The sequence below is a fragment of the Rattus norvegicus genome, chromosome 8 (genome assembly GCF_021556685.1).
Source record: "Rattus norvegicus strain SHRSP/BbbUtx chromosome 8, alternate assembly SHRSP_T2T, whole genome shotgun sequence".
Lineage (NCBI taxonomy): Eukaryota > Metazoa > Chordata > Mammalia > Rodentia > Muridae > Rattus > Rattus norvegicus.
Window position 1 is genome coordinate 49,267,501 of NC_141541.1, and position 52,285 is coordinate 49,319,785.

The 52,285-nt window shown below is 44.9% G+C and overlaps 2 long non-coding RNA genes across 4 annotated transcripts; one reads left to right on the top strand and one right to left on the bottom strand.

The window, feature by feature from the left end:
• Positions 1-3,073: 3,073 nt before the first annotated feature.
• LOC102555115 (uncharacterized) lies at positions 3,074-6,878 on the bottom strand. The gene is made up of 2 exons (XR_015627188.1): positions 6,702-6,878; positions 3,074-3,488 (listed from the first exon to the last, which is right to left on the bottom strand). It is a non-coding gene; the product is annotated as an uncharacterized LOC102555115 (long non-coding RNA).
• A 33-nt stretch (positions 6,879-6,911) lies between these two features.
• LOC102555203 (uncharacterized) lies at positions 6,912-37,730 on the top strand. Of its 3 annotated transcripts, none has more exons than XR_015627189.1 (4): positions 6,912-7,152; positions 32,388-32,631; positions 36,399-36,537; positions 37,428-37,730. It is a non-coding gene; the product is annotated as an uncharacterized LOC102555203 (long non-coding RNA). The 3 variants fall into 3 exon arrangements; XR_015627190.1 differs by having other exon boundaries at positions 6,943-7,152; positions 32,388-33,809; XR_015627191.1 differs by lacking the exon at positions 32,388-32,631 and having other exon boundaries at positions 6,921-7,152.
• Positions 37,731-52,285: the final 14,555 nt, after the last annotated feature.

Consider the following 52,285-nt stretch of genomic DNA (forward strand, 5'->3'; position numbering starts at 1 on the left):
TGGGATTGTTTCCCTGTTTTCGTTGTCTTGGGATTGACCTTCTTGGCGCCTCTGTCCTTGAGTTTCATCACATGCTTTGAAAAATAGCCAGCAAAACTCAGCGTTCGGCGTCTTAGGTCCACATGCCATGAAGTGTGAGGAAAATCCTTGTGTGTTTGACTGGGCAGGTATCCAGGCAGGAGTAGCTCTTCTCTCAGCTGCCGTTCGTCCCACACTGCTTCTGTGACTGGCTCCCCTGAACCCCATCTTAGATGGCAGGTCTCATACTGGTAAGGAATGGTGAATTCCCTCAGCCCTGGCAACGTGCTGGCCCCTTCTCTACACATGGGTCTCTCTCAGCCTCTCTGCCTGCTTCATGGACTTTACGTCAGGTGTATTTAAGCTGTAGCCCCAGGTGGTACTTCTGGTTTTTTTGCTTTCTTGGCCTGCTGGGCTTGGCTATGTGTATGTGTATGTGCATGTGTATGTGTATGTGTATGTGTATGTGCATGTGTATGTGTATGTGTATGTGCATGTGTATGTGTATGTGTATGTGCATGTGCATGTGTATGTGTATGTGTATGTGCATGTGTATGTGTATGTGTATGTACATGTGCATGTGCACGTGTATGTATATGTGTATGTGTAAATATGTGAGCCTGCAGTGGCCAGAAAAGGGTATGGCATTGGGGGTCGCAGGTGGTCTTCTTGAGAACCAAACTCTTCTTCTTTGCAAAACCCTCATTATCCCACCAGCTTGGGATTCCTGACACTTCTCTGTTTTTAGACCTGGAGCCAGAGGCCCATGGCTACATGCCCTATTGTTCTGGCCCCTGAACACCACGGTGCTCATGAATATTTGCTGAACAAATACATTAATCTTATTTTCAATAGTAGCTATGTCTCTTTGGCTTTAAAAACAATACTTTAACAAATCATTATCATCATCATTTTAAAGAGTCTCATGTAGCCCAGGCTAGCCTAAAATTTACTATGTAGCTGGCGATGGCCTTGAACATCTGATCCTCTGGTCTTTGTCTCTGTAGTGCCGGGATTATAGGCAAGCATGGCCCTGCCCAGTTTTGTACAATCCTGGGATTGAACCCAGGGCTTTGTACAAGCTAAATAAACACCTTACCTCTAGCCCAGTATATTTTTGTTTCTGAGTTTGGAAAACAAAAGAATGTGACTGTCTCTCTACCACAGGCTGGACCTCGGTGACCGGGTACTTAGCCTAAATGTGCTAGTTTCTTCTCTACTGACTTTAAAAAAGATTTATTTTATCTTTGTGAGTGTGGTGGTTTGAACATGCTTGGCTTTATGGAGTGGCCCTATTAGAAGGTGTGGCCTTGTTGGAGGAAGTGTGTCACTGTGGGGTGGGCTTTGAGCGACCTTCCTTCTAGCTGCTAGAAGTTAGTCTTCTCCTGTTTGCGTTTGGAACAAATTGTACAAACTCCCAGCTCCTCTAGCACCATGCATGCCCTGATGACAATGAACTGAACCTCTGAACCTGTAAGCCAGCCTCAATTAAATGTTGTCCTTTATAAGAGTTGCCTTGGTTAATGGTGTCTCATCACAGCAATGGAGACCCAACTAAGATGGTAAGCATGTGTGTCTGTGTGCAAGCACACATGTGTCTGTGTGCAAGCACGCATGTTATGTGAGTGCCAGGAGAAGTCGTGTCTGTGTGCAAGCACGCATGCTATGTGAGTGCCAGGAGAAGTCGGAAATGGGCATTGGATTCTCTGGAGCTGGCTGTGTCACCTGACGTGGGTTCTGGGAATGAAGCTCTTGTCCTTTGAAAGAATGGCAGGTGCTCTTAGCCACTGATCCATTTGTCCAACCTTTTCCTGATGACTTACCTTATGGCAGACAGGGTGGGGATGGGATGGAAAGGGTGGGAGAGGAACACAAACTCAACCTAGTAGCTTAGGACACTAGCAAGGTAAAGTTCTCGTACCTCATCAGACATAAGGAAATTCCAGAAGTCATAACATCACAGGAGTTGTAAACAAACGTAGACCGTACAGAAAAACCTTGGCAATGTGTCTGATGGAGGGACCCCTGGGTATCTGAAGGTGGAGCGTTTACTGCTCGCAGGCCAAAAAAAATCACCTCCCTAAAAATTTCCACCCAGAAGCTTACAAACAACCCACTTTCTAGGTAGAGTCATGTTCTTGCATTTCCTGTTTCATAAAGCACTCCCAAGTTTCTTGGTCGGTGTGGAACAGTGATGCAGAGTGGACCCTGAAGTTGTCTGTCTGGCCAGTATTCAGCAAGTGTCCTTAGCCAGGGCCAGAGAGCAAGTGCTTGAGTCTGCATGGCGTGCGTGAGTCTGCATGGCACAGACTGTCTGTCTGCCGTAGCCACTGCAGTTCCTCTCCCTGCCTCCTCTCTCTTCAGTTAACCAACCGCAATTAACTGTAGTCCCACATTGTTTTTTTTTTTTAAAAATTTATTTATTTTATGTACAGCATTCTGCCTGCATATATGACTGCAGGCTAGAAGAGGGCACCAGATCTCATTACAGATGGTTGTGAGCCACCATGTGGTTGCTGGGAATTGAACTCATGACCTCTGGAAGAGCAGTCAGTGCTCTTAACCTCTGAGCCATCTCTCCAGCCCGTCCCACATTGTTAATATTTGTTCAACTTCTTTTTTTTTTAATTGGTTCTTTTTTTCGGAGCTGGGGACCAAACCCAGGGCCTTGCGCTTCCTAGGCAAGCGCTCTACCACTGAGCTAAATCCCCAACCCCTCAACTTCTTAAAAGAGGGAGCCCACATCTTCATAACCCTCATTACAGTTATGCTTGTTTTTATTTACATTGACATATGTTGTTACAGTTATTCTGTTTTATTAGTAGTAATTAATTTTTGACCTCTTCATGTGTCTAATTTATAGATCAATTATTATTATATATATTGAAAGGATTAAAAAAAATCCCATAGCATATATAGTATTCTCAGGGTTAGGCCTCAGCTGGGGTCTTGAAACATATGCCCTACCAATTAATAATGGCGGACGTGCTGGGGTGCAAGATACCACATTTCGTTCTATAACCTTAGCACAAAGGAACATGTACACAGATAGCAGTGCGCCACTGGACCTCTTTATTTATTAACAGGGATGGGCTTGGGGTTGGGGATGTGGGAATGTATTGGTCCCTAACTTAGCCAGTTCCCATTGGTTGTAGATTTCCCTCAGTTCACTTGGTCTGGAGGACTAACTGCAGGTAGGGCTGACCAACACACTGTGCAATAGGGCTCTCGCCTCACAGAAGCACAGCGGAGTGGGTTCGTACGCAGGCTGTGTCATGCCAGAGAATCCTGGCTCAGCTGAACACCATCTGTGTGTCCTTAGGCAGTGGCTCTCCTTACCATGGCTTCTGCCTTCTTGCAGCAAATGTGCTCCTGAGAATCCTCCAGAGTCCCTTCGAGAATGAAGGATGAAGCTTGTGACGTCCTTCAGCACCCAAGCTGGCCACTCAGAAAGCATCTGTAAATGCTGGCTGTTTGAAATGACAATGCTTTCAGTTCTAACGCGGCTCTGATCCGAGCCCCGAATGGAGTAATGAAAAGGAAAATTCCACTCTGTTTAAAATTAGATTTTTGACAGCCAGCTTCTGCCCTGTTTGCTCCCTTCCTTCCACCCTCTGCGTCTCCACCTGTTACCCAATTAACTCCCCACCATCCCCAACACCTGCACGGACGCCAGCCGGGAGTGGGCTGCTGGCCAAGCTGCCTCCCTAACTCAGAGTCCCCAGGCCACAGCCAGGCTGTGCAGGTGTTTGCCTGCGGGAAGCACTTCAGGTTTGCCGGGGTTTTTCATGCCCTGGACACGGGTTAGAGCGGTAACTAATGCCTAAGCTTCTCCCCTGGGCGCGGGATCTGAAGACGATTCTCTATGCCTTTCATCAGCTTTGAAAACATAATTTTCTTGGGGGAGGGGAATAGGAAGACATCGAGAAAGAAGAGAAACAGAAGGAGGTGAAAGAGGAAAACAAAAATGAAGAAAACAAAAAAATAAAAAAAACAAACAAAAACAAACCAAACCCTGAGCGACAGTGGGAGTTCAGTGGGAGAAAGCAGCCTCTTGCTCTGTCCCAGGCAGTGAGGAGAATGTTCATGTTTACCAGAGCCTTAGACATCGATCTCATTTGTCACCTTAATATTTAAAGTCAGTAAAGTGAGAAAGCCCAGGAAACCCAAGATCCTGCCTACGAAGTGAAAACCATCCGCTTTCTAAGTGGCGGCCCGAAGCTGCACTGGGGTCTTCACTGCGGCTTCCGCTGATGCGCATGCTGGGTGCATCCTTCCCTGCGTGCATGCATCTCTGATCCACTTACGTGAACAAGAAGTTGAACCCTCGAGAATTTAGGAGAGTTCGGAGGAGTGCTTCTCAAGCTTAGCTTTGCATGGACACCAACCACGAGGTCATCGCTAAGACGCCGTTTCTACCCAGCACATCTGGAGGAGACCCTGAGCTTGGACCACCTACTACAAGATCGGTGCTGCTGGGCCACATAGTCGTAGCAAGGATATGATTGGGCTAGGGAGATGGCTCAGGTGCTAACGCGTTTGCATCACAAACATGGAGAGCAGAGTTTGGTCCTGAAGAACACGTGTTTAAAAAGCCAGGCATGGAGTAATGTGTCTGTAGTCCCAGTGCCCCAGAGGAGGCAGGGTCCCCGGGCTTCCTGGCACGCCAGGGCTCACTGGTGCATTGGGTGAGCCTCCAGGTCCAAGTGGTACTCTGAACCTCTCCCCTGTAAGCACAGGGCACGGCCATGACGCAGCATCAGATCATTATCTCCTCCCGGTGAGCCTATTTCCCAGCTGCCCTCTCTCCTAGAGACCCTAACCAAACGGCAGCTTATTTTCCTCAGAACAGAACCCGACTTTGTTCGGAACCAAAAATGAACAAGAAATTAACCTGGAAGATCAGAACCGAATCACCCAGGGAGTGAGTGAGTTATTTATTTACTTATTAGATATTTATTTACGAAATATTTAACCTGAACGAACCTCATTTTTACCATTGGTAAAACAGGATAATATCCACACTATCTATTTTGAAGAGTAAAACAAAAACAAAAACAAACAACAACAACAAAAAAAAACCAACACTCCCTAACCCCACTCTAAACTTGAAGATAATGTAGGTGACAAGAGTCCCACAAAGTTATAGTGTTTCGAGACAGAATACACGAACTTTCACTCCAGCAGAAGCCGACCAAAGGAGACCTGTGCACCCTGTTCCACAGAGGGCCAAGATGAGCGCGGCACGCAGAGTGGCTTGCACAGCTTTTAGAGTTCGCTTTTCTTTTCATTATCGTGGTTTATTGTTGACAAGCATTTTTGAGGCTGATGAAGCTGGGTGGATGAAAACGAAAGTGCCTTGAAAACTCTGAACACGAGTTTTCTCTCTAACTGTGCTCCCTCTCTGGCCCTACCTCAGGGAGCTTATTGGGTTAAGGTTGTGGAACTCTGGGGAGTTGTACAGTTCTGAGCAGGCCTGGCTCTGGAGCTCACTGCACAGCTGTTCTCTGCAGACCACAAAATCCATGAATCTGAAAGCCAGACCGGTCCTTGAGACGATCCAGTCCAAGATTTTATTCTTTTTAATAGATGAGATGCTGGTATGGGTGGCTGAGACCACACTACCGGTCCGCGAGAACCAGGACTCCGTGCTCCCTGCATCTACCCCATGACTCAGGATCTTCCTATACATGAGGTTTCCAGAGCTTAGGGGTAACTCCTGGGGGAGGAGTCTTTCTTCTGGGCAGTTGGTTGGTGGCCATTCTCAGGGACACCCTAGTCATCAATTTATGCTTCCCAGGAAAAAGCCAGAGGTGTCATCATCTGGAAGCCCGGTCAGATACTCCGGAAGAGTGGTAGACATAGAGAGAGTGGGTGCAAGGGTCGTCTTCGGAGTGGGCTCCGGAATTCAGTTTATTTGTGGGCAGCAACATAAATCGTTGTTTCTAGAACTGTTGGCAATAATCAGTATTCTGTAGTAGTGAGAAGAACACTAGCTCCCTGCCAGGAATGACTTGGCAGGCTTAAGGCTGTGTGTGTGTGTGTGTGTGTGTGTGTGTGTGTGTGTGTGTACATGCACTTGTGCGCATATGAAGCACTTAGCAGACTAGAACAGTAAAAAAAAAGTTATACTAAAGAAAGTGCATGAGATAGATGAATTCATACAGGACTCCCCACCTCCCAGGAATGATGGGTCTTTTATAACAGTCAAAAGAAGTTTCTTGATCTTATCTCATGAGCTATTTTATGTGTGGTCCATTTCTAGACTCACTATCTTGTTAAATGGCAATTTTGTAGTACCACTGGTATTTTTAAAGACTGGCCATTTGAATAAAGCTTGTATATTATTAGAATTTAGGCTACAGGGCTGAGAAGGTAACTCAGTGGGTAAGGACTTGAGTTCAGTTTCAAGAACCCAAGCAAAAAAAAAGCCAGGCATGGTGGTACTTTTAATCTCATGGCTGAGGAGATGGAAACAGTGAATCCCTTGAACTTACTGGGCGGCAAGTCTGACTTAATTCATGAGTTCTAGGTGGATGAGTGACCCTGTCTTCAAAAGCAAGATAGACGGCACTGGACTGAGTGGTTATAACAGGGTGAAGTCCAGACTGTGACATCACTTGAGATAGTATTGGTTCCCTTTATGTTGCTCTGGTAAAACCACTGTAACCAAAAGTACTTACAAGAGAGCCTGTGTTAGCCTTACAGTTCCGGAGGGATGGAGCCATCATGGTGGGGAATGGTGTGACAACAGGAGCTCGAGGTAAAACTGCCAGGAAGCAGATTGATCACATTTCATTCACACACAACTGGGGGGGGGGGGAGAGAACCTTCAAAGCCTGCTCTCAGTTATCAATTCCCTCAAACAAGACTCTGCCTTCTAAAGTTTCCATAACAACAGTGCCAACTGGGGACCAAGTGTTCAAACACAGGAACCTTCTCATTTAAAGAACCACAGAGGTCAAGCAGTCTTTGGTGCTGGGGCTGATGTTGAAGGTATTTGTTGGATAGCCTGAGACGGTACCACTTGGAGTATTTAAACACCTTGGAGTTTAAATAGTCCGAGATCTGAAAGATGTCAATTATGCCAGAAGGTTAGGTGAGGGCTGAAAGGAAAGAGAGTCATCTATTGAGGTGAGTAGACTCTGGAATGGTAGTAAACTGGAATTCTAGCCCTACAAAGCCTTTCACCAAGTGCTATCCCTCCGACGTACTTAACCAGATGTCCTGCTTTCTTAGTCTTTTAGGTGTACTCACAGTAGCTTCACATCAATATGTCATTCTTCTTTCAGGGACAGGCAGGTACCCTTTGGATTGGTCCCAAGCATGATGAGAGCAGCTGGTTCTGAAGGGCCTCGAGCTGTGATCTGGTCTCACAGCTAGATCTGACAAGTTATAACCATAACCAGCTAGTCTTATTATATGTATTCTAGTATCCACTCTCGCTGTGATTTCTATCCATAATTGCAGGACTGTCAGCCCAAAATCTCTTAAGTAGAATGATCCCAGGACACTTTGGATATGGGCTGGGAATGAACGCAATGGTACAGGTGCCAGTCCAATTAGCAGGAAGACGTTGAGGCCCTTTAGTTCTACACAGAAGGGCGGCCCCTGAGGACTTGAGGCATGTGGTAATATCGAAGCAGAAGAGAAAATATAATTATTTAATTTTAAAGATTTTATGTGTATGGTGTTCTGCCTGAATGTCTGTGGACCACATGCAGGCCTGGCGTCCACAGTGGCCAGAAGAGGGCCTTGGGGAGTCACAGATGGTTATGAGCCGCTGTGTGAATGCTAGGAATTGGACCTGGGAAAAGAGGCCATTGCTCCTCTTAACCGCTGCTCCATCTCTCCATCCCTGGCAGTTGGTCATTTTAAAGGAGACATCATTTGAAGGAAAGGTTGAAGGCAGGGGACTTGGTTTGGGGTGGAGAGGGGCTTATTTTCCCAGTTCAGAGAGAACATTTAGGGGTTATTAGAGTCTACCGTTGCTCATTGTAAAGAGGAGATCTGAAAGGACTTCAAAGCAGAGGTACAGCCTGGCGCCCACAGGAATAGACTTTTCTCAGTGGTTAGTGGTCTGACTACGACGATACCAAGGAGACAAGAATAAGAAATCTGTGCTTACACTTGACCATGAGTGATGGGAGGAGTGATAAACCCACCAAGACAAGGGTAGGTGTGTTCCTTCTGTCGGGAACGTGAATGGGTGGAGAATTTGGGTTGGATCTGTTTGAATAGAGTGACTGGATAAATGCTGCTGGTCCAACGAGTCAAGACCAAGCAGAGCCATCTTCTACAGGGGCCGATTGTGTTCTGAGATCAGGAGGCTTTTGGAGAGGTTGATGGGAGTGGGGTAGCTGCAGGGGATGGAAACAGGAGAGGAAGATTATAGAAGTCATAATGTTGCTTTAAAATGTTATCAGTTATCTCTGTAGTTCTTAATACGACCCCACGAGACCCCTCACCCCCCATAAGGGAGATTGAGTACTATAGATTTATTTAATTAGCTTTAGTACAACTACTGGGTGAATTACCCCTAATCTATTTTTCTATGTGCTAGACTGGTTAATTCCTAGTTGGTCTCCCCAAATACCTGCTGTTTGAGTCTTTCCCATGTTACTTTTACTCCATCACTGACCTCAGTGGGCATTTCACTCATCCATGTGCTCCTGGTCCGTTTTGTCTCATGGAGACCTCCTGTTCTCTCCATCTTCTTTCTCCTTCTCCTCCTTCCTCCGTGTCTCTCTCCTCACTGCTGCTCCAACCAGTGACTCAGTCTGGTAATCCAAACCGTGCCCACCTCGATTCTCCCCAGTAATTGGCTGTCAGCCACGTTTGTTGAACTAGTCAGAGAAGAAGACAAAAGTTTACATGTAAGGAAATGAGTAAAGTTCACATAGCGCCATGTGGTGCATGTGAAGATCTGCTCACCAAGAGCAACTGGATCTCGGGGGCCAGCATTTAGCATCTGAATACATAACAGCACCAGACCAACTCCCGCCATGATAATGTTAAAGGTACTGGGTGATTTCAGGATGGGCAGGAAGCACGGCTGGATAAGAAAGGTAGTTAGGATGAGCAGAACCGAGACAGTGCAGCACTGCTCCCTGGGCTTCTGCTTCAGTCCCACCCACATCTCCTGAGGATGGACAGTAACCCCTAAGTTAAGATATACCCTTTCCTCCCCAAGTTGCTTGTGGTCCTGGCGTCTACTGCAGGTAAGGCCAGTTGTCTCTCTAACACGGTGGAGTAACGTCAGGGTTAGCTGGCACTGATATAGGGTAAGTCAGGCGAGGGTTTATAGCAAGCTCTGAAGTCTGTGAGAAAGGAGTCTTAGAGTTGCTCCTCGTGTCTGAGGCCTAGTGGAACACGCAAGCCATATACAATTGTTTTGGGGTTGGTTTAGAAGACTCCATGACCAAGAGTAACAGCAATTAGTGAGCTGGTACAAAGGAATTCATGGCAACAGGTCTAATAATGGGAGAAGCCAAGCAGCTGGGCACCGGGAAGACCCAAAGTTTGGGTTCAGACTCTGCCCCCTTGTGGAGAACAGGCTTTGTTGAGGGAGAGCGGTATGGGGGTGGAGACTGTGATTTTGGATGTGGGGGTGTTTCAGAACACTGAAACTGATTAGAGGACTAACCCATTTGGTATGAACGTTATTAACAGCACAGACAGACAGAAGGTGGCAGCAAGGCAGGGGCCCCTGGGAGAGTTCATGTTCCAACATCAGGGATAAACGGCACGGTGGGTTCTCTGAAGAGAGGCAGAGTCCACTTGGTAGGATATGAATCCACCTCTTTCAGCTCTTGAGGATATGGAAAGTTCACACCAAGAGCCTGCAGCCAGGCTGGCTGGTACCCAGGCAGGAGTCTAGGAAAGAGGTGGGGAAAAGGCTGGGCACCACTTTCTGGATATAAACTTACTTCCAGGGTGAGATGCCTCAGAGAAAGCCCAGCTAGCTCAGGACTCACAATGTCCCAGCAGGGTGCCTGTAGGTGTCCCTGAGTAGGCCTGAGCCAGACTGTATTCTAACTACATTCTTCCAGAGCTAAGCATCTGCTTTAAGAGATCCATGTCCCATAGACTCTTAGAAGTCCAGTCTAGTGGTTTTTATTCTGTTTCCCTCAATGACTGCATCACAGAGGGGTTTACCTATCAGGCTGCACTGAGAAGACCAGATTCTGTGAGACTGGGTCACAGCCAAGAAGGTCCTTAGCTGTTGTTTGGTGTCCTGCTTGGGTCCCTGCAGTTAAAAAGAGATGCTAGGTTGGTATAAAACTCAGCAACTCTGCCTCCCTTAGGAACATCTGGGTTTTCAGAGGAGAAACCGTGTTTCTATATGATGCCAAGTTTCTTTTTTTAAAAGAGTTCAGACAGTGTTTGAGCTGAAGTGAGTTTAGGTTACAGGTTAATAATTCACTTTATATACTGACTGGAGGGCAGGGGAGGAAGTGCCTGTCGGTTAGGGTGGGGCTATCCTAAGAGTCCAGGTGGAAGATGATTCGAATGAATGTTGGATAACGTGGGCAGAGCGGCTACATCATAAGGCATCATAGAACAGCATTATCCCCCCCCAACCCCACCCCCGTGCCTCTATTTAATTACTGAGGATAAAGAGGGAGAAAGCTATTCAAGGTAGACATTGGGGAAAGCAGAAAGAAAATGACTAGTATTGGGGATACACATTAGGGAGTGGGAGGGGATGAAGAAAGGGCAACAGAGAAGGAGAGAACTCCAGAAGTAGATTTTGTGAGGGAATTTTCTCTACCTTCTGAGCAGAAGGACCTGGGGTACCCTAGAAGGCAGTGGGGCATTAGAATGGGAACAGCACTCCTGGGCATTTTGCTGAGGTTGCATAGACACAAAATGGTTGTTGCATTGCGTGTCCTGGGAATATTTCTGAGCTGGAAGTCCACCACCCCATTTGTTGTTGTTTTGTAAATAACTAAGAGAAGAGAACGCTTTCTGCTGTTTTTCCAGATGGAATTCATACATTAGGTACAATATATTCTTTCACTATCATATAAACCCAGTTTTAAGCATGTGTGACTGTGACTGGTCCCTCCTCTAGAAACTTGTGCCACTCTGGCCAAGAGAGAACACGTATGCTTCCTTCTTCGAAGCTTTCCCCTGAACTCGAGGCTCTCCTGCTGGAGGACAGTGCCTGGGAGCTCTAGAGAGAAAACCAGAGACTGCCCAGGATTGCTTCAGGAGAGCTTCATTGTCAGGAAAGAGAGGAGGCCTTGAAGTTAGATACAGACAATTCCTGGGGCAGGGGGTGGAGGTGGGGGGTCTCCCTGTGGCACAAAAGGACACTCTGTGTCAGTGGTGGCGACACAGAGGGACTGAGAAGCATAAAGTCCTTTGAGAGGATTTGTGGACCAGATTTTCCACGGAAGTCTGGTTTATGCAAGTCTGGAAAGGAAGAGCTGGCACCACAGGGTGGCACTGCGGAGCTCGTCCTTGCTTCTCTTTAAGGAGTCACGTCACTCTTTGTGCGTCTGCCTCGGCACATTCAGAACCGGTAGTGCGCATGCCTGCGTCTCGATCAGGTGGTGGTGACGGCTTACAAGAGGGCAAAATAAGCCTTTAGGGCTCCTTTGTTTTCTGTCTTCAAAATGTCTAACTGTTCCTCGAAATAGCTAGGTTATAGGGTTTTGCGCTACTAATATATATATATATATATATATATATATATATATATATATATATATATATTATAATCATAAAAAAGTCACGTGAACAGCCACAGTAGAAAGTCGTTTCTAGATTGAGGTGTACAGTAATGTTATGGCTTGAAATACTCTTTCAACGAAGACTTTTTTTTTTTTGGAAAGATTTACTGGGCGTTTTATGTTAGGCAAATGCGTAGAGAGCAAAGGTGGCCAGTCAGGGAGTAACGGTAGCGCTGCTCTGCCATCTGGTGGGCAAAGTGTCACCTGCAGTTTATAATAGAGCTCCATGTTACCGTGACTCGCAAGCAAGAAAACCCGCGCAAAAATCTCAAATAAATACAGCCAGTGTATGATTGCCAAATTTATTTTCATTGAAAAAAATTTCACATTATATAGTTTAATCATGGTTTTCCCTCCCACAACTACTCCCAGATGCTCTGACGTATCCCCACCCACCCTTTATGAGATCTCTCTCTCTAAGACAAACCCACAACATAATAACAATAAAAAAGAAAAAACCCAGAGAAAACCACAACACACACACACACACACACACACACACACACACACACACACACACACACAAATCAGATGACACATATAAGCAAAAGTCCAGTAAGACAGAAAATACCTAAACAATGCACTAGAAAAAATGTCTAGAAAAAAAAGCATTACCTTTCCTTTGTCTTGGCCACCTACTGCTGTGCAGGAGCCTATTCTTAGGTGTGGCTAATATATCCAGTCAGACTCTAAAGAAAACTAATTTTTTTTGCAAGCAAATATTAATCGGAGATCGTTTCTTGGTTAGGGATGGGAGCCTGTATCTATGTCCCTATATTGGTGCTGGAACCCTATCTGCCTTGAATCAGGCCCTGTGCACGTCTCTGTGAGTTCCTACACACAACAGTCCTGCTGTGTCCAAAGACACTGCTTACTTGGAATCTCCCATTCCCTCTGGCCCTGACGATCAATCTTTCTACTTCCCCTATTTAGCTTCCTGAGCCCTGGGGGCGGGGGGGGGGGTTAACGAAGACCTTCCAATTACGACCGAGTGTTCTAAAATCTCTCCACTCTCTGAACATTGTTCAGCTGTGGTCTCTGTGTTAGTTCCTGTCTACACCAAGAGGAAACTTCTCTGGTGATGCCTGAGTCAGACACTGACCTCTGGGAATACAAAATGTTATCATTAAGTCATTTTATTACCACTCTCCTTTAGAAGCACACTAGTATTTGGCTTTCTCTTAGGCCTATGGCCTGTTTAGTTTCAGGTTCTTGGCCACCGAGCAGTGTCAGGCACGGGTTCCATCTTGTGGAGTGGGCCTTAAATCCGAGTAGTGAATGTGGTCACTCCTACGACATTCGCGTCACTACTGGACCAACCTACCATGCAGGCAGGTCAGAGTTCGTGGCTGGGTTGGTGTTTGCCGTTCTCCTTTGGTAGCGTGCAGAGTGCCTTTCAGTACCTTGAACACTCGTCAGTAGGGCTGAAGGCTCGGGTTGAGCGTCCGCTCGAAGAAATGCGTAAATGTTGTCTTCAGTAATAGGGCCTTATGATCAGCTTGTGGAAAGTAACCAATACCCTGCAATGTTTGGGGCTTTCCATGGGGCCCTTTTGGCTAACACCTCAACTAGATATGATCCATTTTTTTTCCTTGCCTCTGGAGGTTTCTCTTGGGGACAAAAGAGGTCTAGTTGGGGTATTATCTCCCCTGTTATTTGGTGACTCCATTTTGATTTTAGATTGTTGTCCAGATTTAGATCAGATTGGCGATTTCTTATACATCTGTTCCAAGAGTTTTTTTTTTTCAGACAAACCCTGAAAGAGCAGAAGTATTCTTGCATCTTGAAACCCATTCCATATTAATGCGGGTCATGGTTCTTCGTTGATGGAGGCTTAATATTACATTGGCGACGCATAGATATTAAACCAGTGTTCTATTTGCTAGACTGGCTGTGTGAGACATTCTGGTACTTCACACACCATTGTAGCATACACCTTTGTGATTTTTGTCATTTTGCATGTCCACACATGGATACAGAGAACAAACAATAGTTTTCGGGGTGGTGGTGGTTGGCGTTTCTGCAGAGATTGTACGAAATTCCTGGCACGCTCTAAAGGATCTCTCATTTACTACCATTGTTTTTCAATATTTTCAATATTCTTTGTTTTCTTTCAACACTGGGGTACATATCTAAGCTCTTCAGCATGCTAGGCAAATGCCCCACTACTAAGCTTCTCTCTCTGAAGGCGAGTATAGCTATGCGTGTGCAGCTTTCTAAGGTTTGTAATGCTTGCCATGATGTTTTCAGCTGACTCTTCTTTATAGATGCATATCACGTTATCCACAGAAAGTAGTCATCACCTCCTGCCGCCTATTTCTACTTCTTATTGTCTCTCTCCTAATTAGTGTTAGCCAGAAACTCTGAACTAGAGGTCAACAAACTGAAGCACACGGGGTACACCCAGCCTCCCACCTATATTTATAGGGTCCCAGGAGATTGAAATCACAAGCATTGAAAGGCATCAAAGCTTAGGAAGCCTTAGCTACACTAGAATGCTGTTGTCAAATATTCTAGTTTCTGTGCCAGGATAAGGTCACACACATTTTCTATGCAAGAATACTATAATTAACAGCGGCCATCCTTGCTTTGTTTATGACTGTAATGGGAACGTTCATATCACTGCTGGTTCCTGCTCATTAAGTGTGATGTCACAGGGTTGTTTAAGACACATTTGCAAAGTGACACTGTTCCTTTAATAAATGCAGTCCTTTTGGATTTCAATAGATGTTCACAGCCACCTCAAGAAAGATACTATGAGAAAAATAGATGCTCTTGCTTCTCTAAGCCAGCTTAGGAAATGGTGTACCTGTTACTCTGTACTGGGACATTCACTTTGGATGTCTCTATCTGTCCTAAGAGAACAGAATTCTCCTGAGATCTTTCCATGGAGACTTCTCATGGGAGGAGATGCCTTAGGGATCCCAGTTGTTGCTGTCACTGTATTTCAATACCCACACTATTGTTGTTATACACTGCGTTGAAAAAGCCTTGTTAATATCCTCAGTCCCAGCTACTGCTGACTGACAGACCTTGGTAGGCTGATCTACTGAGGCTCAGATAAGTTCTGGCTGGGGGTAAAGGTGAATAATTGTTCTTGTACTAAAGCTACAGCTTTGTAATGGTGGGTTACACAGCAATCGAGAAAACGCTGAGTTCTCTGTAGAGCTGTGTGCGACTTTGTTAGGTTGAGAAAGACTCCTATTAGAAATGAAAATTTGAATAGAAATCAGGTAGTCAGGCCTCGAGGCAAGCATCTTTACCTACTGAGCCACCCTACCAACTGTGGTAATGAATTTATAAGCTCTATTATATTTAGTAGAGTTCTTCCTTTTTTTTTTTTTTTTCCGGAGCTGGGGACCAAACCCAGGGCCTTGCGCTTGCTAGGCAAGCGCTCTACCACTGAGCTAAATCCCCAACCCTATTTAGTAGAGTTCTGTTGGAGAACATTTTACTTAAGATTATGAACACCAATGTTTGGTATCTTTGTTCTGCTCTTTAACATTTTAGGGATATTTACTTATTTATATTTATTTATTTGTGTGTGTGCATGTATGTTCATGTGTGTGTGCTGTGTACATGTGTGTGCGTGTATGTTCATGTATGTGTGCTGTGTACGTGCGTGCTTGTATATGTCTGTGTGTGCATGTATATTCCTGTATGTGTGCTGCATGTGTGCATGCATGTGTGTGTGTGTGTGTGTGTGTGTGTGCATGTGCTTGTGCATGTGCTTGTCACCTGTGGGAATCAGTTTCTCCTTCTACCTTGTGGATTCTGGAAATCGGTGTCAGATAGTCAGGCTTGGCAGCTGAGTTTGATTCACAAAGTATAGACTTAGGGTTTATGAGAAACTTTCCTTTATGAGAAGAGTTCTAAGAAAAAGAAACTAAAATTGTGACTTTTTTTTTTGTTGTTGTTGTAAACCAAGGTTTTGAAAAAAGTCTTTGGTCAGCACAGCACTCAGAAAAACAAAAAAACAAAAGCAAAACAAAAACAAAGTCTGAGAGGCCTATCTGCTGCCACCCATGCAGTGGGGCGGCAGCCACTACAGAGTGCAAGCATATGATGGAGAGATGGGAGGGAAAGAGAAGCAGAATGGTTTGTGCACTATGAAGAAAGAAGGAACTGGAGATGTGTGGGTGGCGGGGAACAGCCTGGTGTGAGTAGCCAGCCCTGCCACCTGAGCCCTTGGTGAAGCCCCAGCCCATGCTGATGCTGGGGGCCTTGTCCGGGTCCATGGCCATGCAGCAGCGGGGGTCTGTGTGGATGTCCTTGGCCCATGTTAGCACCAAAGGCCATTCAGACATCCCACATCTGGGCTGCTGCCTGGGACCATATGGATGTTCAAGGTCTGTGAAGGGCTCACCAACCCTGCCCCTGACCTGGGCAGCAGAGTAGATCTGCCCCGGTGGTGGAGACAGGGATGATGGCCCAAGAGTGTGAGCATGGGACAGCTGGCCCCACCCCCTCATCTGCCTGAGGTGGCCTGTGTATAGAGGAGTTGCACTCTGTCCTCCTTGCCCCTCATTACCTGGGACAGGCCAGAGAGCTGGCTCCGCCCCTTGCCAGCTGTAGCACTAGGTAAGCTAGCTGGGTTAGTGCCGGAGAGCTCGCCCTGGTGGTGGGTGAGGGAGAGATGGTGGGCTGGCCAACTGAGCTACCATCCAGGCCCAGATCCAGGGCTTCGAGTTGGCCCACGCCAATGCCTACCCCATCTCTAAGCTGCTGATTCACATAGAGCGGTCCTTCTGGGTGTAGGTTCTCCATGACACAGGGCAACGGCAGGATATCTGACGAGGCCAGTGAGAGTTTGGTATTGGTAGTGTCAGAGAAGCCAGAGGCCTGGTACTGACCAATGACTCATTGCAATGAACATTTGCAAGTGAAGATGTGTAGACAGAAGGGTACACTGTGTGACACGCTGTGACACACTGCAGCTTCCACCATGAGATGATTTTGTTGTTTCATTTTTTTTAATTTTATTTTTCACTTTCTTTTTGGGAAGGAGATTGCAGGGGTGGAGGGTGGATACGAAGGGATGGGGAGATGAATGGAATCGGGGTACATGATGTAAAGTTCACAAAGAATCAATAAAAGATTAAATGAAAATCAAATAAACAAAACTCCCCCAAAAACAAAAAGTAAATCAAATTTTGAGTCTGGTGGTGGTGGCACATGCCTTTAGTACCAGCACTTGGGACTAAGGCAGAGGCAGGCAGATCTCTGAGCTGGAGACCAGCCTGGTCTACAGAGTGAGTTCCAGGACAGCCAGGGCTAGACATAGAAAATCCCTGTCTTGAAACACCAAAAACCCCACCACCACAATGAAACCAAACCAACCAAACCAACCAACCAGCCAACCAACCAACCAAACAAACAAACAAACAAACAAACAAAAACAAGCAAAATCTGTTGCAGTGCCTGTGTGCTCCGAGTCATTTCAAAAACAGTTTATTTTCATTCACTCGGAAGCATCCATCATGGCAGAGACACGGTACCAGGAGCTGTGGCTCAGTAACGAAAGACAGAATACGTATTTCATAGAGTTAGTGACAAGCCCATACACGCACCTTTGTAAAACAATGGCCGTGCATGAAAGAGTATGGCCAGATCAACCTACACAGGGATGCCCTGTATCTCTCAATGGGTGGGGCAGTGTGGGGTGGTGGTGGTGAAAATCTTCCGGAGGGGCCAGCATGCTGGTAAGTCTACTTAGCTAAAAGTCACTATGTAATCCAGGGGCACCTCAGTGACCATCATTCCTTCTGTAAGACCTGGTTGGTGGGTTAGTAGAGACCTAGGAAATGTCCAGCAGTGGCACACTCTGCTACAGAAGCAGAGTTGGACAACAGCTCTACTTAATGCCATCGGAAAGTGAGGAGTAAGCTGGAAGGCCTAGTCAGCGCTGTGGAGAGGGGGTGAGGAAGGACAGGGTGTGGTGGCCCAACCTTGTACACCAAATACCCCCACTGCAAGTCTGTTTCACCCTCCACAGCGTCCTCGTTTTAAGGAAGTCTCAGTAGAGACTAGGACGAGGAACAAGGTCACTAAGGCCAAACCTCAGGGGTCCCTTTGATGCTCTCTAGACTTGTGCTTCTGAGAGCTGCCCCAGGGATTCTGAGGATCTATCCATGTCTCCTGTGATTCCTTCATACTGACTCAGTAGCTGTGCCATGAGACAGAGGCTCTGAGCTAGGGGAGCCTGGGCACCTTAGAACCATTTGGTTGGGACTCTGTTTCTTCATCGGCAGCACTAGATGCAGTCAATGTGAGTGCGCACTGGTAAATCTCTCTTGCTTGTCCTAGCATACTATGCCGCCTCTAGTCCCCAAGCTGAGGGCTAAATTAGAGGGGTGAGACTCGATGACCCAGTAATATTCTGGGCTCACACTTTGCTCCTCTAGCTGCCTGTGGTGAAGTAGCTTCAGGCTCAACCTTTATCTGATCTCAGTTTTAGGGACTGGCCTAAAACAGAGACAAGCAGAGGTAGAGACAATCCTCATGGTGCCTTGGAGTCCCCCCGCCCCCGTCCCCGACTTCACCGTATGCTTGGTGCTCAGCAGGATGGTTGATTGACATGATGGCAGCCTGGCTTCTCGTGATGACGTTCAGAAAAGCTGAGGCTCCAGAGATCATTTGGAATCGAGTGTCTCAGAAAGGTCCAGGGTCAGCTCTGCAGTGGGCTAATGAAAAGGAGCTTCTCATTGACAGTGCAGTAAAACAGCATGTCTAGTGATGATCTAGAAACTTCTCAAGTCCAGCCCCTCCCCATCCCCAGCTGGTTCTAGGAGCACTCCACTCTATTGGCTCTGGCGTACTATTTTTTATTATTGTTGTACCAATGACCTCAGCCACAATCCTTCTCCTACCGACAAAGCACTGAACACCAACCCAACCGTAACCACCATAGTATGTGCGAGACAGACAACGGAGAACTTTGTTCCTGAGACAAGGTCTCCCTACACAGACCAGTCTAGCCTAAAACCCACAATCCTTCTGCTCTCTGCTCTCTGAGTATTCAGATTATGGGCGTGTAGCGCCGGATCTGCCAAGATAGATATTTCCATGCCAAGCGCATCAAGTATGGCCCAGTGGTTGGTCTGAAGGAAGCAGAGTTTGTATGCCACGGTCCGCACCGGGTCCTTAGGAGAGGCACTCTGTTAGTTAGGCCTTTCCAGAACTCCACATGAGGGCAATTGATTCAAGGCTTCCCAGTTGGGAAATCAGACCTGCAGAGAGACCGAGAAAGCCAAGTAAAGTCACACGGCGGACACAAACCACCAGCAGGCCCAGGATTGGAGCGCAGGTCTAGGTCCTGTGTTATTTCCACCTTAAAGAAGTGAGGGGGTGGGGGGAGGTGTTCTGTCTTAGCTCCAACTGTGTCCAAATAGAAGCATGTGTTGCGGCTGGCTGTTGAGCCTGAAATAAATAGCTCCTTTTAGACTGTAGAGACAGCCAAATGCTTTCAATATGCTCCCAAGGTTGGTGACTGGGTCTGAATAGAAGCCAGATGTTCTGGATTCCTGAATTATTTCCTTGCAGACTCTCCCTGCTCACCCAACCCCCCCAGCCCCATTCAACAGAGGAGGTAGGGAAGGTGAGGCCAGACCCATTTTGCTTCACATGCTTCTTTCTTTATAGAGAGTAGATGAGGTTTGTAGCTGTGCCGGAGTGGACTCTGACCTGGGTTGGAATGCAGACTGGAAGGGAAAAAAAACCCAGAAAGGAGCCCTGTGCTGCCTGAACCTCTGTATTCCTTCACAGTTGACAGCCCAGACTCAGCTTCCTGCTAGGAGGAAGTGCCCTGCCGTTAGCCTGCTGATTACTAAAACAGAACCAAGGCAGCTCTTGTCAGCTCTGCTTCCTCTGTGCGTGCTGGCAGGTTTAAAAAAAAAAGATTCTTGTTTTATTACTGTTTGTCAGACTGGGGAGCCTTTGAAGTTCTTTACAGATCTGACTTTTATTAGAGAATGTAGGAGTTGGGGTGGGGGAAGTGGGATGGACGCAGCCCATCAAAATCTTCTGCTACGCATCCAGCCTTCTTACTCCCTGCCACCCCGTCTTTGTCTGAAAAGGTTTTTGACATGGTGTTTCTATACGTGGCCTGCCTTCGAGATGAGAGACTGACATCTATTGTCGAAATATGGGGAGGAAATTATGATTACTTAATGATAGCGTGTCGCAGCTTGTCGTGTCTTTATTTGCCTTTTAAATAGTTGCTGTCACAGCAACACACAATTGGCCTTCAATCCTGGGACTGAGCTGGGGACCTCGTGTGGTACAAGGTGGCACAAGGCTGTCTGTGGAAGAGGGAAACAACAACAACAAAATGTTTCTGCCTGGCTTGGCTCCCTGCTCCTCCTGACGTGGTGTAAGCAGAGGCCTCACTAATGGGTGGCCTAAAAGTACCAGTTTAACCTCCACGACGATGCCCGAAGGCTCCCACATCCTAAGGATCATTGCTCCTTGCCTGGATCTGGAAGGTGTTGCTCGAAGAAGCGGGGCTGAGGGTGAGAGCCAGAGTCACGTCTCACCTGACTTGTGGACAAATTTGTGCTCTCATCTGACACAGCTCTCCAAGCAACGGAATGGACTCAGTGCTGATTCACCGTCAAATGAGCATCTCTCCATTGGAGCAAGAAAATACAGAGTACTCATTGCAGTATCTTTCCCAAGTTGTTCCATAGCTACCAAAGTCTACCTCTGAGCCACCTTGAAAGCTTTGTCTTAGGCATTCCTCATTTCCTTAAGAAAGGTCTGTCATCTGTCTGTCTAGCCATCACATATCTGTCTGTCTGTCTATCTATCTATCTATCTATCTATCTATCTATCTATCTATCTATCTATCTATGTCTATCTATCCATCCATCCATCTATCTATCATCTATCTATCTATCTATCTATCTATCTATCTATCTATCTATCTATCTATCTATCACCTATCTACCTACCAATTATCTGCCTGCCTGCCTGTCTGTCTGTCTATCATCTATCTTGTATTTGTTTGCTGAGTGTGCATGGTATGCACATATAATATGTGTGTATGCCTGGGTCAAATGTACTCGGAGGCCTGAAGAGGACATTGGGTATCTGGCTCTGTTACTGTTCACCAAGTTCTCTTGAGACAGGGTCTTCCACAGTCTAGAACTAGGCTGAGAGCCGGCAAGCCCCAGAGATCCTTCTGTCTCTGCTGCCTGCAGCTCTATGGTTACTTGTTCACATAGGGCCATGCTTACTCCTGGGGACTTAAATTTAGGTCTTTGTGGTTGTGCAGCAAGCATTTTTATCCTGACAACCACCCCCTCAGCTCCAACTCCTCCTACCTTTTTTGTGATAGACTCTATTCAGGCGAGCCTCCAACTGGCTACATACGTAGTAGAGACTGTCTTTGAAATCCTGATCTTCCTGTCTTCTACCTTCAGTGCTAGGATTACAAACATGCTACAAAACAATTTAAGTCATGGGGCATTTGAAACATAGGAAAGAGTTCATTTCATCCAGGAACTCATTTAATCTGGTTAAACCTAGCAAATGTAATCAGCTTGGAAAGAAAGTTGAGGAACGAGTATTGCAAGATAGGACTCCCGTAACTTTTGAAACACCCAAAGCCCACTTTGTTCCCACCTCACAAGTGTCGATTACACTTTCCAGGCCTGTTCAGGTATGCCCCCCCCCACCCCCAACTCCCCTGTAGTCTCTGACTCGCTGAGCTTAGTAGTGGTCCTCTCTGTAACTTCCGGTCACTCTCTGATGTTGCTTTACTTTGCATGTGACTGCTTCAAGGATACTGTTTCTGTTTTTAGTCACTTTCCCCCACTGAGTCCTGAGCCTGTAAGGACAGCATCAGAGATACATTTAGCTTTGTGCAACAGAGAATAGAAGTCACAATAGTTTCATGAAAACTTATAAGACACTAGCTGGATCTAACTGAAGGCCCAGTAGGGAACATGGCAGTGACTAGCTCTTAACTTTTTGGGAACTTCTACACAGCCTTTTGCCTTCTCATGCATCAGTTCAATAGTGTGATTCATTACCATAAGTACACCTCACAGTTATCATTAATTACATCACCTTATCACTGTTGCAGCAGGCTTTTCAGGGCTGGAGATCTGGAGACTAAACACAGGGGCTTGCAGATGCTAGGCAAACACTCTTCTTCGGAGCCAAATCCTCTGCTTCCTTTTAACACTCATGCGTTTGCTTTGTAGACAATCTCTCTGTAAAGCCCTGACTGTCCTGGATTAAAGGCAAGCACCACCACACCCTGCCATTTTTATAATAGTTTGAAATATGTTATGCAGACAGCACTGACATTAGATGAAAGAACAAATGATTCAGAGAGATTTAATGACTTGCTTATGACTTTATAGGTCATGGGTTGACGTCGAAGCCAATACTGTGTGTGTGTGTGTGTGTGTTTGCACGCGCATGCACATGTGTGATGTTTGTATGCCTTTATGTGTATCTTTGTACTTGCATATGCAAGGGCACATGCATGTGTACACAAGTGCATTGGTTTTCTTCCTTAATTACTTTCCACTTAATTTTTTTTTTTTTGAACCTGGAGTTCATCAATTTGGCTTTTTTTTTTTGAACCTGGAGTTCATCAATTTGGCTTTTTTTTTTTTGAACCTGGAGTTCATCAATTTGGCTAGACTGGCTGGCCAATGACTTTCAAGAATCCCATCTCGCTACCTCCCCTCCCATCTATGTAAAAGTTGCCGATGCTCACCACCAAGCCTGGCTTTTTGACATGGCTGTGAAGGATCCTAGCTCAGGTCTTCCTGCTTGAAGCACAAGCTCTTTACCAACTAGCCATCTCTAAGCCCCAAGATGCTACTTTTCTAGTGTGGCTTTTTGAATCAGAATAAATTCACAAGTCAGTCCACTCTTCCCTTCCTCCTTCCTTTTCTGCTTTCCTTCGCTCCTCTTTCTCCTTATTTTTTCATTCATGTAGCAAGGATTAATTGGCCACCTATAAACTAGGGATTACAGAGTACATAGACCTTCCCGGCTTTGGTACCTGTGTAGGTAACAGTCTTTTGGAGAACTCCAAATCCTGCTAAATAAGGCCCAGCGTGTGTGCTGGTAACTGTTTGGTAACTTCACGGACGGGTGTGTTCTGCTCCAATGGTGACAGCAACATGAAACGTTTCCTGGAACTTGGATAGAGTTCTCCTCACTTGGAGATTTTTCTGAAGCTAATTGGGAAAGGGAGGGGGACTAATTCACTTTGTTTAGCTCTTAAGAGCTCTTCCCCATGTAGTGAATTGCGTAACAGTGGGGGCTTTGATGCTGGCAGGTACTTTTAGTGGAATATGACTGCTATTGCCCTCTTTTGCAACCTGCACTGTTGTGTGGGCAGAAACCAATTAGACCTAAATTAATTAGCAAGAAAATGATGGGCCCCCTTGCTGAGCCATTCGCGACAGCCTGTGAGGAGCAGCCTTTGTAGGATGCGGCTGAACCCTAATGATTGAAGAACTTCCAAGTGTGGAAGTAAATTCAAGTAGTTGCAGGAGTAAGCGGTTTACTTCTTTTAACCCACGATAGTCCCTAACTCAGAAATTGATGGCGGGAAAAAATCACTCAAGGATGAGGATGTAGGCAAAGAAGATTCAATATTGAAGGCAGGGCAGTAGTTCACTGGTCAGCTGCAAGCCTCTCTAGCCTGTGCAGACTCCTAGGCTGACACCTCTTCCTCTTTCCTTTCCTTTACCAGAGTTTCTATTCCAGGGGCTCCGATCTCTGTCTAATGGCTCCTCCATGGCCATCTGACCTCTACAAAGTCAAGATCGCACGGATTCTATCCTAAATCACAGCTGTTCTTGTCCTGGATGCCACACTTGCGCTCTACTTACATGGCATAATTGGACGGATACGCACCTAGATGAGTAGTGATGGGCACGGGGGCTAGGGTGGGGCTGGGGCTATGAGGATGATTCCAGAGAGGATTAACTAGAGGGAGGGACTCACTCTGACGGGAGGACCTGGAGGAATAAAAGGAAGAGGAAGAAAACACCAGCAAGCACAGGCTCATGCTCTCTGCTTCCTGTCTGCTCTGGTAAAACACCTTTCTTCTTGTGCTCCCTTCTGCCTCGATGCCTTGTCACAGTTCCGGAAGCGCAGACACCTGACCAGCAACTGAAACCTTTGGGACAACCGTGAGCCACCAGAAGCTGTTCCTCTAATTGAAAAGAATCTGCCGGGAGTTATTATTATTTTTATTTATTTTGTAAATAAATAAAGTGGAAAGCTCAGCTTCTAGATCAGAGATCCAAGCCCTGATCTCCACTCCTGACTCATCTACTCCCCTCTGCTCTCTGTTCTTCTTAGTCCCCGTCCTAACCTGCTTCTCTCTGATTTCCGTTAGTATCATCTTAATAGGCAGAACTAACATTGTTTCTGAATTATTAAAGAAACCACTTTTGTGGTCATCTTGTGTGTTGTTTGGTAGTTATTTTGGGTGGGTCGGGGAAGGGATGATAGGGATGGAGGCCATACAAGGTGTCTTCTAAACTACACCACCCCCAAGACCTGCTGGTAAATTTTCCAATCATGTATTACCAGATGGATCTTTTAAGCGTGGCTTCCAGAGTGGTTTTTGCCACCCTCAGCTCTTTCGACACTCATGCGTCCACTAAGCTGAAGGTTAATGTCTACCTTCCAACTTCAGCCTGGCCAGGCACTTCCCATTCTGGCTTTGCAATGACCCATCCTCAGCAGTAAGCACGTCCCTGTCGGGAATGCTGTGCTCTGACTTTTCTGGGTTCATTTTCCTCCCAGTCCCCCAGTGTATTGTTTCTACTTGCATCTGATGACAGATATGTCCGACACAGACTCATCTTTCCAACCTTAACATAGACCACATCTTGTGTTCCGTGAGGAAACCTCTTGATGCAGCGTGAGCGCCCGGTACTTGTCTGTTTCACATGGATGGGTAGCGTCTTGTCCGTTGTTGTGTTTCCAGAGAAGGGAGAGGGGAGGTGGTGATTTTAAATTTGAATCAAGTCATCTTGTAGATTTTCCTCCCTTAAGACTCAGCCTACTTTAACTTGTCTTCCCTACTGCCCCAGGGTTATCTTTCTGAAATGCAAATGAAGCCATGCTGCTCCTGATGAATCTTTTAGCAGCTCCCGCTATTTGAGAGAATATGGACTGTGCTACTTGTCACTGTGCTCTGTGGCTTTTGCCACACACTATCCACTTACTCGGCTTTTGTGAAACTGCATCTTCATTTCTCCTCAGTCTTAGATTGTGGGATGAGACCGACACAATTCTAACCTTCAAGGTCCATGTTATCCCACCTAAGCCAATAATATCATCACTGTTTGGCCACAGAGACAAGTTTAGGAATGTACAGGGTAACCAAAATGGTCTGGGGAAGTTTCATATGGATATTTTGGAAAATGTCTCTTAACTACATCTTGGTACCAAGGCAAGACCAGACGTTAGGACAAAACAATGGAAGGCAGAGCCTGGATTTGGAGAGAGCAGGAGTCCTGGTTACTTCATTTGTTTTGTGATCCACTGACCTTGAAGAAACCCCTCCCTCCACAATTTCAGCCAACACCATCTTCTGCTTGCTTGAACCAGACATTTGTCCACTTACTTCTGCACTCATCATACATACATGTACTTTTGCAATGCTCTAATGACAGTATGGATCTAATAGCAGTGGACAGGTAGACTAAGTCTTTTTTCAATGCACAACAAGAGATGCCACTGATCCATATCTTATAAACACACTACATGGCAACGTCCACAGTGTTTCTTTTTTTTTTTTTTTTTTTTGGTTCTTTTTTTTTTTTCGGAGCTGGGGACCGAACCCAGGGCCTTGTGCTTCCTAGGCAAGCGCTCTACCACTGAGCTAAATCCCCAACCCCGTCCACAGTGTTTCTTACACCATTGTGTCCAGCAGCAGTTTAGTCCTGTCGTGACTGTGTGGAATCATTAGCTCTCGTGTCCTGATCGTGCTCTGCACTGTGCCACCGCTGGATGCGTGCCCTCTACCATCTCTTCTTTATCCCCCTCCCCTCAACACCTTTGCATTCTATTAAGAATCATTTCCTCCCTTCACCCACTGTGTCACATCCGGCACCATCCAGACTCCCCTAGACACTTACCAAGGCCTCCAGGACATCTCTTTGATCACAAATCCAGTTATGTCATCGCCCCTGCTACATGGGTTTTGTTTGATATTGGCCCTAAACAAATCCTAATGCTGTCTAAGAACTCAGTGCTGTTTTTCAGAGTGAGATTTGAGGGGAAGTCAAAGACCATTGGGATCAACACTCAAGTGATTGAGTATCTCCAGTTTCTGCGACTGCTCAGTGACGCTCAGAATCTTTCTGTCTGCATCTGGCCCATGACTTCCTGTGGCCCTTTCAGCTGTTATTTCAGACCTTTGCTTTTCTCTCTTCTGACTCTTACCTTAATTGCTAATTCTTTGGTAGGTGCACATGGAGAGTGTGCTGTAATAGATCAATGCTGGGTATCCTTAAACATGGTGGAATATGTTAAAGGAGGCAAGTGACAGTGGACTGAGATGTAATATAACCCAATAACCCAAGAGCAAGAACTGTTTGGCAGTGTGTGTGTGTGTGTGTGTGTGTGTGTGTGTGTGTGTGTGTGTGTGTTGAGAGGACTTCAAGAGTTATTTCATGGTAAAGGAGATTTTCCAGTTGACGGCGAGAGAACATGAGAGCACAGTGGGGAAAAATTCATGAAAATCCAAAACACTGAGCTCTAGGGCAGGAGTGATGATTTGAATTTACTTGACCCTGGGAGTAGCACTTCTAGGAAGTGTGGCCTTGTTGGAGGAAGAGTGTCACTGTGGGGGAGGGCTTTGATACCCTCCTCTTAGCTTCCTGAAAGTCAGTCTTCTCCTGTCTGCCTTTAGACGAAGATTTAGAACGCCAAGCTCCTACTGTACCACGTCTGCCTGAACACTGCCATGCTCCTGCCTTGATCATGGATTGAGTCTCTGAACCTGTAAGCCAGCCCCAATTAAGAGCTGTCCTTGTAAGAGTTGCCTTGGTCATGGTATCTGTTCACAACAGTAAAACTTTAACCAAGACAGCAGGGGAGAAGAATGTGGCCCTCCCCACTGACCCTCTCTCTCTGCCTTCTTCTATCTCTTTCTCCCTTCCTTACTTACTTCGGAATCTACAATTCTTTTTTTTTTCCCCACCCGGAATCTACAATTCTTTAGACTGTTTCCTGAGGAGTCCCCGAAAAAGACATCAGTAACTGTAGGAATGGGAGACATTCCCATACCTACATGCTGTCATAGCATACCAAGGAGTTCATAGAGGTTTCCACTCAAGTGTCGTCAGAATTCTTAACTTAGAAGCAGAAAAGAATGAATCAGTATGGAATAGAGTTGTATTTTATGAAGAAAAGGTTTTTAGGCCAGGTGTGTTGGTACATGCCTTTAATCACAGCCCTTGGAAGGCAGAGGCAGAGGGGAATCTTTGTGAGTTCCAGTCTAGCCTGGTCTATATAAGGATTCCAGGCTAGATGGGTCTACATAATGAGACTGTGTCCCAAAACACAAACTAACAAAAACAAACAAAAAACCATGGCATCAAATTGCCATCTATTTTTAGTCATAGGCTTGGGCTGTTTCTAACCTTGGTCATAAACACTTCTTTTTCTGCTGGGCAGAGATTCATGATTTAAAGTGAGTGCTCATCTTTAAATGGGATACTGTGTTAATCCCCCTCCACCACCAAGGCGAGAACATTGCAGGAGAGGAGGGGGAAGAGCGTCAGGGCTGGAGGATAAGGAGGAATTCTGGGAAGTGTTGCCTTTTGGACATGACATGGTTGTTAACACACCCATGAACTCACAGCACCGTGGTTCCCTGCACAAGATCTTCACATGAATAAGCCAGCCCAGTCCCACCATGGATGAGAAAGTAATCTCCAGGCCTTACTGAGGAGGAGCTTTTGTTTCCTGGGTAAAGGGATCATCTTGGAGGGTTTCCCACATTTCAGTGGGTGGTCCCCCACCTACGCATATGTGGATGTTAATAACTGCACTTAGTGTCTTGTTTCAAAAAAAGACAAAAGAAGACACGAAGTTGGGAAGGAGGTATATTAGGAAGGATGGAGGGGGAGTTCCAGGTTGGGAAAGAGGAGCAGTAGCTACGATCATATTTCACTGTAAACACGTATTAAAAAAACCAAAACAACTCTGAAAAAAATTATAGAATCACCAATTTCTGAATAAAGTTCTGAGTAGAAAAAATTTTAAAAATTAAAAAATTAAAAAAAACCTTATGTATGTGTGCGCACAAGTCTATGTTAGTGAACGCTGCATGTGTACAGGTGCCTACAGAGGTCTGAAGAGGGCACTGGATTCCCTGGAGCTGGATTATGGGCAGTTGTGAGCTGCCTGGTGTGGGTGCTGGCAACTGAACTTGGTCCTGGGGGAAAGTAGTGAGAGTACTGAAGGGTCTGGGCCATTTCTCCAGCCCAAAGTAAAGGGTTTAACACAGGGAGAAAAAGAGGCAAGAGGGAGGAGGAGGAGGAGGAGGAGGAGGAGGAGGAGGAGGAAGAGGAGGGGGAGGAGGAAGAAGAAGAAGGAAAAAGAAGAAGATGATGAAGAAGAAGAGAGACAGAGACAGAGAGAAAGACAGAGAGACAGAAAGACAGAGAGGCGGAGGGACACAGAGACAGAGAGAGACACAAAGAGACAGAAACTTAGGTAGAATATTGTACATAGCGAACCATAGGTTTGCAGAATCTCAAGAGTCCTCCAAAACCCAATTTCATCCTTTGCCTACAACTCGGTCTCCGTCTTCATCTTAAATTGCTGATGTCAGAGTGTGACCTGTTCCAGATCAAGCTGGTCATTAACACGTTGAACTCCTTCCTCATTCTTCGCCCTCACCCACACTTTCTTTGCTGGTTGGTGTTTAGAGACTCATGGAAGCCCTTACCACCCTGACCACCTTCTCCTGCTTCTGGAAGGCCTCCCGTACATCCATCCCACCAGTAGCTTTAACACTCAAATCCACCGACATCAATGGATGTTAAAAAAGAAAATGGTTCTCGAGCTTCTATAACGTTCAAGTGAAGTTCAAACTCTTGACATCCCATATCAGTCACGTTCCGTTAGGTAAAGAACTTGTAAGGAGAAGGGTATTTCAGAGTTTTGAGTTCACAGCCTCTGGTTCTGTCCTTGTGGGCCCAGGGTGGAGGTGACACAGGAAGCATGAGTTGGAAGGACTGGGGCACAGAGAAAGGCAGAGAGAAGACACCCGGCCAGCAACTCATGCCCTCTAACTGGGACTCACCTTCACAGTTCACACCTCGTCAGTGAAGTAACCCATGTCCAAGGGTCCGCACCCCTCTCACTAGTGCCTACAGCTTCTCAAGCTGTGAGACATTCTAATCAAGATGCCTTTAGATGTTGCTCTGGCCTTTCTCTCTAGGCTCAGTTCTCATCTTTGCTGCACTCTCTCTGCCTCTGCGAACACGAAACTTCCTCCCAGGCTTCTGTGCCAGGCTGGCTCTTGAACGTTCTGAGACTCTGATCAAGCCTTATCTTTTTTATTAAATAAAGATTTCTCGATCACCCCAAACAGAAGGAGATTCCCACCCCATCCTAACTCCCCCAGCTCCCTAAGCCTGGGACTATCTGCAGGTCCACAGTGATTTCCCTGGGCCTGAGCCTTGTACAAATCAGCCAGTGGGTTCCTAATGTCTGTATCATTGCTCAAGGTGGGGAGATGTGCAGGCAGCCTTCGTCAAATGAATTAATAGTGCAGCTTATTCTACGTGCAGGCCTGGGATGACATATGACCCAGTCTTGAATACCTTCTCTAAATCATATTATAAACATATCTCTTGACATAGAATTGCAAGCAGTTTACAGAATCACTCGCCCAGTACTTCAAACCACCTAGACCTTTGTCTATTTCCTGTGGCAGAGGGCTCCGCCGGCCAAGCAGCCTTCTCACGAGCCTCCCGTTCTCTGTGCTTAGGCTGTCTAACAGGAGGGGCCCACCTCAGTCTTTGATTTCCATTGCTTTTGTTCCGTTTAGGTGCTTAATGTTTTACACAACGGCACAGAGAAGAGTTATTGAATCTCGCTTAGCCATGCTGTTTGTGAAGCATGCTTTTGTTCTCCCCACCTCTATTTAAATCCGTCTTCAGAAGCAGCGCATGAAAAACAAATTAGAATGAAAGGAAGCCGATTCGATGAATTTCTGTTAAACTCCCTATTTCATTATGATGGATGGGGCTGAGGTCTCGCACACCCTGTTCACTGCTGTTCATGCAGCCTTTCTCTGTAGACTGTCCTCTATTAAACATACACTCCAAGTAGGATGATATGGGTTTTTTTTTTTTTTTTTGCATCTTAATGTATACAACAAACCTGTGAAGAATTAACATATGGAAACATTTGGAAAACAGAGAGGGCTGAGCTTACTGAGGGATCATGGGAGATGGGAGGGAGAGGAGTGAAGCTGGAAGAGTAAGCAGATACTGCATTTTAACAGTGGACTCCACAAACCCGGGCTTTCCTGAGGCAGTGCTGGAGTGCTGTGGGCTTTGTGCGAAGGATAACCCTGGCTGCACAGTGGAGAATGAGGGAATGAGACCATTTAGGACATTCCAATAATGGGAATCAATCACAAGGGTGGGTGAAGCCAAGGGGTGGGGTCATAGATTTAAGAAGCACCAGGCAAGGGGGCAGGAACACAAAGGAGTAAGACAGGGGACCTCCAGGATGAGTGTTCATGGACGCTTCTCAGAGTGTGATCCAGTGGTCAGCTAAAGCAGCTTGCTAACAGTAGCTCATCTACAAAGTGGGGCTAAGAGTAGTAACTCTCTCATAGGAGTCTGGAGAGAATGAGGAGATAATTAGCGCTATGGTAGCCAGACTACTGGTCTACCCAGTCGTATCCACACCCTACACTTTGGAACTTCTCAATAGATGTTAACTTAGGAACGAAAGAGACCTTGCTGTTGCGGATAAGGTGAACCAAAGATTAGAGAATTATCTCCGGTTCTTCATGTGGGCCACTCTAACTCTGCAAGTTCCTAGAAGGGGGATAATCTCCTGGCTCCATCCAGAAAAAGATGTGGCCTTGGAACATGTGCTATAATTACACTGGTGGAATAAACTGCAGTTTTCTAAGGATGGCTTTGGAGGATGAAGGAAGCAGATCAAGAGCAAAGGGATGTGACTCTCCTTCAGGAAAAAGCATGGAAGTGGAGTTGCCCCTCTTGTACCCCCAGGGGATGGTATTGACAAGATCCCCATTTTACCCAGCAAGATTTTGGGCTATTAACCTGAAGAATGGCAAGATAGTAAATTTATGTCATTTGAAGCCTAGAATTTTGTAGTTGCTGTAGAAATACTGCAGAGTTAATGTGAGGGCAGAGGGCTCACATTAGCAGAGATGACACACACAACAGCCACCGAGTCACGTGAGTCAACGAGACAGGATTGAATAGAGGGTTGAGGCTTAGTGAGCATCTCAGTGGCAGCCATGTCTTAATTTGGGATATCCAGGCATCTTTTCCAGTATGGTTTCTGATATCTTGAACATAGGTGGAGATCTGGTACACATCAGCGTTGCAGAATTACCATCCTAGAGTAAATGAGTTGCATCTCTTTGCCACAGCTCATGGGTATTTAGTACTCTTTGGGTCCCTGGTTTTTTCCATATCCTTGAGGCCACAAAGACCACTTGGGTTAAAAGTAATGTCTTAATTGCGATCATCTAACCCAAGTGGATTAGATACCATTTTCCTTTCTTGTAGTCACAAAATCAAATTAGGATTTTTTCTTTTATCTTTTTTTTTCAGCAGGGCTTCACTGTGTAGCCCAGGCTGTCCTGGAACTCACTCTGTAGACCAGGCTGGCCTTAAACGCAGAGATCCTCCTGTCTCTGCCTCCTGAGTGCTGGGATTAAAGATGTACACCACCTCCGACCAGCAAAATAGGATTTTTAATATACAGCAAGCCATGAGGGTCTTGGATCCCTGTGTCAGTAACAAGTGGCTGATTTTAGGTGGGTGCTCATGCTGAATTTTAAGACACTGAACGTCTTGCTCAACTGCCAGAAACCTTGACTATGAGTTAGTGTCTGCTTTAAAACAAAATCCTTTCATGTGATTCTGATAGTTGTAGGGGTCTAGGTCTTTGCAGGCTTAATGCTTTGTCTTGGTGGTCATAATGCACAATTGTCACATGTGATTTCTTTTTGGTCCCTGACTCCACTGACTCCAGCAACAGCACATTGCTAAATGGGGGCAGCCCTTCCCCTACCCAGGTGCTGTTTCAGACCCAGACAGGTCCCACCCTGCTGAGCTGGGTGTAAGCATTTATCTGTATATCTCACCGTAGCCTATGAGCTCTCCAGCCAGGCCAGGGATTTCCCAGTTGTGGTTCTTGCATTTGCTGGGCAAGACTGCGCACTGTGTTGGTGAGAGGGCTCAGCAGGTAAAGATTACCCACCGTGACTGCCGGGGTGAGTGACAGTTCAGATTCCACTGAAAGACGGTACACAGGGCCGCCATTGCAGTAGCGATATTTGATACATGTGGAGGCTGTGCTGGCTAGGTTTTTTATTCTATTCTATTATTTTATTTTTTTATACTATAGCAAACAGCAAGAGTCACCTTTATACACAGAGCTTCAAGATGTCTTCTAGAGCTGGAGAGCACCTCAAGACACCTCAAGTACATTGCCCAAGCCAATGAAGCGGCACAGCCAGAATCCAAAGTCACCTTTATCTGTTTTCCCAATCACCGTTCTTCCGAATATCCACATGAACAGTATTAGTTCAAAGATAAAAGGGCGAGTCTGGGAGCCATAGAATGCGCAGGTTCTCCTGTGCAACCTCCAGGTATCGCCAGGAACTTCCTAGTTCCTCCTTCTTGAGGGGTTTACTCTTCCCTGATTCAGCCAGGGTTTATCGAGTGCAGAGTTAGGCACTGGGCTGGGTGAGGGTCCTCGGCTGCTCACTTTCTAATGGGAAAAGGGAATTGTATCTAATGTATCTTTCTAATGTATCAGGAAGCAGACAGGTCTCTCCTGCTGTGTTTAATTCCCATAAAGCAGGCAGGTAACTCACTACCTGCCTGGATGCAGATTTTTGCACTCTTTGCAGCAGGACGACACCTATTTTCCCCACACCAAGCACCCCCAGCTGTAGATTAGCTGTGCAGGAAGACCCTGGGGTGTGCAGATATAAATACACTGATGCTTGATCATGGCTTAAGTTATTGTCCATCTCAGCCACCAGTGAACCCCCTGCACCATATATCAAGGGGGTATACATTTCTTCATTCATGATAAATTACCCAGAAAGGCTAGATTCCAGCAGGTTCAGCCACAATTTATTATCGGAGGCTGAAGAACAAACAGACTGTCATTTCCCAGCTGCCCAGGACACATGTTTGAATGGAGATTGGGACTCCCCGGGCTCCGCTGATCCTCCCTAGATTTCAGAACCAGACCTTCTGAGCATCTTCCTTGGACTTCCTCTCAGCAGTGAGGACATCCAAAATGAGTCGTGATTCAGCAAGATGAAGTTCACACAGACTTGGTTTGACATCTCCACGCTTCTGTCGGGGCATCTCATTTCCTGAAATGTTGATATTCGTCTCCACTCGAAACTGCAGTCCAGGCAGCTGCCCTTCTTGTGGTTTTGCCTCCCGTTTTGAGGCACTGTGCCTGACTGTTCGTTCACTTGATCATTGACTTGGCTTCGACTCTGGATGATATTTGACCAACACATTCTGTACACCAGTCCATCTGGGGATCACTAACGGGCAGAAACCTGGTTTTGATTTTCATCTTGTTTTGTGAGCCACTCTAGTTTATGCGTGAGCTTCTTATCCCCAAATCATGCTTTAGTTCAGCCATCGTTGATGACCCTGGTTTATATAGCCAACAGTTTGGAAGACCCCCTCTCCTGGTCTCAGTTGTCCTCCAGCCTACTATCTCTGGACCATGCAACATCCAGTGACAGATAATCCAGCCAGTGTGGGCTGCCCCTTGTGTCAACACAATCACTTCTAGGTAATTATTTCACGTCCAAATGAGCATCTTTTTTTTTCTCCCCATCTTAAATCACTCTACCTGCCTCATTAACTCCTATTCAGTCCCAAATACCCAACCAAACCCTCTCTGTATTTAGAGTCTCTGATTGCATTTTTCCCCCCAGACGGGAGTGAAGACTCTTACTGGAGACAAATATGGAACCCCTTACTACCCTCGATGGCAGTTGTTTTCCTGTGCCCACCCCACTAGTCTGCAGCGTTCTGAGCTCAGTAATTATAATTTGCATGTGAGGTGCACCCCTCGTCAAGGATCATATGTTAAGGACTCTGTCCTCGACTCGACAGTCAACAGTCCAGCGTTGGGAAGATGGTCGGTTCAGGAGGGCTCGGAGCTAATCTGTAGATCGGCTCATCCACGAGCTTGTAATTTGAAGGGAGTTGGTAGAGATTAATAAGTAAGGCTTTGCTGGAGGAAGCAGGCTCTGGGGACATCCATTAGGAGGATGTATTTTGTCCCTATTGAGTTCCTTCCCATTTCTACCTCCCGTCTGCCCCAAGGAAGGCCACTTTGCACTTGGCCCTGATATTCTGTCTCATCACATATCAGACTGGAAGCAACAGATACCAGTGAGAGTGGACAGAAAGATGCAAATCAGTGGGCCAAAATAAATCCTTCTTCTCTTACGTCATTTTCGCAGGCATTTGTCACAGTGCTGTAGACGTGCCTCACACCCCAGACCCCTTAACTCACAACTGTGTATGTCCCTATAACAGTGCTATATCACGTTGCTGCTTAAGCCAAACGCGTACAGCAGTATGGACGTCCTTGATGCTATATGTTTTGAAGACAGAATTAATTCTGTTAGGAGGGATGATCTGGGAAAGTGTCCCCAAATGGCAAGCTCTCATCTGACATCATCGCGAAGATTTTTATCAGGCAGAGAGATGAAGAGGTCATTTCTAACAGAGGAATTAACAGAAGCCACTTGGGGACCAGGGCGGGGTCTGGAGTGGATTAAGGGCTGAGGAAGTTGTACTAAACAAATGATAGGCCATGGTGCTCAGATTGTGGACTTGAGACTTGCCCCTGGCCACATATTCTGGATTGCTTAGATTCGGCAACTATGGAGTCCATCATGGTCGTCGTCGTTTTTTAGATTCGCAAGAGAAAGCCTGTCACATTGTAGACTGTCTTCCTCGAGGACAGAATTCTGAGACATGGCAGGAGATTTTTTTCGTCTCCGGGCTCTGCCACTGGAGGTCACTGTTGTACCATCGAAATGAGTGCGGAGCCCCGCCTGATGCCCTTTTGAAGTTGGCTTCCACCAGAAGAGAATACAATACCCTCTGGGTAGCTAGGAAGTCCCGAGGTGCAGGCTTCTCCCTGGCTTCGTGGAAAAGTGGCCTGGTGACCTGCAAAAAATGACTTCGGAAGAGCGACGTCCGTCTGGAGAGGGGCTGCGGGTGGGAGAGCGGCGCTGGGAGGGAGACGTCTGTATCCCATTAGCCTGCGTCTGGCGGGGAGGGGCTGGAGGCCCTGGCGGGTCAAGGCAACTGCTCCCCTGCTGCTTTCTGGCGGGAATCTGGTAGTGATTAGAGAAGGTTATTGTCTTGGGAGTCCAGAGCGATCGCTGGTAAAACAGCTTTGAGCGTTTCTGACCCCATCTTAGAAGGACGTCTGGAGATTGGAAGAGGCCTCTCCCACGCCTCTCCTGCTGGGCTCTGATTTTTAGAGCCACTAAGCAAAGAAAGACAAGGGAAACTGAGGCCTATTCGTTAAGCCTATCCACTCCTCAGGGCTTGCAGCCTACGCTCCAGGAGGAGCAGAGAAAAGAGCACATCCCTAGAGAGAAAACTCGTAAGCTCCATGCCTCTATGTTTCTCAGCCCCTCTTCCTGTGGAGTGAATATCATTTGGTCCGTTTGTTATGAGAAGAAACAGAGGTTTGGAACTGACATTCGAACCCTAGTCTTTTGAAATATGAAGAGAATGGACGGTAAAATGACTACTTGTGATTAGTGGCTAAGAATTCTGCCCTTGAAAACTTGGAGAAAGAGCCCTCCCTGTGCAGTCTCAACAACAACCCCACCTCAAAGCAAGCTGAGGCCAGGGTACCTTCGGTGGCACTTTTCCCCTCTTCTCTCCTTCGTCTTCTCCCCATCTCTTCTCCCGGGTTTTACTGTGTAACTCAGGTTGACCCCAACTCTTCTCTCCCCACGTGCTGGGATCTGAGGGTTGGGCTACCCCTAGATCAGAGTGACTTTCTAATAAGTCATAATCTGTTTATAGCCATTCATAAAAGCAAAGTGCTTCTGTGCACATTAGCTAATTTGGCTTCTTTCTTTCTTTCTTTCTTTCTTTCTTTCTTTCTTTCTTTCTTTCTTTCTTTCTTAAAGGCTTATTTATTTAAATCAGTACACTGTAGCTCTCTTCAGACACACCAGAATTGGGCATCAGATCTCATTACAGATGGTTGTAAGCTACCATGTGGTTGCTGGGATTTGAACTCAGGACCTTTGGAAGAACCATCAGTGCTCTTAACCACTGAGCCATCTCTCCAACCCCTAACTTGGCTCTTACAGTAGCCATCTTATCCCTATCGCTGTAGACAAAGAATCGGAAACGCTGGGGAATTTATTTGCCAGAGGTGCGACAGTCAACGATGAAATTCAACCTCGGATCTTTTTGCTCTAAACACGGAGTGCCCATTGCCCATCACTTATTGCTTGATGCCAGTGAGTCTCCAGGTAAATCTTGGGTGATAGAGTGATGCTGTTGTATAATCTAGTTAGCAATATACTGTACCTACATTTAGGGAGCATTTTATCTCTGGAAATGATGCTCCAACCCAGGAAGATTACACTGGAGACCCTGCCTCAATGGGATGGAAGACTTCTGAAAGTGTCCTCTGACTTCCACATGAGCACTGTGGTACATGAACACACACACACACACACACACACACACACACACACACACACACACACACACCTCATGCATGCATGCAAGAATTCACATGCATGCACTATACACACACACACACACACACACAAGCATGCTTGCACTCACATTTATTGTGTGTGTATGAGTGCCCACATGCCATGACTTTTGTGTGAGGGTCAGAGGGCAGCTTGCAACAGTCGGTTCTCTCCTTCTCCCCTGTGGCCCCTGGGTCACCATCCGACTTAGCAACAAGTGCTTTTACCTGCTGAGCCACGTAGCTAGACTCATAAAAAATTCCTAAAACTTTTTGAAAGAATGAATATCACAATTTTATTTATTTATTCATTTAATTTTGCTGGACTTTACACAGCTCTGGGGTCAATAGTAAGTAGATCATCGTCCTATACCAGAGGTACCAACCAGACTTAGAAAATAAGAACCCAGAACTCCTAGAATTTGATTTCTTAGGAGTTATTGAGACATGTATGCTAAAAAGTCATCTGTTTATCTGAAATGTAGGTTTATCTGACCGTTGTGTGCTTAAATCTGTCAATGGTAGCCTCTATCCAAAGAGAGAAAGCCAAGCCTCATGTTTTTTTTTTCCAAGCATGCTTGAGTTTTGGACATGACAATACTTTTAAAAGACAATTCGAAAAGCAAACGATCGTACCAATGATCACATTCTTCATTACAGTTTTGCCAGAAATCCTTTGAACTGTGCTAGCTTCATGGAATCCCCTCATGGAATCCTAAGGAACAAGACAACGGCGAGGCAGTTTGAAAACACAAAGGGCTTCAGGACAATTGTGAAGGAAAGCGGAACAGATCATTGTACCAACTACCCCAGGGGAAAGCACACCGTGCAAAGAAATCCCTGAGGAGGGCCGAGTGGAATACCATCCCTAGGCACACCTTTAATCAAACTTCAAAGGAAAGACAGCCCATTCCCTTTGGAAGCCATTATATAATGAAGTCAGCCCTGCTTTCAACTCCTAAACTAATTACTGCATTTATTCTTCTTACTTAATCTATTCCCAGGTATTTGGACAGAATGCTGCTCCTTATTACTTTGCTAAGACAAACAGAAACCATAAGTGGCGTTGATTTGTCCCAACTAGGTGTGCGCATGTGAATTTTAGAACTAGCATTCAGTATTTGCAAGTAGAGGAATCACCCTGTTTCTTAAATAAGACCCATTACTACACGTAGAGAAGGTTTTAAAAAACTAGAGTACATCTGAGTAGATCCAGGTCTCATAAAGAAAGAAATTATTCTGCAAAGACAAGACACATGACTCTTAAGATAAGGTCTTACTCCATGGCTCAGGGGCTAGCCTGGGACTCACTGTGTAGCCTTGACTGGTCTTGACCACGCAGCAGTCACTTGCCTCAGCTTTCTCTAAGTGCCACAATTACAGGTCCGACTTACTATATTCAACTTGGATGGCTGGGTCTTGAAGCCTTAAAGCCAAACACTGAAAAGTGGACAACATATGCATGCCATGTGTACACATAAGTGAGCTATCACCTAGCACCTGTTTGGATGGGCACTATTAAACATGTATGTAAGTGTTGAGAAGGATGTGGGGAGCAGACCCCTGTACACAGCTGACAGGATGTCTATCATTATTGCTAGTATGGAAACTCGCGTGTAAGTTCCTAAGAAATAGAACCTCTACGCGCTGTAACAACCCCTCATTTGAGTATGTAGCCAAAGGAAATGAGAAAAGCATCTTAAAGAGGTAATGGCACCCTGCTGTTCATTGTAGCAGCATCCATTAGACACTGCAATCATCAGAAAAGGTGAATGAACAGATAAATTGTGACACATACATATGAACACATACGTATTCATGTAAAGATGAAATATTATTCAGCTTTCAAAGAAGGAGGATTCCTGTCACCTATGCGATGTCACATCTATCATGAATGAACCTGGAGAACATTATATTATGGGAAATGTCAGACATAGAAAGTCAAATTCTGCACGATCCCATTTACATGCGGAAATCAAACTTGTTGAGAAGTCCCGAGTATAATGATGGCTTCCAGGGCCTGGGATTGGAAGACCAGGAGGATGTTGGTCAAAGGTCATTTATGCAGGATGAATCGGTTCTGTAGATCTAGTAGATAGCACGGTGACGATATTTATAGTAGGTAACACACACTTGGCGTTTTCTACGAGAACTGATCACAGGAGTTTTCATCAGATGTATAGAGTTAACTGAAGCAATAAACACACTAATTGGGTCTATTACGGGTAGAATTTCACAAAACACATGCACATCAAACTTCATGGTATACCTTTTAAATGTATACAAATTTCATCCATCAAATACACTTCAGCAGGGGTGAGGTTGTATTTCAGATGAAAGTCTGGTTGCTCAGCTCGCCCAAGTTCGTGGGTTTGCTCTTCAGCATAGCACAGACCAGATGCGGTGGTGCACACCTGGGCTCCTAGGAGGTCTGAGGTGGAGGCAGGAGGATCAGAAGTTCAGTATCATCCTCAGCTACACGGCGAGCTTGAAGTGAGGCCGAGATAAATGAGATTAGCTCCAAAAATAAAATAATAAAATAAAATAAAAATCTCCAAAAGAAAATAACATCTAGGACAGAGGGGAATAAAGAATTTCTCTACTCCCTATTACTACACAGACATGGTCACATTGGCTGCTGGACTAATAGCTCTATCAGTAAATGCAAGTAATCCTATGTGCTATGCAAACACGAGGAACTGAGCTTGGTTCCTAGAAACTGTGTAGAATGAGCCTGGGGTCAACCAGATGTTTCAGTTGGCAGGAGTGCTTGCGGTCAGACTTGACATGAGTTTGGTCCCCAGAACCTATAGGGTGGAAGGAAAGAACTGACTCTGACTAATTGTCCTCTGACCTCTACATGTGTGATCTGGTATGGTATGTATACATGTATATACATATACAGACACACAGACAGAGAGTTATATAATCAATCAATGAGTGAATCAAAAAATAAAATGTTAAAAAAGAGACCAGTGTGGTGGTGTGTATTTATAATCCCAGCACGGAGGAGGAGGAGAGGAAGTAGAGGAGGAGGAGGAAAAGGAAGAGGAGGAGAAAAGGAGATGAGGAAGAGGAGGAGGAAGAGCAAGAGGAGGAGGAGGAGAAAAAGAGGAGGAAGAAAAGGAAGAGGAAGAGGAGGAGGAGGAAGAAGAGGAGGAGGAGGAAGAGGAAGAGGAGGAGGAGGAAGAAGAGGAGGAAGGAGGTAGAGGGTTCCTGGGCTCTTTGGCCAGTAAACCCAGCCTACTTGGCCTGCAGGTAAATGAAGAGACCTTGTCCTCTAAAACTCACAGTCCTTCAAAGCTGCAGATGGAAGGGTAGAGAGGGACTGCTGTTCAAGCAAACTATGACCCAGAAGTAGTATGCATCACACTTCCTATCACCTTCCTAGTAAGGGAGACCAGAGAGCTAGTGACAGATCTGTCGCATGAAGTTGGGACCCATGTACTGATACCTTTTTGCTGTCTCTGCCTCTGTGACACTCAGAATGGAGAAGACAGCCTCTGTCCTTGTGGGTATATGGGTATGTGGGGAAGTAGCATTAAAAAGCATAGTGAACTGGGTACAAGATACAGAGCAAAGATTGGCTGATGATGGGAAGAAATGGGCATGTCAGCTATGGCCGGCTTTTGGAAAACAACTTCAGTGTTTTTTATTTTAGGGGTTTCTAAGAGCTCCATATCTCTCAGGTTGTAGTTGATACATTGTAAATCTTATTTAGATGTTGGGTTTATCATGCCAATCCAAATTTTCCAGTGAGCTACACATCATCTGTAATGGCTAATGATTCTTTTTTTTTTTTTTAATGTCTAAAAGTCCCAACAAACAAAACAAATCCGGTCTCAATTCTCACCAGAATCTCCAACTTATTGTACGAACAATTATCAGTATCAACATTTGCTTATTTACTCAAGAGATGACCCAAGGAGCCATGTTTGTGCTGATATCTGTTCTGTGACCCCCATATCTGTCTAGACTCTGTGTCTCAGCTAGTAAGCATTTCTCGATCCATCCCCATCACCCTTGCTGAATTTTTTTCTTATTTTCTTCTGGCTTAACAAAGTGATTTCTAAAGTGGTCTTGTTTATTCTACATTTGTTTCTCTGTACTTCCAATCAATCAATAGGAAAGTAAATCTTATTTATTATTTCCTTTAAAAACCATTTCGGAGGTCGTAAGTATGGTGTATAAAACTCTTTATCTGATTATCACTTACATTTCTAAAGACCAACACTCAGTGCACACTGTTCTTTTTGTAGTTTCTTAAACAAACAGCCCTGTTTTTCCAATATGTACCTTTGCTTGAATTTATTTCCTTAGGCAATTACTTCTTTGGCTAACTTCTATTTGCCCTTAAAAATCCACTTATGGATTTAGCTCATTCAGTAAAGTGTTTGCCTTGCAAAGATGAGGATCTGTGTTTGATCCCTCGATTCACTGTCAAAAGCCAGGCGTGCGAGTGTGCACTTGTAATCCCCACTGCCGAGGAGGAAGAGACAGGTGAGTCCAGGGTACTAGTCAGTCAACCAGTCCAGACTACATGGTGAACTCCAGGCCAGTAAAATACTTGTTTCATAAAAACAAGGTAGATGACAACTGAAGAATGACACCTAAGATTGCCTTCTGACTTTCTGGCTTCTACCTGCATGTGCTTCCTCCACACAAGTACACACTACACACTACACACTACACACACAGAGAGAGAGAGAGAGAGAGACAGAGACAGAGACAGAGAAAGACAGAGAGAGACATTTGCTTACTACTTTTTTTAATTACTCAAACTTTGAGTACTATGAACAACTGAACACTGAGTATGTATGTGATACAAGTATTTCTTGTAATATGTCTCTAAAACAAGGGACTTTCTTTCTTTTTCCTTCCTTCCTTCCTTTCCTTCTTCCTTCCTTCGTTCTTTCCTCAGTATCTAGTCCACTCAGCATGTGACATACAATCAATAAATATCTGTGGCATGAGTTGTCACGTGGAAGGGGGAGCCGATATTGTCTTCTCTCTTGCAGTTAAAACCAACAAAATTCAGAATATCAATCTGCTATTAGGTGGTAATGCATCACAGTGGATGGATGCCCAGACACCAGGAGCTGTCTGCTCCTTTGTGGGATCCAAGTTCTGGTGGGAAAAGACACCTGATCAGGCTCCACAGTAGGGATTCAAGCAGCTCTTCACAGGTGGTTTTTTTTTCTAGTTCCCAATTACTCATAGCCATCCATGACTGTATGATTCACATCCACCATATTTAAAAAGCAAGTGCATTTTAATCTTACGAAACAGGTTATGGGGGATATCGATAGTGGGAAGACCTTCTGGTAGAAAACCTGGCTTGATTTAAATAATATATATTCTAATGAATTTTAGACCAGCAGCCTTTTGAGGCAGAGCCAGCCCCTTTCCTTCTCATGTTTATAGATGCCTCAGGAAAAGGCATTAAGGGCCAATGGTCTAGGTACTTCAATGAGTACCTACAATTCTGTTGCACCGCCCTCTGTTCCTCCAATATTGATGTATGCATTCCCTTATGAAGAATAGAAGAGTTGAGTGAAGTGAGAGTTTTGATTTCTTAAAAAACCCAGTTATTTGATATGAGTATGTTTTTGTTTTAATCCCAGGTGTGGGACAGAAGGCTGCTTCACAGCAGGTGATTATGATTTGCTTCATGCACTAGCAGGGGTGTGATTTTTTTTGCTACTTGCCGATGGTTACATTTGGAATTCTGGGAGCTCTGAAGAAGAGATAGATGTTAGAGCCCCAGGGGAATAGGAGCCATCTGAGAAGGCTGCTCCCCTTCTTTTGCAGTTTGTCAAGTGGTATGAGCAGAGAGAAAAGAAGTTGGCAATATCCTGATGATGACGATTGAACTTGCCCCAAAGAACCTAATACCCCTATTCAGAAGGAAGCAACATATAGAGGCCTATATGCCCTTTCCTCTTTAACCTTCTTTCCTTCCTACTTAGTGTTGGGGGTGTGTCAGAAGGGATTACAGTGGAATAAAGGTTAGAAGATGGGTGAGAGATATAAGAACGCAATAAAATAGCGAAAAAATACACCAATGGATGAGGACATCCCTAATCACTGGTACTCCATGAACATATCTTCAAAGGTTCCTAGCTATTATGTTGATATTTGTGCTGATTTCAAATAGTTAGAACCTTCATATCATGAACCCAGATTGTGAATAATTTGGTCTGGCTTTTCTGAGACCGACTTTAGAGTAGAGGCATTAGATAAGCATTAGCTATATCAAGTGGTAGTGTTCTATCCACAGGAGAGAGATCTTTCTTACATTTGTTCTCCAGGACAAACTTTGTATGTGAAGCTGAAATTAAAGGAGTGTGGTCTTCCATGATGTGACCTTTAAACTCCTAGAAAACTGCCCTCAGGATGTTTAGGGGGCATAATTTCCCATCAACCATTAAGAAAGCGTCCCGTTTTTCTCTCATAAGTATAAATGTGTCTTTTATACTTCCCTTGCATGAAAAACAGTTTAGTTATTCTTCATGTAAGCTTTTTGAGGGGAAGGGTATTGTCTGTTATTCAATAAAGAGCTTGATGTAGTGGGAATGTCTGACTTGAATATTAGTTGCTTCAGTCTGAACTGGAGGTTCTGGGGTGCTGTAACTTGGGAGCTTTGTCTAGACCAAAAGTTCCCAACCTGAGGGTCTTAACACCTTTGGGAGTCAAACAAACCTTTCACAGGGGTCGCCTAAGACCACCAGACAACACAGATATTGACATTATGATTTGTCACATTTGCAAAATTTCAGTTATGAAGGAACAAAAAGAATAATTTTATGATTGGAGTCACCACAACATCAGGAGCTATATTAAAAGATCACAGCATCAGGAAGGTTGAGAGTCACTGGTCTAGACCCAGAAATGGAAGAATCTAGACAAAACCTTTACACTTCTTATTACAAAATACTCTCTTTATTCCCAGATTCTAGGCATTCCTGTATCAATAAATAGTGTCTCACTGGACTCAATGAGCTTGAAGAAAATGACAAACCTGTTTGAAGCTCAAATCTGGGATCATCGCCTACACTTTGCACCAAGGAGTCCATCCTCAGCAAGAACACTGTGAATCCTACATATTTTTCATGCATCAAGCCTTCTGATATGAGAGTGGCCTGCTAATGGTGGCTAGTGCAGAAGCAGGCTTCTCTTTACCACAGTTCCTTCCAAGCATCTGTTCTTTTCACCAACACTTCCCCACTCCAAGTTATCCTACAAAATATCACAAACCCAATTTTCCTCCTGACTCCCTTTCATTCGTGAGCTCAGAGAAGCATGTGAACTCTATCATTAGTTATGGAGTAAAACCCACAGTCCTGTACCTGCTACTCAGGGCTGCACACGAGGGCCTCACTATCTCTATCACGTTTCCCTCTGAAAATCCTTTACGCCCAAAATCTCTGTTGTGAGTTCTGCTGTCGAACTAGAATGACAGTGTGGGGTGGAGCATCCTGTTGCATGGTTTTGCTTCTGCTGGTTTGAGCTGCAGACTTCCCTTTTCTCATTTTTTTTTCAGAATATGGCTTTTTTCTAAAGTCAGCTCAAATATACATATTTTTGTATGTACATGTATTTATTACTGCTGTGAGAAAATATTTGTTGGGATGACTTACGGGAGGAAGAGTTGATTGAGGGTAATTTGAGGAGTCAGTCCACCATGGGGAGGCAATGGTGGCCAACTTGCTTTTTCTGGGGGAGGTAGGAGCAAGCAGTCAAGAAAGCAGAGAGAAATGAATCTTGGGGGCTCTGCTTGCTTTCTCCTTTTTATTCCATCCAAGATTCCTGTTAATGGGACAGTGCCCCCTATACTCATGGTAGACCTTCCCTCCTCCTTCTGAAAACGCACTTTAGTTATCATATCGTCCTCATCCCCAGAGCCCGTCATGTTAAGTTCTTAAGCACTGCTGACACCAAGTCCTGGCTGTGTTTTGGCTAATTATACACTTGGCCTTCACCAAAGATGGCCTACAAGTCTTCAGATGCATTTCCTGTTCCTCCATCTAAATTAAAAGCGTTTGAGAGAAAGAACGGTGTTGTAGTAATATGTGAGTCCTCATTGCTTACCAGTCTATATTTTTATATTATTTTGGACAAACCACTAGGAGATGATTCATTATATGATTTAGTAGCTATTTATATTTCTGTCTTCACAGGTAAGTTATGAGTTTTTGATTAAAATGAATCCTCTCTGCTTCTCTCTGGGCCAGCCTCGGTGCCTAGGGTAGGGAGACACGTCTTAAATGCTCCCTCAAGGAGTGCAGTGTTGAGTTTGCTAGAAAGAGCTGACCGTGAATGAAGTTGGTACATTCAACTGCACTGTGATCCTCTGAAACAGGGAAGGGGTTGCCTCTGAAGTGCTTCCTTTCTTTGTTGGCTTTGTTCCCTCTTCAGAATGAAACTTGAGCAAATTAAACAGGACTCAAGTTGGAATCCACAAATGACACTGAGCCTCAAATGATGCTGAGATTGGAAGCGATTTAGTTCACTCGCATTTTATTCGGAAGATAATGTTTTCCTTCTGGGAAAAGAAACGTTAGGGGGAAAAAAAGATCTCCTCCTGACTGTAATACACAAGTAATAGGAATTTGGCCAGAAATATGATCTTATGAAAACTCTCCAAGCACAGCTTCTCATACCCCTGTCTCTGCCTTTGGATTGACATTACCATGTTTGCCTTTCTCTGGTTTCCAGAGATCAGGCTAGAGAAAGGCGCCAGGGTAACAAGCCAAATAGGCCTATTATGGGATGTCATGCTCACTGGGCATGAGTGCTGTCTCCTAGGACGTTTATAACACTTATTACTAGGCCCAACTTTAATAACACATGGACAAGCCTGGGGCAATCTGTAAAGAATCTGAAAGTTTTTTTTTTTGTTTTTTGTTATAACTGTCTGTATTATAAAATTAGTGAGTCTTGGGATTGGGCTAGGTTGGAAAGATGATCTCATCAAAGGGGCCTCAGCTTTCCTGGAGAAGAGCTGTTTTCAATATTCCTAGCGTTCTAACTGGGCATGGCACTGGGGCTGCATTTATAAACATAGGTTGGCAGATGGCAACTGTTAGGCTGTAAGACAGAACATGGGCAGAATGCAACTGTCACTCCCCCTTAAGCCATGGGGATGAGGTGGGGCAGGGATAATCAGCCTTCCTAAACATTTTCTCTGAGAACTATGGAGACAGGAATGCAATGGGAAACAGTGTTATCAATTACTAAGAGAAAAAAAAAAGTGCACATTGATGCTTTTCAAAACTTAATGTTCATCAAAGCACCTAGAAAACAAGTTAGAGCTCCTATCCCGGGTGGAGCTTAACACTCTGCATCTCCGGGTTCCCTGTGGCCACTGACACATGGGTCACACCTCGAGTAGCAAAATTTTAGTGTGTCATGTCTACTGTAGCTGAAAATAAAGCCATATGTTAACCGTCCCCAACACAGAGAAGCAGAATCTTAGCCAACAATGTCCGACAACTCGCTTACCTTACAGAGCTTCAGAACTGAAACAGGTCTTCAGTTTCCAAACCTTCCTTTTTGCATGAGTATCTACTCGTGTGCTTGTCGGGGTCCAGGAGTCACTCCACAAACCACACGGACACTGATCTCAGACAGACAGGGATGGTTTAATTGAACGCACACCCTGAGACCGATCCGATCAGGGCTGTAGTTCAGAATTCGGGGGGCTGAGGCTATGTCCCCAAACATTTCTCAGGGCTGGGCCATAAAGGAAAAAAAAACACAATGAGCTCACGTGCAGGTGAGTATAGGAAGTGCTACCCAGTGCTTGGCTCTGACTCAAGTTATTTTGGCAAGTTACACAGAAGAGTTCTAACTGACCTTTATTCTGATGGGTCCTAAGTGGAAATTACAGTTTTTGAATTTCTTAAGATTAATAAACCTCAGAACACACAGATCACAGTAGGGTATGTGGTCAGCATGACCCTGCTCTGAGTCAGATTGTTTTTCTGTGTCAATGATTGGTAGGCATGTTACAGCAACAATACGAAATAGCTGGCAGGCATGGAACAAAATGGCTGCAGCTATGCTAGCCGGGCAGGCTCAACAGTGCTCATGGGAAATGGCTTGTGTGTGGAGCTTAGAGGACAATTTTTTGTAGGAGCCTACTTTTTTCATTTTACCCTGTGAGCCCTAGAAATCAAACTCAGGCCATCAGACTTGGCAGCAAGGTTTTTTTTCCCCCCTTCTGAGCCATCTCACCAGCCCACAAAACTCTGTTTTAAAAGTGAAATTATATGTACACTCTCAATACAGGAAACAAGTAAGACCCTCGATTGCATCTAGAACAGATTGCGTGGAGCCAAATCCTTTTCTTCCTGGTCCCCTCAAAGGTTCTGAAGTCATTTTCTTAGAATGTTTGGACTCTGGGTAACGCTATTAGGAAGACGGTAACTTATTTAGAGCATTTGGAAATGTTCTCCCACCCCGAAGGGTAGAATAAGAGGACAGTGAATTTGAGGATGTTCTGGGGTGCATTACTAGACTAGGTAATTAGGTAATTAGGTAATAAAGATGGAAATAGAGCTTAAATCTAAACATTCTGATTGATAGTCTACTGTTTCTTCCAGCTGTGATTTATTCAAGGCACTGCGATTGACTCGTGATCTTGGTTTGGGGACTGATTGCCATTGATGTGAGCAATCTCTGGTCACGTGGGCTTTGATCAGCCTCTGTCACAGTATCTGCCGTTTGTCAACACCCCTTGTACCTCTCATTAGCTACATGGTCTGATCTTTTTGGGCCTCAGATTTCTAAGGTGCACAAGGAAGAGCCTTATGACATTTTGCAAATGTGTCACCAGGAGAGTGTCCAGCACATCATGGGAGCTCAGGCAACACGCACTGAGCACTGAATAACGAAGGCAGACACGGTGCATTTCTTACCCACTCTTGTCATCCCCACAGATGCCTCCTATGGAGCCTACCATGAACAAGTACTCATTAGAGATTTGTAAAATAAGCAAACGTTGGTGATGATGACGTTAGAGGCAGGTGCTGCGAAACATGGAAGGAATCATTAAGATTATCCTCATAACCCAGTGCATTCCTAGGCTCTAAATTATCTGCTGGTTTCTGCTGAGGACTGGCAAAAGAGTCCCTGTTTTCTCTGCGACTGGCATTTTGTTTACAACTTATGACAACCACCAACAAAACACATGCAGGGCTTAGTGAAGAACAGCACACAGCCATAATCTTTTCAAAGAGACACAGAATGGAAGAATTTTACATAACGCGCAGACATGGGAAATGCATTTTAGACGGGAGATCAAAGGCACGGGTGGAAAGTGAAGACCACGTTATTTTTAAGTCACGTTATTTTTATTTTTCAAAGGAAGCAAGGCAAAAGGGTTTCGTTAGCTTTCCTTCGAGAAACCTGGAAAGGCATCATGGAAAAAGGAGGACTTCTCAGGACTTTGCTGGTTTTGGTTCTCTAGGTAAAAGGTTAAAATGTCCATGTGAGCGGAAGTCGAACTATACCAGCCAGCTTCATTTCCGGTTAATGGCCAAGACTAGAAGGCAATCATACTTCATACGGAGAAATGCACACCAGACTGGGCAGAAACTCTCCCTCTCCCTGTTGTGTTGTTCGCCTTGATGAACAGCAAGGTGGTTGGGGAAGAACGCGGGATGCGACAGTTTGGACTAGACTGTTAAGTTAGGACACTTCCACAAGCGTTTGAGCTTAGAGCAACAGCACCAGGATCGCTTGATCTTCATATGTTATTTGCAAAGCCCCGCTGCTTCAGTTGGAGAAAAGAGACTTCCCGAGACATGACGTAATTACTGCAAAGGGGAAACACATGCTGAGTCCTGCAGTACAAAACAATATCTAGGTGCTGATAGCTGGAGCTGTCAGTCACGTGACAGGATACGGGCCATAGCCAGGCAGTACCCAGGAGTCCTTGGGGCATGGCCTTGGGGGAAGGAAGTAAAAGTCGCTGATGCTTTTCAAATACACACACTCTCTCACATTTACAAGTTACCTGTTTTAACATGCTCCTTTCCCACTCAAACAGGAGGGACTGGGACAGCAATGGAAAGGAAAAGTTGCAAAATCTACATTTTAAAAATCAGCAAAATAAGTGACAATCTTATCGGCAGTGTGTCTTAGTAAGGGTTTGTATTCTTGCACAAACATGACCAAGAAGCAAGTTGGGGAGAAAAGGGTTTATTCAACTTAGATTTCCACATCACCAAAGGAAGTCAGGTCTGGAACTCAAGCAGGTCAGGAAACAGGAGCTGATGCAGAGGCCATGGAGGGATGTTACTTACTGGCTTGCTTCCCCTGGCTTGCTAGCTTGCTCTCTTATAGAACCCAAGACTACCAGCTCAGGGATGGCACCGTCCAAAATGGGCTGGGCCCTCCCCTCTTGATCACTAATTGAGAAAATGCCTTATAGCTGGAATTCACGGAGGCCTTTCCTCAAGGGAGGTTCCTTTCTCTGTGACAACTCCAGTTTGTGTCAAGTTGACACACAAATCCAGCCAGTACAGTAGTGAGATTCTTTCTGAATGTCAAAAAATATTATCTAAGTTTCAGGGGCTGGAGAGATGGCTCAATGGTTAGCGCAGTGACTGCTTTTGTAGAGAAGGAGAGTTTATCTCCCAGCTCTCACACTGGACAACTTTAAACCACCTGTACCGCCAGTTCTAAGGGATCCGACGCCGCCCTTCTGGCCTCTGCAGGTATGCACACTCACGTACCAGCACACAGACACACATGGACACATAATTAAAATATATAATAAACCTTAAAAAATGTACAGAAGTTTCAGAGCAATGGGTTTGCTTGCTATAAGAGCCTCAGAGAGACAGTAGGTTTTATTTCCCCTAAACAGTTAAAAATTGAACACAAATCCATAAATGTCAAGAGATGAAAAGTCAAAGTTTGACTAAGAGTCAGCAGTATATAGCCCTCCCTCTGTTAGATGCTATGAAAGTTACACAGCTGAGAAGAGCTCCCCCTTTAAAGGTTATTATTCTAGTAATTGAGAGGATATGAATGTTCACCCCAGACTTTGCTACTCTGCCGGGGAGCTCATTAAGAATGGAGTTTCATAATGCATTCAAGTTTGAGAAGATTGGTATGTATAGTCTATTATGGGAAGCCAAAAGAAGAAGAAGTTACTTTTGAAAGGCTGACAATGGTGGGCTTCAAGAGCCATTGAACTCAAAGACTGGACTTCAGAATGGGCAGTCAGAGGTATGTACAAGGACTTGGATGTGACACAAAGGTGGACCAGAAAAAAAAAAGGGAGGGGGGACCAAGGAATGCAAAGACAGATTGCATTCTGGGGGAAAGTAGATGAATTTTAAAGGTCCTTTAGAAAAGATTACCATATCCAGAGATTAGAATTTTGTAGTCCTATAAACACACAATCTTTTTATGTCTAAATGATAAGAATTGAGCCATGAGGATAGCTAAATAAGAAATAAACTTTCTTAAATAAGATATGCAATATTTTATTAAATTCTGTGAGATACAGGCACCATCATCATTGTCATTGTCATCGTCGTCGTCGTCGTCGTCGTCGTCGTCGTCATCATCATCATCATCATCATCATCATCATCATCATCATCATCATATAAGGTTTCTCTGCGGATCCCTGGCTGTCCTGGAACTCACTCTGTAGACAATAGCTACAACTCAAGCTCATAGAGAACTGCTCACTCTTGCCTTCTGAGTGCTGGAATTAAAGGTGTTTGACACCACACCCAGCTTAACAGGGTCTAATTTCTATACTCGCTGATGAAGTAAAAGCAGGATTCATTTCAGCTCCACAAGGTTGCTTTTCGTTGTCTCTTTCCTTGATTTAGTTTTGGTGAGATGTCTATAAAACTGCGTGCCTTCTCAAATCTGCATGATTTGTTGTTTCTGTTTAAGACATGGCTTCGTCTCACCCAGGTTGCCCTTGAACGTGCCGTGTTGCTGATGACCTTGAACTCATAATCTGCTTGCTTCTTTTCCCCAAGCGATGGGCCCATAGATAGCCAGCCTTTGATTTCTACATCTTTGATCTCTTTCTCCGTTTGTTTCTATTTTCTCTTAAGTCGAGGGTTAGTAAACCATGATGAGTCAAACCAAGCCAGTTGCTTGCTCTGGTGCAACTTGGGAGTTAAAGGCAGCTTTTAAATTACGAGAAAGGAAGACGGCTAAGACAGACTGGCAGAAAAACATGCGAAAAGACTGCTTAGGCCAAGAAAGCTTGGAACCATTACTATTCCGACCTTCATAAAAAAGTTTGTGTAATCTCTGTTAAGTCTCTGATTTTTAATGAGTAGTTTTGAATGTGTGTTTCTCAGGAGATTGGTCTATAATTTTCCGTGTGTGTGTGTGTGTGTGTGTGTGTGTGTGTGTGTGTGTGTGTGTGTGTGTGTGTGTTTATCTGGTTTTGGTATCAGGATAATTGTGGTTTGTAAAGTGAATTCCATCACATTCTTTCTCTTTCTACTTTATAGAATGGTTTAATAATCATTGATGTTCCCCCCCCCCCCCTTTTTTTAATGAGCTGGTAGAATTTAGCGGTAATCTATCTGGGCCTGGGATTTTCTTTTCTTGAAAGATTTTTTTTTAAAAATAATTGTTGCTTCATCTGATTGCTTGTTATTATTAATCTGAGTAGTTTATGTCCTCTTGGCAGTATTGGAAAGTAATATATGTACCTAGAAGTTTAACTATTTCTTCCAGAGTTTTTAAGTGTCTCAAATACAGGTTGTCGAAACATACACTCCAATGATCCAACAAGTTTCACTGATGTCTGTGGTAATGGCTCCCTTTTACTCTAATTCTGTTACTTTGTGCTCGCCTGCCCCATCTTGGTTACAATTTGCCAGTCATGTTTCTGTTTGGAAAGAGTCAACTCTGTCTCATTGATTCCTTGGATTCTCTTCAGTTCTCTTTCATTCTATCTCGGCTTGGCCTGTTCTCATTTTACTATGACAACAATGAGTTGAATGCATAAGGTACTTATTTAAGGACTCTGAGATTTTTAAATGCAACCACTAATAGCTCCATGAAGCCACCTCTAAGAACTGCTTCCCTTGTATCCCTCAGATATAACAGTATCTGCTATGTTACATTTTCACTTGATTCTAGGAATTGAAGAGTTTCCCCTTTTGATTTCTCTAACAGCCCATTTGTCCTTCAGCAGTATGCTGTTCTATGAAGTAGGATATGGTATACAGTTTCTCTTGCCATTATTTCAACTTTAACTCCTTTTTAATCAGATTGGATGGAATAAGTTACTTTAATTTTCCTGTATTTATAAAGATTTGCTTCGTGTCTTAAATGTACCTTATTTTAAGAGTCAGTTCCATGGGCTGTGGAGAACAATCTATATTTTACTGTGTTTGGGTAGAGTGTTTTATAGATATTTGTTAAGTCCATTTTAATGATGTCATGTATTTATTTCAGTTGTTCTATGACCTTTCACAGATGTTGCCTAAAACCATTGGAAATCACAGATATTTGTATTATG